At 48.3% G+C, this 70950-nt stretch overlaps 2 protein-coding genes across 6 annotated transcripts; both read left to right on the top strand.

Annotated features, from left to right (window-relative positions):
- Positions 1–29090: 29090 nt before the first annotated feature.
- Positions 29091–33532, top strand: LOC103626470 (uncharacterized). 4 transcript variants are annotated; one of them, XM_008646879.4, is made up of 9 exons: positions 29091–29453; positions 29902–30270; positions 30382–30443; positions 30564–30672; positions 30754–30938; positions 31021–31109; positions 31981–32242; positions 32402–32653; positions 32756–33532. In XM_008646879.4, the coding sequence occupies exons 3-9, from the start codon at positions 30420–30422 to the stop codon at positions 33089–33091; spliced, it is 1257 nt and encodes a 418-aa protein (XP_008645101.1). In that variant the 5' UTR covers positions 29091–29453; positions 29902–30270; positions 30382–30419; the 3' UTR covers positions 33092–33532. The 4 variants fall into 4 exon arrangements, with proteins under 4 accessions (XP_008645101.1, XP_008645100.1, NP_001355196.1 ...); XM_008646878.4 differs by having other exon boundaries at positions 29097–29587; positions 30382–30438; NM_001368267.1 differs by having other exon boundaries at positions 29227–29453; positions 30382–30438; positions 32756–33260.
- Positions 33533–34720: 1188 nt separating this feature from the next.
- LOC542315 (starch branching enzyme 1) lies at positions 34721–40488 on the top strand. 2 transcript variants are annotated; one of them, NM_001111900.1, is made up of 14 exons: positions 34721–34846; positions 34929–34997; positions 35377–35584; positions 35705–35774; positions 36094–36360; positions 36464–37370; positions 37633–37749; positions 37847–37909; positions 38402–38509; positions 39074–39175; positions 39336–39403; positions 39510–39591; positions 39732–39848; positions 39922–40414. In NM_001111900.1, exons 1-14 carry the CDS (start codon positions 34748–34750, stop codon positions 40114–40116), a joined length of 2472 nt encoding a protein of 823 aa, NP_001105370.1. In that variant the 5' UTR covers positions 34721–34747; the 3' UTR covers positions 40117–40414. The 2 variants fall into 2 exon arrangements, with proteins under 2 accessions (NP_001105370.1, XP_035814749.1); XM_035958856.1 differs by lacking the exons at positions 34721–34846; positions 34929–34997; positions 35377–35584; ... (2 more) ...; positions 36464–37370; positions 37633–37749 and having other exon boundaries at positions 37845–37909; positions 39922–40488.
- The last annotated feature ends 30462 nt before the right edge of the window (positions 40489–70950 follow it).

Below are 70950 nucleotides of genomic sequence, written 5' to 3'. Positions count from 1 at the left end.
CCCAAGTCGAAGGTTTGGATTTCGGTGAAACCTATGCACCGGTAGCTAGGCTTGAGTCAATTCGTATATTATTAGCCTATGCTACTTACCATGGCTTCAAGCTTTACCAAATGGACGTGAAAAGTGCCTTCCTCAATGGACCAATCAAGGAAGAGGTCTATGTTGAGCAACCTCCCGGCTTTGAAGATAGTGAGTATCCTAACCATGTTTATAAACTCTCTAAAGCGCTTTATGGGCTCAAGCAAGCCCCAAGAGCATGGTATGAATGCCTTAGAGATTTCCTTATCGCTAATGGCTTCAAAGTCGGAAAAGCCGATCCTACTTTATTTACTAAGATTCTTGACAATGATTTGTTTGTATGCCAAATTTATGTTGATGATATCATATTTGGGTCTACTAACGAATCTACTTGTGAAGAATTTAGTAAGATCATGACACAAAAATTCGAGATGTCTATGATGGGGGAGTTGAAGTATTTCTTAGGATTTCAAGTGAAGCAACTCCAAGAAGGCACCTTCATTAGCCAAACAAAGTACACTCAAGACATTCTAACCAAGTTTGGAATGAAGGATGCCAAGCCCATCAAGACACCCATGGGAACTAATGGGCATCTCGACCTCGACACGGGAGGTAAGTCTGTGGATCAAAAGGTATACCGGTCGATGATAGGGTCATTACTTTATTTATGTGCATCTCGACCGGATATTATGCTTTCCGTTTGCATGTGTGCAAGGTTCCAATCCGACCCTAAGGAATCCCACCTTACGGCCGTAAAACGAATCTTGAGATATTTGGCTTACACTCCTAAGTTTGGGCTTTGGTACCCTCGGGGATCCACTTTTGATTTAATTGGTTATTCGGATGCCGATTGGGCGGGGTGTAAGATTAATAGAAAGAGCACATCAGGGACTTGCCAGTTCTTGGGAAGATCCTTGGTGTCTTGGGATTCAAAGAAGCAAAATTCGGTCGCCCTTTCAACCGCCAAAGCCGAGTACATTGCCGCAGGTCATTGTTGCGCGCAATTGCTCTGGATGAGGCAAACCCTGCGGGACTACGGTTACAAATTAACCAAAGTCCCTTTGCTATGTGATAATGAGAGTGCAATCAAAATGGCCGACAATCCCGTCGAGCATAGCCGCACTAAGCACATAGCCATTCGGTATCATTTTCTTAGGGATCACCAACAAAAGGGAGATATCGAGATTGCATACATTAATACTAAAGATCAATTAGCCGATATCTTTACCAAGCCACTTGATGAACAATCTTTTACCAAACTTAGGCATGAGCTCAATATTCTTGATTCTAGCAATTTCTTTTGCTAACTTGCACACATAGCTCATAAATATACCTTTGATCATGTCTCTTTCATACGCTATGACTAATGTGTTCTCAAGTCTATTTCAAACCAAGTCATAGGTGTATTGAAAGGGAATTGGAGTCTTCGGCGGAGACAAAGGCTTCCACTCCGTAACTCATCCTTCGCCGTCACTCCAAGTCACTCTCCATTCTTGGGGGAGAAAGCATAAGCACCAAGCAAAAGGACTTCGTCTTTGGTATAATCTTAACTCATTTATGACCAAAGGGGGAGATTGAAAGGGCTCTAATGATTCCGTTTTTGGCGATTCATGCCAAAGGGGGAGAAAGTAAGAGCCCAAAGCAAAAGGATCGCACCACCACCAATTTCAAAAACTTCGTGTTTCCAAGAATATTATCAATTGGTTTCCTATTGTGTTCAAAAGGGGGAGAAAGTAGTATTTCAAAAATGATATATCAAAACCCTCTTGAACACTAAGAGGAGGATCTCATTTAGGGGGAGTTTTGTTAAGTCAAAGGAGAAGCATTTGAAACAGGGGGAGAAAATTTCAAATCTTGAAAATGCTTTGCAAAATCTTATTCATTTACCTTTGACTATTTGCAAAAGAACTTTGAAAAGGATTTACAAAAGAGTTTGCAAAAACAAAACATGTGGTGCAAGCATGGTCCAAAATATTAAGAATAAAAGAAATGATCCATGCATATCTTGTAAGTATTAATATTGGCTCAATTCCAAGCAACCTTTGCACTTACATTACGCAAACTAGTTCAATTATGCACTTCTATATTTGCTTTGGTTTGTGTTGGCATCAATCACCAAAAAGGGGGAGATTGAAAGGGAATTAGGCTTACACCTAGTTCCTATATAATTTTGGTGGTTGAATTGCCCAACACAAATCTTTGGACTAACTAGTTTGTTCTAGTGTATAAGTTTTACAGGTGCAAAAGGTTCACACTTAGCCAATAAAAAGACCAAATGTTGGGTTCGACAAAAGAGCAAAGGAGCTACCGAAGGCTCCTCTGGTCTGGCGCACCGGACTGTCCGGTGTGCCACCGGACAGTGTCCGGTGCACCAGAGGAATCCAACTCGTCACCTTCGGGAAAATCTAGAGTCGGCGCGCTATAATTCACCGGACTGTCCGGTGTACACCGGACAGTGTCCGGTGCTCCAACGGGACGCGGCTCTGGAACTCGCCAGCCTCGGGATTTTACGAAGGCTGCCCCGCTATAATTCACCGGACATGTCCGGTGTGCACCGGACTGTCCGGTGCATCCTCGGAGCAACGACTACTTCGCGCCAACGGCTACCTGCAACGCATTAAATGCGCGCGCCGCGCGCGCAGAAGGCAGGCGCGCCCATACCGGCGCACCGGACACTGAACAGTTCATGTCCGGTGCGCCACCGGACATCGAGGCGGGCCCAGAAGTCAGAACTCCAACGGTCAGATTCCAACGGCACTGGTGACGTGGCTGGGGCACCGGACATGTCCGGTGTGCACCAGACTGTCCGGTGCGCCATCGAACAGACAGCCTCCACCAACGGTCATGTTTGGTGGTTGGGGCTATAAATACTCCAACCACCCCACCGTTCATTGTATGCAAGTTTTCCACTTCTCAACCACTTACAAGAGCTAGGCATTCAATTCTAGACACACCAAAGAGATCAAATCCTCTCTAACTCCACACAAGTCTTTAGTGATTAGTGAGAGAGATTCACCGTGTTCTTTTGAGCTCTTGCGCTTGGATTGCTTCTTTTCTTTCCCACTTGTTCTTGTGATCTAAACTCCATTGTAACCAAAGGCAAGAGGCACCAATTGTGTGGTGGCCCTTGCGGGGAAATTTTGTTCCCGGTTTGATTTGAGAAGAGAAGCTCACTCGGTCCGAGGGATTGTTTGAGAGAGGGAAGGGTTGAAAGGGACCCGGCCTTTGTGGCCTCCTCAACGGGGAGTAGGTTTGCGAGAACCGAACCTCGGTAAAACAAATCCGCGTGTCACACTCTTCATTTGCTTGCGATATGTTTTTCACCCTCTCTCTCGGACTCGTTTATATTTCTAACGCTAACCCGGCTTGTAGTTGTGTTTATATTTGTAAATTTCAGTTTCGCCCTATTCACCCCCCCTCTAGGCGACTATCACACACCGTGGCCAGCTCCTGTTGTAACACCCTAAAGTGCAATCTTGTGAAAATAAGGAAGTTCCCCAAAGATTTTAAATCAAAACACCTTTCCTTAAAAATATTCATAATTTCGAAGTTACTACTCCCAAAATTAATATAATTTTTTAGACTAAAATAAAAGATACCTAGATAAACTAAATTATCCTTGGATTGAAATTATATAGAAGAATTATGATTAAACTATTTCTTAATATATAATCTACAATATAAATTATATTTCCCTAAAATTCATAAGATGTGAACTATTCTCTATTTCATGATTGAAACCATGTATAAAAGAACTAAAATAAAAACAAATATATATAAAAAATATATAGTTTCGCATTCATGCTGGTGTTTTATTTGTGCATCTAAAAGTAAAAGTTTGGAATTCAAACTTGAGTTTGATTTGAATTTAAAATAGAAATCAGAAAATAAAAAGAAAAAGAAGATTGACCTCGTGTCTGGGCCAGATTCTTCTCAGCCGGCCCAGCTGCTCGTGGCGACCCATTCCGAAGTTGTGTCCGTGTGCGCGCCCTTGGCCTGCCTCTGGCAGTGGGACCCACATACCAGACTCGCCTCCGCCGTCAAACGCCGCCAGGTGGGCCCCGTTTGTCGGGTTCGTCCCTTTCCTCACAGCGGAGCGAAGCACGCACCTGAAGCCGCCGGCCTAGGACCGCCTCTCACCCTCGAGTGGTCGCCGTACCGCGAGGGTCCAGGCGCCAGCTATCCCCCCCCCCCTTACCCAAAAACCTCTTACCGAGACCAAATTTGTTGCAACGAACCTCCCCCCGATTTCTCTGGTAACAGAATGCCTGTCGGTCGGAGCTGACCATGGCCGCCAATGCCGAGAATCTCGTGGGTGGTTTGAACTCGGACTTCGGGGTAAAGTATCACCGCGCCTCGCTTACAAGAACAGGAGCCAGTCTCATCCCGGGAGCACCTCGTCGGAGGTGGAGGGGAGAAGGATAGAGAAGGGAAGCCGCCACGGGGGACACGTACGTACACTAGCTTCGGGGTCCCGACATCGGGTCTAGGAGCTTCAACTCGTCACCAGGATGGTGCTCGTGGCCTCGCCGGACTCGATTAGCATGCGTTGCACTGGGAATTTCTCGCCGAAGTCGCGGGTTGCCGCGGATCCGCCCTTTGCCGTGGAGCGACACCTCTCATGCCCTTAGCACCGGTAGGTAAATTCCTATCGAGTTCACCCGCTTCTCCTCTTTGTATTGGGCCAGTTAACATTCGGGGGTGTGCTATGGGGGGCACTTCCGAGCGTGCTCACCGGACTTCACCGCCGTGTCCAGTGGGCGGCGGTGCCTGGGCATCGTCGGGGTGGATGACGCTGCGATAACCATTGATCCAGCCGCTAATGGCTTGGATCGGGTCGGGCATACCGTTCGGCTAGAAGGCTTCACGACCGTCGGATCAGCAATGGAGGGACGAAATTATGTCATCGCATACCCCTTCGCGCGAGCAGATCTGGGTCGTGGGTTTGGATTGAGCGATCCTTGGTTAATCTTGCCCACTTAAAATCTTACCCGTAGATCCGGGATCGTGCGGTCGTCAACACGTACCGGTTTGGGCGTGTGGCTGATATGATCTATGCGGTCTGATGATGATCGGACGGCTAGGATTGGCCGATACCTCTTCGGCGGGTGATCTTCATAAAGAGCCTCTGCTCTTTTCCGTATTCAACCCGCCGTCCACATAGGTGAAAGTATCCTTGCATCCAAGTCCTTAGTTTTACGCTTTAAACCCTACCCTCTCAAGATTTTGTACCCTACGTCCCTGGACTTTAGTAAATCACTTAAATAAATCTGGAAAAGTGATTCTTAGTAGAAAAATAAATCCATAATCTTGCATAATTCATATCTTAACCATTTTAATTCCATTTTGATCTATTCAAGTTGTGTTAGTTTTGTAATAAAGTTGCATACACAGTAGCAATATTATTTGATCATGTCTCACAACTTTCATAAATATATATTGGTTTGACCTATGATTAGTAGATTAATCCCTCTAACCAAAGTTAAACTAGTCCATAATGATAATGTAACTAGAATATGATTTCTAATCAAGTATTAATCTAGATTAAGGTTAAATTAATTATTTAAAGTGTATTTTCTCATATGATGTATATTAAATAATTTATAATATAGTTAATATTTAAATCGCGTAGATCTTCCGAAAATCACAACTCTTTAATCGTAACTCCAAATCTAGTGGTTCTCGAACCTACGTTCTCGTTACGACGTGTAAATTATTATTATGCAGTTTGTGCTTATGTTTGGTGTGATGTTAATTTTGCTTATACCATGTTTGCTTGTATTGCTATGAATAACGGTTGGATCACGAGAATCTGAAGATCATCCTAGTACCTGGAATCTTGAGTCTCTGGCAAGTTGTGCCCTTGATCACTTCTATTCACCCAATAATGTTCCTTTTAATCATTATGATCTGCATTGGTTAATTTTGATGGGGCCCAATAGGTTACCCTAGTTTAACTATCTTTATACCTTGTTTACCACTGAACTTTTGGGTAGTACTTGCTATTGCTTTATGTGGTTTTGGGTATGGAGATACACATTATTCATGATCGGGCTTTTATTATCAATTTGTTATTTACTGTTCATGACAAGATCATATTGTTAATTGGAACATGGAGAACCACCCGGGAAAATAGTGCTACCACAAGGGTGGTATGGGACGCCCTTGGCTGACTATTTAGGAAAGCTAGTGGATGACTAACTTACTTGAAAGGGGCAAGAGCAGTAGGGGAGTGGTCAGTGTAGGGAGGTCCTTGGGTTGATTTTGCTGCGATGGCGGTCAGACGAGGGATCCTTGCATTGGAGCTTCCTAGAAACTATAGCGGGTTTTCTAAAGCTAGTGGAACTTTGAAAAGGCATCGTAGTGTTACCCTGCCTCACTTCCTTGGTAGAGGTGTATGGGAAGTCGCGATCCCTTGGCAGATGGGTAACATGACTTGTGGGTAAAGATGTGCAACCTCTGCAGAGTGTAAAACTGGTATATCAGCCGTGCTCACGGTCATGAGCGGCTCGGACACTCACATGAGTAATTTATGGAACTAAACTTAATTTGTCATACGCATTGCATCACGGGTGTTGTTATCAATTTTGATCTAATACTTATTTGGGTTGGTATCTACTTACTCTTAGTAAATGCTAATAAAATTTTGACCAACTTTAAAAGCAATGCTCAGCTTTAACCATCCTCTTTGGTGAGCCTTACACTTCACATGAGCTTCCACCTTTGGTGAGTTCACGCACATTATTCCCCACAACTTGTTGAGCAATGAACGTATGTGAGCTCACCCTTGCTGTCTCACACCCCCACAGGTCAAGAACAGGTACCGAAGGATGAGGCGCATGGGGATGCTGTGATGAGTTTGTGAGAGGTCTAGGCCGTCGTCTCCCAGTCAACTTTGGGTTGTTGGATTGTTGTCTACATATGATGTAATTATATATTTATTTTGTACAGAACTTCTAATTATATAGTAAAGATGTGACATTCGTTTCTGTACCATGAGTCATCATATGTGTGAAACTTGGTCCAAGCACACTTGGTGATTATGTTCGCGCCCGGGTCTTGGTGCCGCGAAACCCAGGTGTGACATCTGCCCCCGCTTGATTACCGGTCAGGACCCTTTTCATTGCCTCAGATGTTACCCCACAGTGTCTAAGATCTGGTGGTGTTGCCTATTGGGGTTCCAGTCTCAGGAATCGCTTGATTCTAGCAGGACACCACCGTGGGGCCACTGTGCCGGTGAGGCACGCTGGATGGAGGAGAGTGAGGACCGCTAGTTGTTGATCAGCAGATGCGCGGTCGAGATTAGACGACTGCGTATCGGTTCACTCCGTTAAGTGTGGACCATTAGATTAGATCGGCACGACCTAGATCGGATCTGGTTATAACAGTCGCGTGGCTTTTTTCTAAAAAGACCTCGTGTTTCTGAAGAATTAACCCGCAGTCCATAGCTATTAAAAGAACCTAGCGGACAGGTCCTGGATTTTATAAATTGACCTTGTACTTTCTACATATGGTAGCCGTCATAAAATGAACTATATAATCAGGAAAACACCTTGGAAAATGATTTTAACTATGAAAATAAATCTAGAAACTTAGAAAATTCATTACTAATTCATTTTAACTTCGTTTTTAGTGGTTCTTAAACCTACGATCTCATATCGGTACGTAGAATAAATTACGTAGTCTGTTCTCATGTTTTGGTGTAATGTTATCATATCCATTATTTGTTTATTTGTATATATTGTTATGAGTAGAAGCGAAGTCATGAGGAACCTGAAGACCAAATTGGAGAAGTATCTAGAGTTGCACTAAAAAGTAAAGTTGTGCCCTTGATCACTTTCTTTACATAATAATGTTCATGATAATCACAGTGGCATGATTAGATTAATTTGATGGGACCTAATAGGTTACCCTAGTTTTGTTCATCCTGCACCTTGTAAACAAATGAACTATTGGGTAGTCTTGTTATTGCTCTATCTGGTTTTGGGATTAATATTATATCTGAATTAGTATCATGTTCCATTATTATTGTTGGTTTAGTTATTGTTCATGATAAGATTATTGTGTTAATTGGAACATGGAGCGACCATCCGAGAAAATAGTGCTACCACAAGGGTGGAATGGGACACCCTTGGTTGATTAATTAGGAAGGCTATTGTGAGTTAATCCTTTCTCGAAAGGGGCAAGCGAGGTGTGGGGAGCTACCGGTATAGGGAGGTTCTCGGGTCAATCTATCTGTGATAGCTTTCTAGGCGAGGGATTCCTATATCGCCCCCTCCTGTCTGATTCCGTAGAGGGTCTCTCATGCTAATGGAACTTTGAAAAGGCCTCATAGTGCTATCCCGCCTCGTCTCCTCGGTAGAGGTGTATGGGGTCTATATAACCCCGTGGTAGATGGGTAACACGTCTTGTGGGTAAAGATGTGCAACCTCTATAGTCTGTAAAACTGGTATATCAGCAATGCTCACGGTCAAGAGTGGCTCAAACCCTCACATGAGTAATTTATGGAATTAAACTTAGTCTATCATTCACATTGCATTGTGGGATTTATTATCAATTGTGATCAATTATTTAATTGGGTTGGTATAGACTTATACTTAGTAATTGCTAATAAAATTTTGACCAACTCGAAAAGCAATACTCAGCCTTAACCATTCTTCTTAGCAAGCCTTACATTTCACATGAGCCCCCACCGTAAGTGAGCTCATGCACATTATTCCTCACAATTTATTGAGCGATAAACGTACGTGAGCTTGCTCTTGCTAAACTCACACCAGGTCAAGAACAGGTACTACCAAGACGAGGAGCATGAAGGATGCTATGATGAGTTCATGAGAGGTCTAGGCCGTCGTCTCCTAGTTGAGAGCACCTAGAGGGGGTGAATAGGTGAACTTGTAAAATTCAACACTTAAACAACACAAACTTGGTTTATGAAATGTTAGTGAGGTCAAAACCAAGGTGCTATGAATATAGAGAGAACTCTTAACTTGATTGTTCCTTTAGGATGTGTATTGAACTTAGGAACAATAGCACAAGTGATTAAGTGAGAACTAATAAAGAAATCAATCACAATGAAAAGTGGCACAAGAGACACGGTGATTTTATCCCGTGGTTCGGCCAATGCCTACTCCACATTGTGGTGACCTCCTTCGGTCAAGGATTGCACTCAATCCCTCTCAAGTTATCCAATGATCAACCTTGAGTACCACAGTTTTCTTCCTTATAGAAGATGTTTCCCTTTGTGAGGAATCTCCACAAGTTGGAGCCTCTCACCCTTACAATATTGATCACACTAGAACCATAAGAGTAAGGGAGGGAATAGAACACACGCAAGAGCTAGAGTCACAGCAACACAACACACAAGTCAAGAAACAAGCACACAAACACAGTGCAACGAGTTCATAGCTCAACAAGTGCTCAAATATCAAACACAATGAATCAGATGCGTGTTTGCGGAGTTTAGGCATCTTAAGATATTCAATGGAGGCTTGGTGTACTGCTCCATGCGCCTAGGGGTCCCTTTTATAGCCCCAAGGCAGCTAGGAACCGTTGCAGTTCCATTTGGTAGGCAATTCTTGCCTTCTGTCCGTGGGCGCACCGGACAGTCCGGTGCACCACCGGACATGAACAATGCACGATTTCTTTCCTTGTTTGGCGAAGCTGACCGTTGTAGTCGTGGTCCCCTTGACACACCGAATAGTGTCTGGTGCACACCGGACAGTCCGGTGCGGCCTGGTGACCGTTGGCTCTGGCCACCCGTCGCCCGTTGATTGCGCGTTGATCGCGCTGCCGACCGTTGGCGCGAACACTATTGGCGCACCGGACAGTCTGGTGAATTTTAGTCGCAGCATCCTTGGCGATTCCCGAGAGCAGCAAGTTCGTCGTCGTGCCGTCCGGTGCACCCGTAGCCGGTGCAAGTCTGGATGTTTCCTGACACTTAGACAAGCATGTTTAGCACATAAATCAAATGATTAAGTGTCTAGAACTTACCTTCATACTTGATCCATCTATATATATCTTTGCTCAACAATATGTTAGTTCTCACAGAGTGTGTCGTGCATCTAATCACCAAAACAATATAGAAATGGCCCAAGGGCACATTTCCTTTCACTAGTCAACTATGGTTGCAGAGGATCATTGTCACCATATGATGTAATTATTTAGCTATTTTGTACAAAACTCATATTATGTAATAAATATGTGACATTGATTTATCTACAATGAGTCATCATATGCGTGAGACTTGATCCTAGCACACATTTGAGATGCGCCTGAATTTGCCCTTAAAACGGGTGTGACACCCTACTACGAGCATTGAGTAACAAATGTGCCGGTAGCGTGACCCACCGAAGACTGGATGTAGGGACTTTCTGCCTGAACCAATATAAACATTACGCCCACTGAGCGTACCATCAAGTGCCCAGGACGTGCACATATACATTTACTTGTCGGAGTCGATGTTCGAAACATAAACAGGCTTAATGGTGCACCAGACCAGTATGACATCCACGTTCCTTTCACTCCGGAATGTGAGCGTTGATTCTGGGTGTGGGTTCAACAATGATGCTTCGTCAATGTTGCAGCAGTTGCCCTTCGCCACAAGAGACAGCTCCGCTGATGCTGCCCACCATGGTTCAGATGTGACTCTACATGCTCGATGAAATGCCCACAAGGCTATTGTTGTATATCAGGCACTCCACTTGTTATCAATATTGAGATGATCTTTACAATTGAATTTTGTAGATGTTGTTTCCGATGGAGTGTTTTGAAGACGAAATAGAGAATTTTACTGGATTTGCTAAGCTATCCAATGTTGAAACGGTAGAAAACACGCATCTACGACTCTACATAATTTTATTCGGGAGTGCAAATTGGTCGACAAAGTGTTTGGTCGGTGTGATCGAGATGAGAACAACATGCCTATTGTTTCAACGCATGAAGATAGTACAAGTCAATTGGGAGATGATGAGGGAGAGGGAGACATGAATAACATTCGGGATCAAATTGTCAATACATTGTTTACTAGGAGAATGTAATTTTATTTATAGAGTACAAACAAGAAGACTACAAACAAAGGTATTGTTACCTTTATGTCTTAGAGAACAATCATCTACATTCGTATAATCTAGATAACCAAACAACTATATATAAATTATAATCACGACAAATTATAATCTAGATTATATAATCCCAAATTATAATCCAGATTATATAGTCCAAATTATAATCCAGATTATCTATACTACTCTATTAAGAACCTAACGTCAGCGTCCACACCATACCCTCGCCCGCGTCAGTCACGTACGCATGCCCCGCCCCCACCCCCACATCCACACTCTTGCCCACGCACGCCCGCGGATCTCGCGACTAGAGTTGATGTGTCTCCTACTCTCTCTCCCCCGCTGTGCTCCTCCACCCCCTCTCCTACCCTCTCCCAAGCGGCATCCTCCGATAGATGCCAAAGGCCACCGTGCCACCCACCCTGCCCCTCGCCTACGACGCCTGGCATGTCGCCCTCCCAATTAAGAGTATAAAGTGAGTGTCCACAACCATGCCTCTGATTCCCGCCTGCCTCGCTCTCCTTCACCTTCGCACCACTTGGAGCGCCCCCATGAAAACATCCCGCTTGCGATGCGCCCGCATCTGTCGCCGCCTGAGCTCCTCTCCCCTCTGCCGCCTCCACCGGATCTAGGAGCAGGACTGCCCCCGCCTCCACCGGATCTGGGAGCAGGACCACCGCTGCCTCCACTGGATCTAGGAGTAGGACCGTTGTTGCCTCCATGGATGATGCCTCGAGTCACTACCTATCCCTTGCCCATCGCCTTTGTCGCCTCCATCGAATCTAGGAGTAGGGCGTCACATGGAAACCCTCTGGCGGATGACATGAAAGGCAGAGAGGAAGGGGAGAACTGTGGTAGGCTCAGATCTGACGCAGGAGGCTACTCGTGTCCATGACACTATCGTGGCCCTCACTCATCCGCCTCGTCGTCACGCTCTTCACTCTCCCCATTGAGAAGGTTCAGGTTTCTCCCCTCTCCATCGACACTCCGTCTTGCCGGCCAGCTCCGGTATCATGCCCCTGCTCCTTGAGCTGGCGGAAGGTGGGTCCCTCGACGTGCTCAGTAGCCCTTGTTTAAACTTTTCCATCCTCTATGATGTGGTCAGCATCCAAATCTTCCCCCCATCAAACCACCAGCCTTGTGGAGGGGTGGAGGTGAAGGATGTCAGTGATGATGGAGAAGCAGATGTTGGTGACTCTAAATTCACGCAGTCACGACTCGCCTAAGGCCAACCCTGGGTGGGAGACGCAGTCACAACTCACCCGAGGCCAACCCTAGGTGGGAGACATAATGATGAATCGTTCGAGGGCAGTAGACGTAGTCATGACTTGCCCGAGGCCAACCCCGAGCAGCAGACGCAGTCACGACTCGCTCGAGGCCAACCTCGGGCGGGAGTTGTAGTCACGACTCGCTTTAGGGCAGAAGACACAATAACCACTCGCCCGAGGCAACCTCAGGTGGGAGACGCAGTCACGACTCGCCCGAGGCCAACCCTAGGTGGGAGACGCAGTCACGACTCGCCTGAGGCCAACCGCGAGCGAGAGACACATTCACGACTCGCCCGAGGCCAACCTCGGGTGGGAGACGCAGTCACCACTTGTCCGAGACCAACCCGGGCGGGAGACGCAGTCATGACTCGCCCGAGGGAGGGAGACACGGTCACGACTGGCCTGGGGGCGGGAGACGTAGTCACACTCACCCGAGGCCAACCCATGGCGGAAGATGCAAACACCACTCGCCCGAGGCTAACCCTGTGCGGGTGACGCAATCACGACTCGCCCGAGGCCAACCTCGGGAGGTAACTGTTACAACCTACACGATTGATTTGTCGTGTAATTACCAGAAGGTCGTTTTTGTTCCATTGCAACGCATGGGCACCATACTAGATAGATCTACTTTACGTCGTCTAGATATGTGCATGTAATAAGCATTACCCCGTCGTAATCTGCAGTGGGCACCATACTAGATAGTTGGTGTTGCAGAGATTAATAAGCACGTTCCCAACAATTACCTCACATAGATAGATTTTATTTAAATGAGGTAACCAGTCTACCACGGCGCTTCAAGAACATAGATATACGCAGGTAATAAGCATTTAACGAATAGTTTGTGTTCCATTGCAATGCACGGGCACCATACTAGTATAATCTATAAGATGAAACAAACCTACCCTATGTGAGCTAATCCAAGTGAAGCAGCAGGCACCCATAATTTATTGTTAGGTCATCTCCAACAATAGCGTGTATATAAAAAACTCGACCTGTGGGGGGGGGGGGTAAGACAGCCCCTGGGCATTGTATTAAGAAGAAGACCTTCTCACACAGGTCGAGAAAACCCCCTGAACCCCTGCCCCACCCATACACAGCGGCATCGAAGCCCATGTGAGAACGACCATGACCGGGGCTGAGCCTTAGACCTGTGCTTTGGCGTGGGACAGACGAGGGGATTGTTTTAACCACAGCCTAAAATTCGCTCCCATGGGGAGTCGAAACCAGGACATGAGGAGTGCTACTCAGACCACCTAACCAACTCAGCTAGAGGCCCTTTCGCTAATAGCGTGTATATAGATGTGTATAACACTGTTTTGGACTGTAGATTCACTGTTTGCATAGTGAAGTTTGAAATGTTAAGTGAAATAGAGATTCATATAGAGAGGCCGCTGGAGATCCGCTTTCTGATGGACGCCTCGTGGAGTCGTGGTCATGCACCGTTGATGAAACTTTGAGTTTGGGACACCTTGGAAAAGTGTAAACCCGAAAATTTAATTTCAGAGACTTTAATCATTTAAGAAATAATGTTGGAACTATGTTGATTATGTGTTCTATTATTGAGGCATATTTCTTGATAAATGAGTACTAAATGAACATATGAAAATATCCATCATGTTGGAGTTTGTTTGTGCATTGAACTCAGGCTTAAATTTAAAACATATTCAACTTGAATTCAAATTTGAAATTTGAAAATGCAGGAGAATAAGAACAAAAAAATGGAAAAGAAAAAAGAAAAGTAGAGCCTCGCTGTGGGCCTAATCTACTCAGCCCAATTAACCCCATAGCCGTGCCCACCAAGTCACAAATCGGCACCGACCGGTGGGCCAGGGCTGTTAGTCACTCTTCGTGCTCCTCCTCTCAACACTAGCCTGAACACTAACATTTGGGCCCGCTAGCGCTCCCTAGCAAGCGCGCTCATCAGCCCTATAGGAAATGTGTGACGCCTAAGAGGGGTGAATTAGGACTTCTAAAACTTTTACTAAACTAGGCCACAATAAATCCCTCGAGCAAAACCTATGAAATAATCAAATTAGAATGTGCAAAGTAGGTTTTGTCTAAGTGTTGCTATCTCTACCGCAATGGCTAAGTTTCAATCTACACTATATAAGCATAAATACAAGATTGAAACTTAAATGCTTAATATAAATGCGGAAGTTAAAGAGCAAGGTAGAGATGCAAACTCTCATGGATGGCGCCGGTATTTTTACCGAGGTATACGGAACCAAACAAGGTCCCGACTAATCCTCGTTGGTGCCCCTATGCAAAGGGAAGTGATAGTCGCCTAGAGGGGGGTGAATAGGGCGAAACTGAAATTTACAAATATAAACACAACTACAAGTCGGGTTAGCATTAGTAATATAATCGAGTCCGGGAGAGAGGGTGCAAAACAAATCGCAAGCAAATAAGAGGTGTGACACGCGGATTTGTTTTACCGAGGTTCGGTTCTTGCAAACCTACTCCCCGTTGAGGTGGTCACAAAGACCGGGTCTCTTTCAACCCTTTCCCTCTCTCAAACGGTCCTTCCGACCGAGTGAGCTTCTCTTCTCAAATCAAAACCGGGAACAAAACTTCCCCGCAAGGGCCACCACACAATTGGTGCCTCTTGCCTAGATTACAATGGAGTTTTGATCACAAGAACAAGTGAGAAAGAAAAGAAGCAATCCAAGCGCAAGAGCTCAAAAGAACACGACAAATCTCTCTCGCTAATCACTAAAGCCTTGTGTGGAATTGGAGAGGATTTGATCTCTTTGGTGTGTCTAGAATTGAATGCCTAGCTCTTGTAAGTGGTTGAGAAGTGGAAAACTTGGATACAATGAATGGTGGGTGGTTGGGGGTATTTATAGCCTCAACCACCAAACTAGCCGTTTGGTGGGGCTGACTGTCGTATGGTGCACCGGACAGTCCGGTGTACACCGGACATGTCCGGTGCGCCAGCCACGTCACCAAAGCCGTTGGGATTTGACCGTTGGAGCTCTGACTTCTGGGCCCGCCTTGATGTCCGGTGGCGCACCGGACATGTACTGTAGAGTGTCCGGTGCGCCAGCATGGGCGTGCCTGACTTCTGCGCGCGCTTGCGCGCAATAAATGCGCTGCAGGTAGCCGTTGGCGCTGAAATAGTCGTTGCCCCGCAGTTACACCGGACAGTCCGGTGAATTATAGCGGAGCAGCCGTTGCGAATTCCCGAGGCTGCCAAGTTCTAGAGCCGCGTCCTCTTGGAGCACCGGACACTGTCCGGTGTACACCGGACAGTCCGGTGAATTATAGCGCGCCGGCTCTGAAAATTCCCGAGGCTGAGGAGTTCAGCGCGAAGTCCCCTGGTGCACCGGACATTGTCCGGTGGCACACCGGACAGTCCGGTGCGCTAGACCAGGGAACCTTCCGGAATGCCTTTAGCTCTTTATTTTGAGCCCAACATGGGTCTTCTTAATTGGCTTGTTGTGAACCTTTGGCACCTGTACAACTTATACACTAGAGCAAACTAGTTAGTCCAATTATTTGTGTTGGGCAATTCAACCACCAAAATTATTTAGGAACTAGGTGTAAGCCTAATTCCCTTTCAATCTTCCCCTTTTTGGTGATTGATGCCAACACAAACCAAAGCAAATATGGAAGTGCATAATTGAACTAGTTTGCATAATGTAAGTGCAAAGGTTGCTTGGAATTGAGCCAATATAAATACTTACAAGATATGCATGGATTGTTTCTTCATTTTTAACATTTTGGACCACACTTGCACCACAGATTTTGTTTTTGCAAATTCTTTTGTAAATCCTTTTCAAAGTTCTTTTGCAAATAGTTAAAGGTAAATGAATAAGATTTTACGAAGCATTTTCAAGATTTGAAATTTTCTCCCCTGTTTCAAATGCTTTTCCTTTGACTAAACAAAACTCCCCCTAAATGAGATCCTCCTCTTAGTGTTCAAGAGGGTTTTGATATATCATTTTTGAAATACTACTTTCTCCCCTTTTGAACACAATAAGATATCAATTTGAAATTTATCAATTGAAAATCTCCAATTTTAAAATTAGCTGGAATTAGGTGGTGGTGCGGTCCTTTTGCTTTGGGCAAGTATTTTCTCCCCCTTTGGCATGAATCGCCAAAAACGGAGTCATTAGAGCCCTTGAAGTACTTCCTTCCCCTTTGGCCATAAATAAATGAGTGAAGATTGTACCAAAGATGAAGTCCTTTTGCTTTGAACTCTCCCCAAAAGGATGGAGAGAAGCGCGGAGCGACGGCGAGGGATGAGTTACGGAGTGGAAGCCTTTGTCTTTGTCGAAGACTCCAATTCCCTTTCAATACACCTATGACTTGGTTTGAAATAGACTTGAAAAACACATTAGTCATAGCATATGAAAGAGACATGATCAAAGGTATATAAATGAGCTATGTGAGCAATTTAGCAAAAGAAATTGCGCGAATCAAGAATATTGAGCTCATGCCTAAGTTTGTTATAAGTTTGTTCATCAAGAGGCTTGGTAAAGATATCAACTAATTGATCTTTAGTGTTAATGTAAGAAATCTCGATATCTCCCTTTTGTTGGTGATCCCTAAGAAAATGATACCGAATGGCTATGTGTTTAGTGCGGCTATGCTCGACGGGATTATCCGCCATCTTGATTGCACTCTCATTATCACGTAGCAAAGGGACTTTGGTTAATTTGTAACCGTAGTCCCGCAGGGTTTGCCTCATCCAAAGTAATTGCGCGCAACAATGGCCTGCGGCAATGTACTCGGCTTCGGCGGTGGAAAGAGCGACCGAATTTTGCTTCTTTGAAGCCCAAGACACCAAGGATCTTCCCAAGAACTGGCAAGTCCCCGATGTGCTCTTTCTATTGATTTTACACCCTGCCCAATCGGCATCCGAATAACCAATCAAATCAAAAGTGGATCCCCTAGGATACCAAAGCCCAAACTTAGGAGTGTAAGCCAAATATCTCAAGATTCGTTTTACGGTCGTAAGGTGAGCTTCCTTAGGGTCGGCTTGGAATCTTGCACACATGCATACGGAAAGCATAATATCCGGTCGAGATGCACATAAATAGAGTAAAGAACCTATCATTGACCGGTATACCTTTTGATCCACGGACTTACCTCCCGTGTCGAGGTCGAGATGCCCATTAGTTCCCATGGGTGTCTTGATGGGCTTGGCATCCTTCATCCCAAACTAGTTTAGAATGTCTTGAGTATACTTCGTTTGGCTAATGAAGGTGCCCTCTTGGAGTTGCTTCACTTGAAATCCCAAGAAGTACTTCAACTCCCCCATCATAGACATATCGAACTTTTGTGTCATGATCCTACTAAATTCTTCACATGTAGACTCGTTAGTAGAACCAAATATAATATCATCAACATAAATTTGGCATACAAACAAGTCATTTTCAATAGTTTTAGTGAATAGAGTAGGATCGGCCTTTCCGACTTTGAATTCATTAGTGATGAGAAAATCCCTAAGGCATTCATACCATGATCTTGGAGCTTGCTTGAGCCCATAAAGCGCCTTAGAGAGTTTATAAACATGGTTAGGGTACTCACTATCTTCAAAGCCGGGAGATTGCTCAACATAGACCTCTTCCTTGATTGGTCCATTGAGGAAGGCACTTTTCACGTCCATTTGATAAAGCTTAAAGCCATGGTAAGTAGCATAGGCCAATAATATGCGAATTGACTCAAGCCTAGCTACGGGTGCATAGGTTTCACCGAAATCCAAACCTTCGACTTGGGAGTATCCCTTGGCCACGAGTCGAGCTTTGTTCCTTGTCACCACACCATGCTCATCTTGCTTGTTGCGAAAGACCCATTTGGTTCCTACAACATTTTGATTAGGACATGGAACTAAATGCCATACCTCATTCCGAGTGAAGTTGTTGAGCTCCTCTTGCATCACCACCACCCAATCCGAATCTTGAAGTGCTTCCTCTATCCTGTGTGGCTCAATAGAGGAAACAAAAGAGTAATGCTCACAAAAATGTGCAACACGAGATGTAGTAGTTACCCCCTTATGAATGTCGCCGAGGATGGTGTCGACGGGGTGATCTCGTTGGATTGCTTGGTGGACTCTTGGGTGTGGCGGCCTTTGCTCTTCATCCTCCTTGTCTTGATCATTTGTATCTCCCCCTTGATCATTGCCATCATCTTGAGGTGGCTCTTTTGCTTGATCTTTTACTTCATCAACTTGAGCTTCATCCTCATTTTGAGTTGGTGGAGATGCTTGCGTGGAGGAGGATGGTTGATCTTGTGCATTTGGAGGCTCTTCGGATTCCTTAGGACACACAACCCCAATGGACATGTTCCTTAGCGCGATGCATGGAGCCTCTTCATTACCTATCTCATCAAGATCAACTTGCTCTACTTGAGAGCCGTTAGTCTCATCAAACACAATGTCACAAGAAACTTCAACTTGTCCAGAGGACTTGTTAAAGACTCTATATGCCCTTGTGTTTGAATCATATCCTAGTAAAAAGCCTTCTACAGTCTTAGGAGCAAATTTAGATTTTCTACCTCTTTTAACAAGAATAAAGCATTTGCTACCAAAGACTCTAAAATATGAAATATTGGGCTTTTTACCGGTTAGGAGTTCATAGGATGTCTTCTTGAACTCCGTCTCGTTGTCGCTTCTAATTTTCTTGATCCTTAAGCCGAACTCGTTTTGAGCTCGTCTCAAGAATCCCTTTAAGGTTTCTTGGGTTTGAGATTTTTCCTGCAAAAAGAACACCCAAGTGAAGCGAGAATAATCATCCACTATTACAAGACAATACTTACTCCCGCCGATGCTTATGTAAGCAATCGGGCCGAATAGATCCATGTGGAGTAGCTCAAGCGGCCTGTCGGTCGTCATGATGTTCTTGTGTGGATGATGGGCTCCAACTTGCTTTCCTGCCTGGCATGCGCTACAAACCCTGTCTTTCTCAAAATGAACATTGGTTAATCCTAAAATGTGCTCTCCCTTTAGAAGCTTATGAAGATTCTTCATCCCAACATGTGCTAGTCGGCGATGCCAGAGCCAGCCCATGTTAGTCTTAGCAATTAAGCATGTGTCGAGTTCAGCTCTATCAAAATCTACCAAGTATAGCTGACCCTCTAGCACACCCTTAAATGCTATTGAATCATCACTTCTTCTAAAGACAGTGACACCTACATCAGTAAAGAGACAGTTGTAGCCCATTTTGCATAATTGAGATACGGAAAGCAAATTGTAATCTAATGAATCAACAAGAAAAACATTGGAAATGAAATGGTCAGGGGATATAGCTATTTTACCCAAACCTTTGACCAAACCTTGATTTCCATCCCCGAATGTGATAGCTCGTTGGGGATCCTGGTTTTTCTCGTAGGAGGAGAACATCTTCTTCTCCCCTGTCATATGGTTTGTGCACCCGCTGTCGAGTATCCAACTTGAGCCCCCGGATGCATAAACCTACAAAACAATTTTAGTTCTTGACTTTAGGTACCCAAACGGTTTTGGGTCCTTTGGCATTAGAAACAAGAACTTTGGGTACCCAAACACAAGTCTTTGATCCCTTGTGTTTGCCCCCAACAAACTTGGCAACTACTTTGCCAGATTTGTTAGTCAAAACATAAGATGCATCAAAAGTTTTAAATGAAATGCTATGTTCATTTGATGCACTAGAAGTTTTCTTCTTAGGCAACTTAGCAAGGGTTGGTTGCCTAGAGCTAGATGTCTCACCCTTATACATAAAAGCATGGTTAGGGCCAGAGTGAGACTTCCTAGAGTGAATCCTCCTAATTTTGCTCTCGGGGTAACCGGCAGGGTATAAAATGTAACCCTCGTTATCCTGAGGCATGGGAGCCTTGCCCTTAACAAAGTTGGACAATCTCTTAGGAGGGACACTAACTTTGACATTGTCTCCCCTTTGGAAGCCAATGCCATCCTTAATGCCAGGGCGTCTCCCATTATAAAGCATACTTCGGGCAAATTTAAATTTCTCATTTTCTAAGTTATGCTCGGCAATTTTAGCAGCTAATTTAGCTATATGATCATTTTGTTGTTTAATTAAAGTCATGTGATCATGCATAGCATCAATATCAACATCTCTACATCTAGTACAAATAGATACATGCTCAACGATAGATGTAGAGGGTTTGCAAGATTTTAATTCTATAACCTTAGCATGTAATATGTCATTTTCACTTCTAAGGTTAGAAATAGTAACATTGCAAACATCAAGATCATTAGCCTTAGCAAGTAATTTCTCATTTTCAATCCTAAGGCTAGCAATAGAACCATTCAACTCATCAATCCTAGCAAGTAAATCAACATTATCATCCCTAGGATTGGAAGCATTACAAACATGAGAATCAACCTTAGCAATTAATTTGGCATTTTCATTTCTAAGGTTGTCAATAGTTTTATGGCAAGTGCTTAGCTCACTAGACAGTTTTTCACATTTTTCTACTTCAAGAGTGTAAGCATTTTTAACCTTAACATGTTTCTTATTTTCCTTAATTAGGAAGTCCTCTTGGGAATCCAAAAGGTCATCCTTTTCATGAATAGCACTAATTAATTCATTTAATTTTTCTTTTTGTTCCATGTTAAGGTTGGCAAAAAGGGTACGCAAGTTATCCTCCTCATCACTAGCATTATCATCACTAGAAGACTCATATTTAGTGGATGATTTGGATTTAACCTTCTTCCTCTTGCTGTCCTTTGCCATGAGGCACTTGTGGCCGACGTTGGGGAAGAGGAGTCCCTTGGTGACGGCGATGTTGGCGGCGTCCTCGTCGTCGGAGGAGTCGGTGGAGCTCTCGTCGGAGTCCCACTCGCGGCACACGTGGGCATCGCCGCCCCTCTTCTTGTGGTACCTCTTCTTTTCTCTCCTCTTGCCCTTCTTGTCGTTATCCCTGTCACTATCACTTGATAATGGACATTTAGCAATAAAGTGACCGGGCTTACCACACTTGTAGCAAACCTTCTTGGAACGGGATTTGTAATCCTTCCCCTTCCGTTGCTTGAGGATTTGGCGAAAGCTTTTGATGATTAAAGCCATCTCCTCGTTGTCGAGCTTTGAAGCGTCGATTGGTTGTCTACTTGGTGTAGACTCCTCCTTCTTCTCCTCCGTCGCCTTGAATGCCACCGGTTGTGCTTCGGATGTGGAGGGATCATCAAGCTCGTTGATCTTCTTTGAGCCCTTGATCATACATTCAAAGCTCACAAAATTCCCGATAACTTCCTCGGGAGTCATTAGTGTGTATCTAGGATTACCATGAATTAATTGAACTTGAGTGGGGTTAAGGAAGATGAGTGATCTAAGAATAACCTTAACCACCTCGTGGTCATCCCATTTCTTGCTCCCGAGGTTGCGCACTTGGTTCACCAAGGTTTTGAGCCGGTTGTACATATCTTGTGGCTCCTCCCCTTAGCGAAGACGGAAGCGACCGAGCCCCCCCTCGATCGTTTCCCACTTGGTGATCTTGGTGAGTTCATCACCCTCGTGCGCGGTCTTGAGTAGATCCCAAATCTCCTTCGCATTCTTCAACCCTTGCACCTTGTTATATTCCTCTCTACTTAGAGAGGCGAGGAGTATGGTTGTGGCTTGGGAGTTGAAGTGCTCGATTTGGGCTACTTCATCCTCATCATAGTTTTCATCCCCTACGGATGGTACCTGTGCACCAAACTCAATAACATCTCATATACTTTTGTGGAGCGAGGTTAGATGAAATCGCATTAAATCACTCCACCTAGCGTAATCTTCACCATCAAAAGTTGGTGGTTTGCCCAATGGGACGGAAAGTAAAGGTGTATGTTTAGAAATGCGAGGGTAGCGTAGGGGAATCTTACTAAACTTCTTACGCTCTTGGCGCTTAGAAGTGACGGACGCCGCGTCGGAGCCGGAGGTGGATTCCGATGAAGAATCGGTCTCGTAGTAGACCACCTTCCTCATCCTCTTTTTCTTGTCCCCACTCCGATGCGGCTTGTGGGAAGAGGATTTCTCCTTCTTCTCTTTGTGGTGTGAAGAAGATCTCTTATCCTTCCCTTTGGAGGAGTCCTTCTTCTTCTCCTTCCTCTTGATGCGGGACTCTTCCGATGAAGTGCTCCCGTGGCTTGTAGTGGGCTTTTCGCCGGTCTCCATCTCCTTCTTGGCGCGATCTCCCGACATCACTTCGAGCGGTTAGGCTCTAATGAAGCACCAGCCTCTGATACCAATTGATAGTCGCCTAGAGGGGGGTGAATAGGGCAAAACTGAAATTTACAAATATAAACACAACTACAAGCCGGGTTAGCGTTAGTAATATAATCGAGTCCGGGAGAGAGGGTACAAAACAAATCGCAAGCAAATAAGAGGTGTGACACACGGATTTGTTTTACCGAGGTTCGGTTCTTGCAAACCTACTCCCCATTGAGGTGGTCACAAAGACCGGGTCTCTTTCAACCCTTTCCCTCTCTCAAACGGTCCTTCCAACCGAGTGAGCTTCTCTTCTCAAATCAAAACCGGGAACAAAACTTCCCCGCAAGGGCCACCACACAATTGGTGCCTCTTGCCTAGATTACAATGGAGTTTTGATCACAAGAACAAGTGAGAAAGAAAAGAAGCAATCCAAGCACAAGAGCTCAAAAGAACACGACAAATCTCTCTCGCTAATCACTAAAGCCTTGTGTGGAATTGGAGAGGATTTGATCTCTTTGGTGTGTCTAGAATTGAATGCCTAGCTCTTGTAAGTGGTTGAGAAGTGGAAAAGTTGGATACAATGAATGGTGGGTGGTTGGGGGTATTTATAGCCTCAACCACCAAACTAGCCGTTTGGTGGGGCTGACTGTCGTATGGTGCACCGGACAGTCCGGTGTACACCGGACATGTCCGGTGCGCCAGCCACGTCACCAAAGCCGTTGGGATTTGACCGTTGGAGCTCTGACTTCTGGGCCCGCCTGGATGTTCGGTGGCGCACCGGACATGTACTGTAGAGTGTCCAGTGCGCCAGCATGGGCGTGCCTGACTTCTGCGCGCGCTGGCGCGCAATAAATGCGCTGCAGGTAGCCATTGGCGCCGAAATAGCCGTTGCCCCGCAGTTACACCGGACAGTCCGGTGTACACCGGACATGTCCGGTGAATTATAGCGGAGCAGCCGTTGTGAATTCCCGAGGCTGCCAAGTTCTAGAGCCGCGTCCTCTTGGAGCACCGGACACTGTCCGGTGTACACCGGACAGTTCGGTGAATTATAGCGCGCCAGCTCTGAAAATTCCCGAGGCTGAGGAGTTCAGCGCGAAGTCCCCTGGTGCACCGGACATTGTCCGGTGGCACACCGGACAGTCCGGTGCGCCAGACCAGGGAACCTTCCGGAATGCCTTTAGCTCTTTATTTTGAGCCCAACATGGGTCTTCTTAATTGGCTTGTTGTGAACCTTTGGCACCTGTACAACTTATACACTAGAGCAAACTAGTTAGTCCAATTATTTGTGTTGGGCAATTCAACCACCAAAATTATTTAGGAACTAGGTGTAAGCCTAATTCCCTTTCAGGGAGCCCATGCGAGGGCCAAGCACCTCGGTCGAGTAACTCCGTAGAGAGCCGCGGGCCTTCTCCACGCGCAAGTGGTGCTCCGCTTCCGGCTCCTCTCGGACGCTCCCCGCCGTCTCCACTATCGAGCTTTCGGCCGAAACACCGCGGGCCTCGATCCCTCCGGTACACGGTGGTGGCCGTGACACAAACGCGGTTGTCACGGTCTCGCAAGACTCTCGCCCCACTCGGTACAATTACAACGGCTCGCGTAAGAGCCGAGGGGTTGTGTGGTTTTACAAAACTCACTCAACTAACTAGGGTTCACCTAGAGCAAGCGCTAATGAGGTCTAACTAACCTAAGCACTTCGCAAAGCACCTACGCTAATCATCGAGTGATTCTATTAAGAACTTGGGTGTTTGAGCACTTGGAAATGTCTACAATATGCCTTGATATGCTGCTTGGGCTCCCACACCTTCAAATGGCTGGTTGGGTGAAGTATATATAGGCCCCAACTCAACTAGCCGTTGAAAAGCAGACTGCTGTAAGGGTGGCACACCAGACAGTCCTATCAGCCAACACTGTGCCAACTGTGTGCCACTGGTGAGCCAACCGTGTGCCAACGGTGTGCAGCCAACGGCTAGTTCTGACAGCTAGCCGTTACGTGCACCGGACAGTGAACAGTGATTGACCGGTGCACATCGGACAGTTCGGTGCCTCCTCTCGTGGAAACTCTGTTGGCTGTCCTATGCGCTAATTGTGTGCCACCGGTGAACCAACTGTGTGCCAACGGTGTGTAGCCAATGACTACTTCTGACAGCTAGCCGTTATGTGCACCTGACAGTGAACAATGATTGTCCGAAGCACACCGGATAGTCCGGTGCCTCCTCTCGTGGAAACTTTGTTGGCTGTCCTGTGCGCCAACTGTGTGCCACCGGTGAGCCAATTGTGTGCCACCGGTGCGCCAGCTGACAATCCATCTTCTAGGTCTTCTGTATTTTGTTCTTGGGCTCCTTTGATCTTGAGTCTTGGACTTCTAAGCTCTTTTTATGTCTTCATTTGAGATGTTGCATCCTCAGTGTCTTAGTCCAATCCTCTTTGCATCCTGTGAACTATAAACATAAACACTAGCAAACGCATTAGTTCACAGGTTGTGTTAATCATCAAACACCAAAACTCATTTAGCCAAATGGCCCGGGGTCCATTTTCCTTACAAGCCCCGTGTTCTTCCTCTATGACGTGGGCCTAGGGTCTTGCGACACTGTTCTTCGTCCAGCCGTAGCAAGCTCGACCAGACGACGCGGAGTCAGTTGCAACCACCTCCAGCTCCTCTCCCGACCGTATCTTCGGGGTATTTATACCCAGGGGCCATGGCCATCGTGTCCATCCCATCTGCATCGTCCATGACTAGGGGATATCGTTCCGAGCGCAACCTCGGCGCATGAAAGAGAGAGAGAGTCGTGCGTCGCCAAGAGTACTCCAGTCCATGCCATCGTTCCGCTCGAGAAAACGCCGTGCATAAGCTTCAACATCACGTGGGGGAACCACTTGTGGCATCACTAGGCGAAGAACGACGACCAGGGCTGTGCAATTCCTCGCCGGAGCGAGATTATTGCCGTGGAGCCCCCACCGATGTGAGCAATGGTTTCTACGCATTGGGTCTCGGTGAGAACTCTTCCCCGTGGTTCGTTACTGTCTCCTCTACGTATAGCACACACTCTATGAAGGTTTAGGACGCGGGATCAAGATTTGGGCATCGCCGATGATGGCGCCGCCGTGGACGGGATGCCGCCACCGCTCGGCCTGCTGTGTGGGGAGGGAGATGCAACCGTAGCCATTGATTAGATGATGAACGATTGAGATTAGAAGTTGGCGCACCGCTTCGGGTGTTCGGATCAGGGCCATCGATCTACTCGCGGACGGATGCCATTAAACCTTAGTTTCATAAAACCACGATTGCCAATTTAAGATCGGACATGTGACGTTGCGTACCGCTTCGGTAAATCCTAGGTTTAATCTTGACCCTCGGGGCAGGATCCAACAATCAGCCCATACCCCTTCGGCCAATTCTCTTTGCAAAAGAGTCCTCAAACTTTTAAGTAAACAACCCACAGTCCGGTGATAGTTATAAAGGATTACATTTAAGTCCTAGTATTTACAGAATTAACCTGGTTCTTTTGAAAAATGGTGGTCGCAGTTCATTATAGCAGATGGGGATTATAAATTAAATACCGAAAATGATTTTAGTGCAAAAGTAAATCTGAAAATCTTAGAGAATTCATAACTTATCTGTTTTAACTTCGATTTGATCCGTTCAAGTTGCGCTAGACTCATATTAATATTGCCTACACATGACCTTATTTTATCATGTAACCTGTTTTCAAAAATAAGTAACTAATTTGGGTTAACTCATGTTTATTGGATTAACTTGTCTAATCTAAAGTTAATATAGTATTTTAATTTGGATCATCTATAATTTGGCTAAAATATGATTTAGTGAAAGGGAAATGTTCCCTTGGGCCATTTCTATGAGTGTTTTGGTGATTAAGTGTCCAACACAAATGTCTTGAACTCCTTGTGTGTTAAACAAGCAAAAGGTGCAAATCATGTAACAAGGTACGTTTCTAAACTTAGTACATTGTTTTGAGTACTAACATATTTTGTCTAAGTGCTAGAAATAAGGAGAAAAGAATTGGAAAAAGACTTGGCTCGGTGCAGCCAAAACTCAGCTCAGTCTGGCACACCGGACTATGTCCGGTGCGCCAGGCTGGTCTCCGGTGAAAAGGCTGCTCTCGGGAAAAGTTCAGCGGTGTACGACTATAATTCACCGGACTGTCTGGTGAGCCAACGATCGCCAGCGCAACGGTCGGCCGTGCAATCCGCGAGCGACGCGTGGCCCGCACCAACGGTCGGCAGGTGGCACCGGACAGTGTCCGGTGCACCAACGGGCCCGAAGCTGCAACGGTCGACTGCGCCAGAAAAGGAAGGAGATTGCGCACCGAACAACTACAGTGACTGTCCGGTGGTGCATCAGACTGTCCGGTGCACCACACGACAGAAGGCAAGATTAGCCTTACAAGATTGTCTTCAACGGCTCCTAGCTGCCTTGGGGCTATAAAAGGGACCCCTAGGCACATGGAGGAGCTACACAAGCATTCACTAAGCATCCTAAGGCATCCAGACTTTGTTCCCGCGCATTCGTTTCGTTGTGTTAGAGATTTAAGCTCTATTCGAGTCAAGGACTCCCTATGTTGTCATTTGAGCTCAAGTCTTCTCTTGTGTGCGCGGGTGTGCTGCGATTTGTGTCTTGTGTGTGTTGCTCATCCCAACCTTACTTAGTGCTTTCATTGTGATCTTTGTTGTAAGGGCGAGAGACTCCAATCTTGTGGAGATTCCTCGCAAACGGGGATAATCATCTAAAGGAAAAACTGTGGTATTCAAGTTGATCATCGAATCACTTGAAAGGGGTTGAGTGCAACCCTCGTCCATTGGGACGCCACAACGTGGAAGTAGGCAAGTGTTACTTGGCCGAACCACGGGATAAAATTCGAGTGTCTTGTGTTGATCTCTCTGTGATTATTTGTGTTCACAAGAACTCGTTTCAAGTCATTTCAGCTGTACTAACACTCATAACTAAGTTTTGTGGCTATTAGTGTTTGAATTTTACAGGATCACTTATTCACCCCCCTCTAGGTGCTCTCATTTAGTCATAACTTATATTAAAGGTTGAATAACGTTAGTTATGTTTTTCACATGATGTATATTAATCAATGTAGAATATAGTTTTATTGGTTAATCATCTAAAACTCCATAAAACCATATCTTTTTAACCAAAACTTAGAACTTAGTGATTCTCGAACCTACAACCTCGTAGCAACGAGTAGATCATTATTATGCGGTTTGTTCTTATGTTTGGTGTGATGTTAATTTCTCCTATGTATATTGTTTGTTTGTATTGTTTTGAGTAGATGAGGAAGTGACCGAGGAGTTCAGAGCCCATCAGGTTGAAGATCCTGAGTGGGAGCTCGCTGAAGGCAAGTTGTGCCCTTGATCACTCTTCTTTACCCAATAATGTTCCTGTTAATCAATATGACACGCTCAGGTTAATTTGATGGGACCTAATAGGTTACCTAGTTTGGTTTGCTTTGCACCTTACTTACCACTGAACTATTGGGTAGTATATGCTATTGCTATATGTGATTTTAGGTGTTAAAGATGCGTAATATTCATAATCATGCTATTTACTATCAATGGATTATTTACTGTTCATGATAAGATTATTGTGTTAATTGGAACATGGAGAACCATCCGAGAAAATAGTGGTACCACAAGGGTGGAATGAGACGTCCTTGGCTAAATAATTAGGAAAGCTAATGTGAGTTAATCCTTTCCCGAAAGGGGCAAACATGGTGGAGGAGTGCAGATGTATGGAGGTCCTCAGGTCAGACAATTTTTTAGCTTTTCGGACGAGGGATTCCCATATCACCTGGTTCTCTCCTCTAGCGGAACTTTGTAAAGGCCTCGTAGTGTACCCTCGCCTACTTACCTTGGGAGTGTTTAAGGGTCCGATCAACCCGAGGCGACAAAGAGAACACGTCTTGTGAGTAAAGATGTGCAACCTCTACATAGTGTAAAACTGGTATATCAGTCGTGCTCACTGTCATGAACGGCTTGGGCCCTCACATGAATAACTTATAGAATTAAATTTAATTTGTCATATGCATTGCATTGTGTGATTTATTATTAATTTTGATCTCTTATTTAATTGGGTTGATATACACTTATATTTAGTATCTGTTAATAAATTTGTGACCAATTTATAAAAAAAAATGCTCAGTCTTAACCATTATTTGTTGATTAACCTTAAACTATATATGAGCCCCACCGTAAGTGAGCTCATGCACATTATTCTCCACACTTATTGGGCGATGAACATCTATGAGCTCACCTTTACAATAAACGCCTACAGGTGGCGGAAGATGACTACTACGACGAGTTCGACGAGATCTAGATGTTGTATTCTAGTCAGTTTGATGGCGCCGAGAAAATAATATTAGTTCGATTTATTTATTATCAGTTATTTTGTAAGACATTTTCGTTATGTAATAAAGTTAGTGATATTTGTCTCTATACACTGAGTTATTGTAGTGTTGATCTCGTTCACACATAAACAGTCCTTAAAACGGGATGTGACATACATGTAGATTTTTTAAAAAGAAATATCCGTCATTTCAAGAACCAAATTTGAATTGGGGCTACTACGAATCTGTGGAGTTGCTAGAGAACGAACGCAAGAGCACAGGAAAAGAAAGAAGAGGGCAGAATGAGAGGGTCCAGAGAGCGCGAGAGATTGTGCTGAGTTCCTGGCTGACGCGACCAGACAGCGTCTGCAAACAAAAAAAAAACCAGAAACATTTTTGGGAGGATGTGATGCAGGACAAAGGATTTCTCTCCCCGCCGTCCCTGTCTCCCAGACAACTACCTCCACGCTCCCCACGGTCCTCTCCTAATCCCAATTAATGCTACGCAGGCAAAGATCGTTTTTTTTGTTCTTGTGCACCGGTTCTCTGATTGCGGAGTCCTGCTCTCTCTGCGGTCGGTTTTCGTTGATCCCTCCTGCATTGGTCCGCTCCGGCTCAGATCCGATTCTCTAGGTTTGTATCCTTTTGTTTAGTTCCTTTTCCGATCCTTCCTTTATCAAGTTTTCTGGCGGTGACGGTGAGGGGGAAGTGGGTTGGCAATACGACGAAGACGCGGCCGCCTGTCGCCGTGGGTTCATCCGTATGAGGTGCACAATAATTTGGATCGAGCTGCTCAATGGGCTGCTCGAGCTTGCTTAGGTTTCCTTTTAGTGGCTAATTTGGATCGAAGATTGATTCTTGGCGGAAACTCCCAGATTTACGGAAGCTCGTCTATTCTTTCTAGTTCCTGATTTCCCAGTAGCCCCCTTCAATATCTGTTCCCAGTATCCCCCTTCAAATCTTTGATGGGTGCTTCATTCATGTGCTTTACGAGTTCAATTCTGCTGCCCCTTCAAGATTTGCTCTTGAGTCCTCATCTTTATCTCTTTTACTATATTTTACATATATTTGGTGTTTGCAGGAAAAGAAAGACCAGAGTATCAGGTGGAACAACAGAATTCTAGGTACTGCCGGGCCGCTCAACAAGGGAAGAGCAAGAGCTCCAGTCTCTGTCCCACTGAGGGGTTGTGAATCATGATCCTCTAATAACCATACCCTGGAAGGCTGGAACAAATTTCGTTCCAAAAGGGACATAATCAGAGAAGGCCAGTTAAGGGGGCAGTGAGAAGGGATGGCGATGGAGTTGGCCAAGCAATTGCTCGTCGCTGTTCTCAGAAGCTATGCACCACCTCTCTGGGCTACAATCATTGCCAGTGTTTTTGTTATCATCTCCGTCTCACTGTCCCTGTACTTGCTACTCAATCATCTGTCAGCCTACAAAAACCCAGAGGTTGTGAATTGCTATCAGTGTTGCTTACTTTTAAAGTCAATGTGGTAAATTGTTTGAACCGCGTCTCACTTGGCCTTTTCACTCATTCGTGTCGCATCTGTGTTCTCTCAGGAACAGAAGTTTCTTGTCGGCGTCATCCTCATGGTGCCATGCTATGCAGTCGAGTCGGTAAGGTGCTATGCTGCTGCTTTGTCATTCATCTCCAGATTAATACCTGTATTTACAGTCCAAGTATAGGATGAGCTCTAGCTGCTCAATCGATGTACTGTAACATTTTATGAGAACTCTTGCAGTATATATCATTGGTATATCCGTCAATAAGTGTGGACATCGAAATTATGCGAGATGGTTATGAGGCATTTGCTATGTACTGTTTTGGGCGCTATCTAGTTGCTTGCTTAGGTACTTCTCTCAATTATTATTTCACATTCCAAAGTTATTATCCATATATTGCTCTTACCATGCACTCGTACTTTATGCCAGGTGGTGAAGATAGGACAATTGAATTTTTGAAAAGGGAAGGTGGTTCAGGTTCTGCTGTACCACTCTTAGGCCAAGCATCTGAACAACGATATGTAAACCATCCATTTCCAATGAACTACATGCTTAAACCATGGCCGCTAGGCGAATGGTTTTACTTGGTCATCAAATTTGGGCTAGTTCAATATGTATGTGCCTCTATCTTTGATCACATGGCTTTGCAGCGTGTTGTGAAAAATTTGACTAACAAATTTTCTTTGTCCTTTACAGATGATAATAAAATCAATATGTGCTATTCTTGCGGTGATTCTTGAATCCTTTGGAGTGTACTGTGAAGGAGAGTTTAAGTTGAACTGTGGGTAAGAGACATACACATTGATTTCATTCACTCCATAATCCTTGCACGAATTTGTCTCATCTGTGCTACATTGTTCCCATCCTACTATCTTTTTTTGGAAGTTCTTAAAATTTCAAATGCATCTATCCTCATTTTCCTTTGAACTGTGGGCAGGCATGTATGCATCATATGTTTTTTTTACGAGGAGTATGCGTCATATGTTATCTCACGTATAGGGTGTTCGGTTTGAGGAATCAAACCATTCTACATGAGGTGACACATCACGAGTTCATTTTTAAAATTTGGTGGAATGACTCCATTCCTCACACTAGCACTAATTGTTGGCTTGTGAGAAATGAGGTGATGATACATCAATCCATTCTATTCCACAAACCAAACAAAAAAATGAGGAATGAAAAGATAATGGACTAACTCATTCCTCAAACAAAACACCCTATTAGTGCATCATTAGGTTTATTTGTCCACCTATGGTCAACTGTTTTCTTGAACCATATATGTCAGACTATGTGCTTGATTTCTGGTGCTCCATGTCGTGGTAGATGACTCACAAGCTGCACGATTGTAGTTGATAACACTCAGTCACAACTAAAATTCGCATCTAATAGATGTTGGTTATCACCCTCCTTTTTATCCTGTATTGTACTTTTTTCTTTAGATGCCTCTTTATTGGGATACTATATATAGCTCAGTATTGTTTTGTTAAGTTGCACACTTTTTGAAAGCATAAGCGGTTTGCTGTTCTTTTTCCATCTCTAGTATGTCTGCATATTATATTATGTTGCAGCGCACTGTGAACTTGCTCATGCATTTGATGACATAGGAATTAAACAATCGTTGTCTTCCCATTACTGAAGTATTTACTTGCCTACCAGGTACTCTTACACGGCTGTGGTTCTCAATTTCAGTCAGTCATGGGCCTTATACTGTCTCGTTCAGTTCTATGCTGTGATAAAGGATGAGTTAGCTCATATAAAGCCTCTTGCAAAGTTTCTGACATTCAAGTCTATTGTGTTCTTAACATGGTGGCAAGGTATAGCAATTGCACTGCTCTTCAACTGGGGTTCGTTGAGAGGCCCTATTGCTCAAGAATTGCAGTTCAAGTCAAGTATCCAAGACTTTATTATCTGCATAGAGGTGGTTAACTACTATTATACGTTTTCAGTATATTATTCAGCATTTGTCTGTATGGGAACCTTTGCTGTTAGTAGTTTGAAGAGGGCATGTTCTGTAGGTCAATATTTATGCATGCTTGCATTTGAAGTGTACACTAACAGTCTTCTGTACTGTGTGCAGATGGGTGTTGCTGCCGTTGCCCACCTGTATGTCTTCCCTGCGAAGCCATACGAGCTAATTGGTGATTGTTTTGTTGGAGATGTTTCAGTTCTTGGAGATTATGCTTCTGTCGACTGCCCTCTAGACCCCGATGAAGTCAAGGATAGTGAGCGCCCAACCAAGTTTAGGCTCCCCCAGCCAGATGATCATGTTAGGTGTTCCACTGCCATAAAAGAAAGCGTCCGTGATGTCGTACTTGGGGGCGGTGAATACGTAAGGGGACAGATGCTCATATACCTTCATCTGTTTTACTCGAAATTACTAATGTTTTCCCTATGTCAGCTAAAGTGAAATCTCACCCGACCAATCTTGCAGATTGTGAATGACTTGAAGTTTACCGTGAACCATGCTGTGGAACCCATCAATGAAAAGCTGCACATGATATCCGAGAACATCAAAAAGCGTGAGAAGGGAAAGAGGAAAACGAATGATGATAGCTGCATCAGTTCACCAACATCCTTGACCAGGGTCATCAGTGGGATTGATGATCCGCTCCTGAACGGAAGCTTGAGTGACAACAGCGGTCCAAAGAAAGCACGGAGGCAGCGCAGGAAATCAGGCTATGCAAGCGCAGAGAGCGGTGGGGAGAGCAGCGACCATGGCCTAGGCGGGTTTGAGATCCGAGGGAACAGATGGATTACTAGGGAGTGACAGCTAGGAGCAATCTGTGGAGATACTATGTAAATGTCACAGGAGTTGGCCTGTGGTGATGTGCGATAACCGGGCCAGTGGGTTCTGAGCGTAAGACGAGGTCTCTAGCAATGATATGTTGTAGCGTGACTAAATCGAGATGAGCAATCAGGTTGTTGTCTGTTGATTCTTTCGGCTGACCATTTCGGCTGCTGAGGCCTTGATCCTGTATTTGAGATGTCAGGCCTACTTAGAGCAAATGCTGGAAGGAAGCAATGTGCCTGTTCTGAGGTCCCTCCAGCATCACTTGTAATTTGTAAAGTACTCAAGTACAGACTAGAACTAGTCATGCATACCAGAAGAATAGATAGATGTTTCAGAAGTTGAGGCCTGAGATGCCGTGCCACTCTATTTGCTCTGTTTCATGCTTTGCCGTTATTATATCACTATTTTCACTGTTCATTCTAAGGCCGTTGTCACACGGGTACCAGAAGAGCAGAACACCTTTTTACGTTCCTTTTGCTGCTATGGATGGACTTCGAGAGTTCCTTGAGAAAGCACTCTCATCTATCTTTCCAATTCCTTGTTTCCTTGTGGATCCTGATCACTGAAGATGGCCATTTGATTTTTCACTTTTCAGTTATATATAAAGTGAAGACGGTTGTCTCACGCAATATGTGAAGTGCAAGATGAGCTCTACACTGCAAGGAACCCCAAGAAAAAACCACAGGTAAGTTTGTCTGATTGACAACGGCTAGAGCTGTCTGACGATGCAGATGACTCCGCATGTTCATTCATCACTTTAATTTGTTAGAAAAGCTACACAAAAAGCACATCAGAAAAAAAGAAGAAAAAGCTATTTAGTGGTACTACTAGTTGCAACTTGCAATAATGATGATGATAAATCTGCACAAGCCATAGCTATGCTATATGCTATAGCTATGTATATGTACACAAAAAATACATTTTTTGTGCTATTTTTTTTACCGCTAGTATAATATCCATGTCTTGCTACAACACACAATCATATTTAATACCTATAAAAAATAAATTTAATATTAAAATAAACATATGGTCCACACCATATATTAAACTGCTAAAAACAAATATTATAACTCATTTGATCGTTCATCCTCTTTCGGTTAGTGAGGTGGACAGTGAGAGCGCTGCATCGTGTTATTGGGTTTGACTGGTTTCTCACGGCTCATCTGTGTTGTAACGACCTATCTATGGTCAAACAAACTATTAGGATTATTGTTAGGCGAAAAATGAGGGAGATAAATAAACCTATAAGCAGGACACATGAAACATATGCTTTAAACAGTAGAGATTAACAACATAAAATAAAAAAAGGCAAACCGGGAAGCGTGCAAGCCCAAAGGCCAATCGGCCCAGAACCAGCTCCACGGTTGTTCGTGTCCGCCCACGTGGCACGCCCGGCCATTCCGGGCCCACAGATCCGGCTCAGGGTCATGTGCCACTGCCATGGCCCCCTCCTTGTCGCAGCGGCAGATTGCGACGGGGAAGAAAGGTGAGGAGACCAAGCGAAAAAAATCACGCTTTCATTGCGAGGGGGGAGGATAGGGAGGAAGACGCCAAGCCAGCTCCAGTCCGGCACCCGATATAAAGCGGCAGGCACTTGGATTGCTGACGAGATGGGACTCACACGCCGTCACAATGCTGTGCCTCGTGTCGCCCTCTTCCTCGCCGACTCCGCTTCCGCCGCCGCGGCGCTCTCGCTCGCATGCTGATCGGGCGGCACCGCCGGGGATCGCGGTAAGCTGCGGCGATCCGGGGGCTGGTGGATTTACTACTTTTGCTTTTTTTTCTTCTGTACTGATGGTTCATAGTTTCGCAGGGTGGCGGCAATGTGCGCCTGAGTGTGTTGTCTGTCCAGTGCAAGGCTCGCCGGTCAGGGGTGCGGAAGGTAGATCTTTCCCCAGATTAGAACACGTTGTTACGGACAAAATGGAATTTGGTAGTAGTTTTGGAGAGAGAAAAAAAACTCTGGAATTTGTGGATTGGGTCTCGCTCTCGCTTTGGATTTGGCTCTAGTGCTTTGTTATCAGTAGTAATCATTTTACCAAGTCTAGCGGATCTCAGATTTCAACTGAAGTTGTTTAAATTTTGGTGGTTGGTTTTCTTCAGCCATCCTAATCATTTATTACATAATAATTAGTTGAAATAAAGTGCTATATTTGATATTTCTGTGGTTGCTGCAGCAGCTAATTAGCTTCACTACATTTTCACGTGTTAGCTTCTATTGCTCGTGTAATTCTGAATCTGGCTTTAACGCACTGTGCAAGGTCAAGAGCAAATTCGCCACTGCAGCTACTGTGCAAGAAGATAAAACTATGGCAACTGCCAAAGGCGATGTCGACCATCTCCCCATATACGACCTGGACCCCAAGCTGGAGATATTCAAGGACCATTTCAGGTACCGGATGAAAAGATTCCTAGAGCAGAAAGGATCAATTGAAGAAAATGAGGGAAGTCTTGAATCTTTTTCTAAAGGTTAGGCTTAATACATTCAAATGCTAATACAAGGACCATTTCACAATATTTATAGCACCTGCCCATGCCGCAAAATATTATCTGCATCATCAACATTTCCGGATTTTGTATTTTTTTCAGGCTATTTGAAATTTGGGATTAATACAAATGAGGATGGAACTGTATATCGTGAATGGGCACCTGCTGCGCAGTAAGTTCTAATGTTGTCATGCAAACATGATGTACTGGCGGGGTATCGTTTTTTCCCATTTTGCTTGTGAAGAGATATCGTCTGATAGTAACTATATTAAAAAAAAAGAACAGCTAAAACACAGGAGAGTAATCAATGTTTGGGAGTAGAAAACTGTTCGGATATTTCATTCTTGTGCAAGACTGTCATGTCTTAGCTGAGGAGGCTATTTTTTTTCTTGCTGTGATTACATAATGCTGTTTTCTTCTTATGACAATATACTTTCCACTATTTTAATAGATTGATGCATTTGACTTGAGTTTTTTACTCATGGGTGTAGGGAGGCAGAGCTTATTGGTGACTTCAATGACTGGAATGGTGCAAACCATAAGATGGAGAAGGATAAATTTGGTGTTTGGTCGATCAAAATTGACCATGTCAAAGGGAAACCTGCCATCCCTCACAATTCCAAGGTTAAATTTCGCTTTCTACATGGTGGAGTATGGGTTGATCGTATTCCAGCATTGATTCGTTATGCGACTGTTGATGCCTCTAAATTTGGAGCTCCCTATGATGGTGTTCATTGGGATCCTCCTGCTTCTGAAAGGTCTCTTTCTACTGTCCTGGACCACATTGTAAACTTAAGCAATAGACCTTAGCAGACAAAAATATATGACAAAATTATAGTACCTTTTACCTCTGGTTTGCAGGTACACATTTAAGCATCCTCGGCCTTCAAAGCCTGCTGCTCCACGTATCTATGAAGCCCATGTAGGTATGAGTGGTGAAAAGCCAGCAGTAAGCACATATAGGGAATTTGCAGACAATGTGTTGCCACGCATACGAGCAAATAACTACAACACAGTTCAGTTGATGGCAGTTATGGAGCATTCGTACTATGCTTCTTTCGGGTACCATGTGACAAATTTCTTTGCGGTTAGCAGCAGATCAGGCACACCAGAGGACCTCAAATATCTTGTTGATAAGGCACACAGTTTGGGTTTGCGAGTTCTGATGGATGTTGTCCATAGCCATGCAAGTAATAATGTCACAGATGGTTTAAATGGCTATGATGTTGGACAAAGCACCCAAGAGTCCTATTTTCATGCGGGAGATAGAGGTTATCATAAACTTTGGGATAGTCGGCTGTTCAACTATGCTAACTGGGAGGTATTAAGGTTTCTTCTTTCTAACCTGAGATATTGGTTGGATGAATTCATGTTTGATGGCTTCCGATTTGATGGAGTTACATCAATGCTGTATCATCACCATGGTATCAATGTGGGGTTTACTGGAAACTACCAGGAATATTTCAGTTTGGACACAGCTGTGGATGCAGTTGTTTACATGATGCTTGCAAACCATTTAATGCACAAACTCTTGCCAGAAGCAACTGTTGTTGCTGAAGATGTTTCAGGCATGCCGGTCCTTTGCCGGCCAGTTGATGAAGGTGGGGTTGGGTTTGACTATCGCCTGGCAATGGCTATCCCTGATAGATGGATTGACTACCTGAAGAATAAAGATGACTCTGAGTGGTCGATGGGTGAAATAGCGCATACTTTGACTAACAGGAGATATACTGAAAAATGCATCGCATATGCTGAGAGCCATGATCAGGTACCCTGCATTATATAATAACTTTATAAGGAAGTATAGTTGGATGCAGCAAAGTATTTTATTTCCTTGTGGGGTAGACAACACATGGGGCAAGTATCTTTTAATCAGACAGTACTATATTTCATCACATTTCTATCCTGATTGCTAGTAACTGGATTAGTTATTCATAAAAAATTAGGCCCTCCTAAGCATGTTTAAGAATTTGCAATCACATATGACCTGTTTATCTTATACTGGAAATTAAAATCATGCAAATTTTCAGTCTATTGTTGGCGACAAAACTATTGCATTTCTCCTGATGGACAAGGAAATGTACACTGGCATGTCAGACTTGCAGCCTGCTTCACCTACAATTGATCGAGGGATTGCACTCCAAAAGGTTCCATTCTCCTCAAGTTCTGGTTGAACCTGGTTTTCAATAATTCTTGAATGAGTTCCCTCAATATACCTTGCTTATTGTGTTCTGTACACTCCAGATGATTCACTTCATCACAATGGCCCTTGGAGGTGATGGCTACTTGAATTTTATGGGAAATGAGGTGAAATCTCGGTCTTTTGAAAAATGTTTCCCATTAATAAGCCTGCATAAACCTTTTGTATTTTTTTTCTATTTGAGGTTTCAGCATTTAGAGTCGACCCTCTATTTTCTCAGTAACTGAAGTTCCTAATGGCTATTTGAATGGTTAATGTTAATTCCGAGTAGCGCTCGTTGCACATGAAAATGTGGTCTGTTTATGGCTGCTAATCCTTTTGTGACTTGTCCAATATACTCGTACAACATGGGATACATGTAACCCTTCACTATTCAAGCATACTGCTTAAATGTCAAACATCATACAGAGATATTATCAAGTCTTTCTCCTGCACTATCCTGGAATGAAAAAAAAGAGTTGTTTCATATGCTATCTGTACTTTTACAAATGAGTGTGATCTTTGGAGAAGTTAGTTGACGGAATGGTCCACTGTATTTTGTTTGTTATATGTTTCTCCTTATTCATAGTGTATTCAATTGATGTGCAATTCTCTTCTAGTTTGGTCACCCAGAATGGATTGACTTTCCAAGAGAAGGGAACAACTGGAGCTATGATAAATGCAGACGACAGTGGAGCCTTGTGGACACTGATCACTTGCGGTACAAGGTTATGTCTATGAATGCAATCCTTATAAGATTTTTGTTCTGGCACCATTCTAGGCTCTCTTTGACCTTTACCTCTTCCATTTATCGCTGTCTCCTATACTAGCTAGATCTGTCTCTGAGACTAGCTAGATGTCAGTTCCTTACTACTATTACACTCTTGAGTTGAGCTGGGTCCAGATATGCTTTTCCACACTTTGTTTTGCTGCCCCACTGCCCTACTATAGTAAATTGCACCAACCCCGTACATGTTACTCAATAAACAGGTTGGATTGGCCTGTGCAAACCTAGTATTTTGTAAGTTGACCTGGCTTTATGTATTGCCATTGTTGAATAAAAATAATTTTGATGCATTGATTGGTATGTCATTTTCATAACTTTGCAGACCTAGGAATGTACTTCTCAATCATTGGTTGTTTTGTTGATAGAAATTATTCTGTTTACAGCATATGGTGGACTAAATATCCAAGTGAACGTTTGTTTTGTCTGTTTTTTTTTCTACCCCTCAAGTTTACAATTTATCCCGGCTAACATATTAATGTTTTCTCCTTGCTCTAATGCTGAACAGTACATGAATGCGTTTGACCAAGCGATGAATGCGCTCGATGAGAGATTTTCCTTCCTTTCGTCGTCAAAGCAGATCGTCAGCGACATGAACGATGAGGAAAAGGTAAGGATTTCAGAATACTTGGTATGAGAGTGTTGCGACGTTTCTTTCTTTCTTAGGAAGAGTGGTAACTCTAGCTTGTGTGCTGTATTTTGCCGATTAAGGCGAGCTTCAATTTAGGAGTGGATGGTTTGTCAGCATTATTTTTTCTACTTCGTTTCAGGTTATTGTCTTTGAACGTGGAGATTTAGTTTTTGTTTTCAATTTCCATCCCAAGAAAACTTACGAGGGGTAAGTCACCAGTTGTAAAACCCTGTCTTTTCAGAGTCCCTTTTGCCTGTGGTATAATATAATATAGTGTGCTTACTCCCATCTCTGCTCTGCAACTTATATGCAGCTACAAAGTGGGATGCGATTTGCCTGGGAAATACAGAGTAGCCCTGGACTCTGATGCTCTGGTCTTCGGTGGACATGGAAGAGTAAGTAGTGACGGTAGACGCTGAAAGATGTTTTTTTTTTTTAATTTTTGCCCTACTCCCGTAGTTGGGGCCGGCCGGCCGTCGAGAATCGATCATATCAGGCTGTCGTGTTTGCGAGACTCATGGATGCTGTGACGCAGGTTGGCCACGACGTGGATCACTTCACGTCGCCTGAAGGGGTGCCAGGGGTGCCCGAAACGAACTTCAACAACCGGCCGAACTCGTTCAAAGTCCTTTCTCCGCCCCGCACCTGTGTGGTAATGTTCACTTACTCTCAGCTGAACTGATGAGCTAGAATGTATCCGCCCTGACAAACCGTCCTGCTGCCAGGCTTATTACCGTGTAGACGAAGCAGGGGCTGGACGACGTCTTCACGCGAAAGCAGAGACAGGAAAGACGTCTCCAGCAGAGAGCATCGACGTCAAAGCTTCCAGAGCTAGTAGCAAAGAAGACAAGGAGGCAACGGCTGGTGGCAAGAAGGGATGGAAGTTTGCGCGGCAGCCATCCGATCAAGATACCAAATGAAGCCAGGAGTCCTTGGTGAGGACTGGACTGGCTGCCGGCGCCCTGTTAGTAGTCCTGCTCTACTGGACTAGCCGCCGCTGGCGCCCTTGGAACGGTCCTTTCCTGTAGCTTGCAGGCGACTGGTGTCTCATCACCGAGCAGGCAGGCACTGCTTGTATAGCTTTTCTAGAATAATAATCAGGGATGGATGGATGGTGTGTATTGGCTATCTGGCTAGACGTGCATGTGCCCAGTTTGTATGTACAGGAGCAGTTCCCGTCCAGAATAAAAAAAAACTTGTTGGGGGGTTTTTCTTCTACTCTGTAGTCTGTTCTTGCTAGGTTGACGAAGATGTTTGATATTAGATGCCATAGATCATGTACTGTTAAGTTTCTTCGTTCCTTGTTCCCTGTCCAGTTCACATTTGATTCCAGCTGTTCAGCAGGCCGGTCAGCTCAGCTCCACACCGGGGGCCAGGCCGGCGTCACGCAGGCATCTTTTCATTTCATGCGTCATAACACAAACACTTTTGATCTTTTCGACAAAAAAGATGGATCGCTAACGACCTCTTCTTCCAGGTCTTCCAACTCGAGCAGCGTCACGGGCACCACACCACTGGGAGCACCGGAGCAGAGCATCAACATCCACGTGGTGTCAAGAGTAAAAGACTTGGACCGCTTCAAAGAAGCCTAAGCCTCGGACCGATCACAGTCACAGACCATGTGCGCTGTGTGTGTGGCTGAATGTCACTGGAAGAAAGGACTGGACTGGAATGGAATGGAATGCGACGATGGACTTGACTGACTCCCCCCGTCCCCCGGCAAGCGGCAACAACAACAACATCCATCCACCAGCAACGACTTGCGCAGCGTCGTCCATGGAAGAACCGGTCCAACCGACGGGATGCGATGTCGATGGCCCCCAGCTCCGCTCCGGCTCCGTTTCCAGGTCTTGCTTTCTTGAACAGTCTCTAAAATCTGAGTCAGTATGTTCTTCTGAAAGGAACCTATATAATTGATGATTCTAGTTTAAAATTTAAAACACCATCATTACGACAAAGCCAAATAATAGACCAAAACAATACTTTCATTCCAATTAGAAGTTTTTTTTCTATATGAACATTCTTGTTAGCAATCCAATTGCCCCATATATAATTAATAATGATGGGTCTCTCTATATTTAGAACAAAGTAGATAATTGTCTAAATATTTCTAGCAAAGTAACAATAAAAAAAAGATGTTGAATCCTCTCATTTTGATTACAAAAATTGTATTTCATACTACCTTTTCACCTGCACTTAGCTAAATTGTCTATGGTGGGAATAACTCCCCTACATAAATATCACAAGAAAATCGTAATTTTTAAAGGGAGTTTTAGATTCCAGAGCAGCATATTACGATTTGCAGGTCTATTCATTAAAAGAGAGTACATTGAGCGAACTTAGAAATGCCCATCCTTGTGCCCCCCTCCCCCCAAATGAATTTGTCACTTGATTGTCTCAACGGGATAGTTGCCAATAAATTTAATAAATTATGTCACTCGACCAGCTTCACCCCGACGATAGATCTGCGAAAAGATAGATGGGGTATATTTCCAATCAAAACATCTTTAACTAAAGCATTCTTATTATGCACAATATTAAAAAGGTTTGGACAATGGTTCCTAAGCGGTCTATCCGGGATCAATCTGTCATTCCAGAATTGGGTCGTATGACCATCACCAACTCAGAACCTCCCCCATCTCAAGAATTTCTCTTTAATATTCATAAGTCCAAACCAAAAGTGTGAATCTCCTGATTTTCTCACGACTTGAGTAATATACTTGGACCCTAAGTATTTATTCTTAAGAATTTGTTGCTATTTACGATCCTCATTATTTAACTTAAAGAGCCACTTGTCGAGTAAGAAATTGTTCTTAATGGATAGGTTGACAACCCCCAATCCTCCAATCTCCTTGGGTTGACAAATAGTATTCCACTTTGCTAGTCTATATTTCTTTTTGAAATGGCTACCTTACCAATAGAAACGAGAACGGATGGCATCTAGACGTTGTAACACCACCACAGACACCTCAAAAAAGGACATCATAAAAACAGGAAGATTTGCTCAATACTGAATTAGTGAGAACTAGGCGTCCACTGGAAGAAAAGAAGACACATAAAAAAAGGACATCATAAAAATAGGAAGATTTGCTCAATACTGAATTAGTGAGAACTAGGCGTCCACTGGAAGAAAAGAAGTTTACCTTTCCAGGTACTTAATCTTTTCTCAAATCTATCAATGACTCATTGCCATTCGCTATTTCGTAACCTACATGGGTCATTGGAATCCCAAGGTATCTAAAAGGTAATGAACCGACCCCGCAACCAAAAAGGCGAGAGTAATTACGTTCATAATCCTTAGCTAACCCATAGCAAAAAATCTCGCTTTTGTGAAAATTGATTTTCAAGCCAGACATGTGCTCAAAAGTTGTTAGCATTAGCTTCACGTTACGAGCATGCTGCAAGCTGTGGTCCATAAAAACAATGGTATCATCATCATATTGAAGAATAGAAAGTCCCCCCCTCCACTAAGCGAGGAACGACGCATTCGAATTGGTTATCTTCCTCCGCCCTTGAAAAGAGGATCGCCAACATATCCACGGCTATATTAAAAAGGATTGGAGAAAGAGGGTCACACCCTTGTGAGTAGTAAAAAAAGGTCTGACTTCATCATTAATTTTAACCCCCCACGTGGCCCCTAGAGACAATTGATTGGACCCGAGCACACCATTTCGACGAGAAACCTTTCATTCATATAGCTTGTTGAAGAAAGAGCCATTTCACTTTATCATAAGCTTTTTCAAAGCACAACTTTAGAATTAGGCCGTTTATGTTTTTCTTTTGCAACTCATGAATAGTCTCATGAAGCACAATTACTCCTTCAAGAATATTGTGACCAGGCATGAAAGCAATCTGCGAGGGATTAATAACCTTATCTGCCACCACCCCAATTTTGTTCGTTAGAACTTTAGTAATTATCTTAAAGCTAACGTTAAGTAAGCAAATGAGCCTAAATTCTTGGATTTTTTAGACATAACATTTCTTAAGCAGAAGAGTAATAACTCCAAAATTCAGACTATGAACCGGCAGAACATTGTTGTGAAATTCCGAGAACAAGTCTAGCAAATCATCCATTATTACTTCCCAGAAGACCTTGTAAGAAACAATAGATTGATTATTGGGCTAACCCTAGAGGGTAGCAATATAGTCTTTACACGGGCCACATGGGCCTAGCCACATGGGCCTAACATCATATACTCCAACACTCCCCCGCAGTCTGAACTTCCGTCGCAGCTAGGGGTGTAAACGGTACGGATATTATCCAACCATCTGACCGTCCGAAGAGGCTAATTATTTGTCTGGATAGTTTTTTCGGATATCCGCAGAATTTTCGGATTTCGGATTCAAATTCGGATAGTACATTTCGGATATCGGATACGGATATGAGATGACTGATATCCGTCGGATTTCGGATATCCGGATAACTTCTCGGATAACTGTCCGGATTTCATATTTCGGATATCCGAACATCTACCCAGATATCTTACCAGATTTCAGATATTCGGATAATTACATGTGGAATCGCCCTAAATATCCAAGTTTCAACATAATCAATACTTCACTTTATCATTTTTATATGGGGACTTGAGGTTATGTTCTTATATAATGTTTATTGATCCTGGTAACGTATTTGCAATTTTCGGTCGATAGTGGAATATTTTATGAATTTAAATGCATTCTGACAATTTTATGTAGAAAAATTATAATAATACACAAATAGTCTCAAAAAATCATGAAATTTGACGGAGGAGCAATATATGCCCATATAGCATCCTCAAAAATGTTTGGCCATAAAATCTAAAGATTGCCAGCGTTTCTTTCAATTCACTTTCACTTGTTATATGAGTTATATGTGATATCACCTTAACTATCCAAATTTTAACATAATCAATGCTCCACTTTATCATTTTCACATGAGGATTTGAGGTTATCTTTTTATATGATGTTTATTAGTTTTGGTAACTTATTTGCCATTTTCGGTCGACATTATAATATTTTATGGATTTAATTGCATTTTAATGATTTTCTACAGAAAGAAAATAATAATACACAAATAGCCTAAAAATCATGAAATTTGACAGAGGGGGTAACATATGTACACATTGAATTCTAAAAAAATGTTTGGACCATAAATTCCATAATGTGCTAGGGATTCTTTCATTTCATTTCCACTTATTGCGTGAGTTACATATAAAATCACCATAATTATCCAAGTTTCAACATAATCAATACTTCACTTTATCATTTTCACATAGGGACTTCATATTATCTTTAATAGAATGTTTATTGGTCCTGGTAACTTATTTGCAATTTTTGGTAGACACTAGATTATTTTATGATTTTAATTGCATTTTGATGATTTTTTGTAGAAAGAAATTAATAATACACAAATAGCCTTAGAAATTCATAAAATTTGACGGAGGGTTAACATTTGTCTACATAAAATTCTAAAAAATGTTTGGGTCATAAAGTCCATAAGATGCCAGTGATTCTTTTCATTTTCTTATACTTGTTGTGTGAGTTACACGTGAAATCAGCTTAAGTATCCAAGTTTCAACATAACCTTTACTTCACTTTCTCATTTTCATGTAGGGACTTGAGGTTATCTTCTTATGGAATGTTTATTAGTCTTGATAACTTATTTACAATTTTTGGTCGATACTATAATATTTATGGATTTAAATGCATTTTGATGATTTTCTGCAAAAAGAAATTAATAATACACAAATAGTCTCAGAAATTCACGGACTTTGGCGTATAAGTAACATATGTCCATATAACATCCTCAAAATGTTTGAACCACAAAAACCACAAGATGTCATCAACTATTTCATTTCATTTCCACTTATTTGTGAAACCCGTAATGATTACATGTGAAACCACCATAATAATAAGTGAAACCACATATCATAATAACACGTGAAACCACATATCATAGTTATCAATATTTTATGAATTTAATTGTATTTTAGTGATTTTCTACATAAAGAAATTAATAATACTCAAAATAGCCTTAAAATTCATGGAATTTTATGGAGGTGTAGCATATGTGCACATATAATCCTCAAAAATGTTTGGACTAAAGGAGGGGCTAAATGATTACAACTATGATATGTGTGGAATGGTGTCTTACATGATATCCGACAAAAATATTCGTTACTGACGCTATCAGTGTCCGATTAGCTCCGTATTCGATCCACGACTATCCGTATTTGTATTCGTATTCGAAGCTATCCGTATTCGAATTCTAATCCGACTAAAATTATGAAAACAAATATGATTTCATTGATATCTGTCCGTATTCGATCGGATTACACGCCTAGTCGCAACGGAGTTCACAGACTGGACTCAAAAGAAAGACGTACATTACACCGTACATTACACCATAGGATCCCCCACAGCCGCAACTAGCCACTACGGATGTTGAGGCTGGAGCGAAACTCGTCGAAGGTCGAGGACGGAAGGCCCTTGGTGAAGATATCCGCAAATTGGGAGGTGGTCGGGACGTGGAGGACCCGAACAGCACTGACGGCGACATAATTGCGGACGAAGTGTAGATCGATCTCTACATGCTTGGTCCGCTGGTGCTGCACTGGGTTGGTGGAAAGGTAGACCGCGCTGACGTTGTCGCAGTAGACCAACGTGCTCCTGGAGAGCGGACTGTGAAGCTTGGCGAGGAGCTGCCTGGCTCCGCCACGCCGTTGGCCACGGCACGGTACTCCGCCTCGGCGCTCGAGCGGGAGACGACCGGCTGGCGCTTCGACGACCAGGACACCAGGTTGCCGCCTAAGAAGACGGTGTAGCCGGAGGTGGAGCGCCGAGTGTCTGGGCACCCGGCCCAGTCAACGTCGGTGTAGACGACCAGCTCAGAGGAGGTAGACCGGTGAAGAAGCAGCCCGTAGTCGACGGTGCCCCGAAGGTAGCGGAGGAGGCTGAGAGCACCTAGAGGGGTGGTGAATAGGTGATCCTATAAAAATCAACAACTAATAGCCACGAAACTCGGTTATAGAGATGTTAGTATGGCTAAGTAGCGAGCTCTTGCGAACACACAAGTAATCACAGAAAAGCAATCACAAGAGACACGTGAGTTTATCCCGTGGTTCGACCAAGTAACACTTGCCTACTTCCACATTGTGGCGTCCCAATGGACGAGGGTTGCACTCAACCCCTTTCAAGTGATCCAATGATCAACTTGAATACCACGGTGTTCTTCTTTCTTAGACTTTCTCCCGTTTGCAAGGAATCTCCACAACTTGGAGCCTCTCGCCCTTACAATTGATGATCACAAAGAAGCACGAAAGTAAGGGAGGAGAGAGCAACACACACAAGACTCAAAGCGAGAGCACAATCACGCACACAAGTCACAACTCGAGCTCAAAACACAACACAAGGAGTTCTCAACTCAAATGGAGCTCAAGTCACTATCTCAAAGAATCAAATGCGTGAGAATGGAGTCTTGGAGTCTTAGGATCTTTCTTGTAAGCTTGGGTGACTCCTCCATGCGCCTAGGGGTCCCTTTTATAGCCCCAAGACAGCTAGGAGCCGTTGGAAGCCAACAAGGAAGGCCAAAGTTTTCTTCTGTCGGGTGGTGCACCGGACAGTCCGATGCACCACCGAACAGTCCCTGTAGCATGTCCGGTGCGGATCTCCTTCCTAATTTGGCGCGGATGATCGTTGCACCTCGACGTCGGTTGGCGCACCGGACACTGTCCGGTGCACACCGGACAGTCCGGTGCCCCCTTCCGACCGTTGGTGCGGGCCACGTGTCGCCCGCCGATTTCGCTGTCGACCGTTGCGCAGTCGACCATTGGCTCACCGGACAGTCCTGTGAATTTTAGCCGTACGTCGTTGAACTTTTCTCGAGAGCGACGACTTCGTCGCGGACGACTCACCGGACAGTCCGGTGCACCACCGGACAGTCCGGTGAATTATAGCAGTACACCGCCGTCGAGTCCCGAGAGCGACCGGTTCACCTTGGACTCGTCTGGCGCACCGGACAGTCCGGTGCACCCAGACGGAGCAGCAGTTGGCTGTACACAGCCAACTCTTTTCCAATCTATTTTCTCCTGTTTCTAGCACTTAGACACAATACATTAGTACCCAAATCAATGTACTAAGTCTAGAAACTTACCTTTTCACATGATTTGCACTTCTTCAATCTTTGACACAAATTAACACTTAGAGAATATGTGTTGGACACTTAATCACCAAAACACTTTATAAATGGCCCATGGGCACATTTCCCTTTCAATCTCCCCCTTTTTGTGATTTATGCCAATACATCCAAAAGCAACAAAAAGAAGTGCAATATCAATGCAAAAGAGAACCAAATTGTTTTGACTCTAATTTGGTATATTTGGATCATACTTTGCCACCACTTGGTTTGTTTTTGTAAATCAAATTCATTTTCCTTTCTCTAAGTCAAACTCACTTGTTTGGGCATAAAGAGAGATAATCCAATGGAAAAATTGATCAAGAGCCAAAAACTCCCCCTTTTTCCCATAATCATAAATTCTCCCCATTAGAGGCCAAATTTTGACAATAAGAGTATTTTGACAAATCAAAAGTTCCAACTCTACTATTTTCAAAATTCTCAAGTGGTAGCTGATCCATTTGCTTTGGCCTTAATTTCCCCCCCTTTGGCATTAAGCACCAAAACGGGATCATCATTGGCCCTATAACCCCATTGCCTCACCAAAAATGTCAATTAAGAGCAAAAAGGTAATAGAAGCATAAGAATGAACTTGGAGGTGAGTACACTAGTACCGGAGTGCAGTGGAAGTCTTTGCAAAGTCCAAATTCACCTTTCCCTTTCAATGTACCTTTGAGACTACATCAAATACACTTAACACAAAGGTTAGTCTTAAAGGATCAAGTTGTAGCACTTCTCCCCCTAAATATGTGCATCACTCACACATGGACTTGTGAGGTCCGGGGATCCCTTGCACAACTTGGACAAATCTCATAAATGCATAAAGTAACATGATCAAAGGCATAAAACACATGTATGATATAAATCAATCCAAGTTACGCGAATCTAAGACATTTAGCTCACTATGCAGCCTGCAAAAGGTTTTCTCATCTAAATGCTTGGTAAAGATATCAGCTAGCTGGTTCTCGGTGCTAATATAGAACACTTCGATATCTCCCTTTTGCTGGTGGTCTCTCAAAAAGTGATGCCAGATGTCTATGTGCTTAGTGCGGCTGTGTTCAACAAGATTATCCGCCATGCGGATTGCACTCTCATTGTCACATAGGAGCGAGACTTTGCTCAGATTGTAGCCAAAATCCCAGAGGGTTTGCCTCATCCAAAGTAGTTACGCGCAACACTGTCCTGCGGCAACATACTCGGCCTCAGCAGTGCATAGGGCAACAGATGTTTGTTTCTTTGAGCTCCACGACACCAGGGACCTTCCTAGAAATTGGCACGTCCCTGATGTGCTCTTCCTATCAACCTTGCATCCAGCATAATCGGAGTCTGAGTATCCAATCAAGTCAAAGGTAGACCCCTTTGGATACCAGATCCCGAAGCAAGGCGTAGCAACTAAATATCTAAGAATTCGCTTAACGGCCACAAGGTGACATTCCCTTGGATCGGATTGAAATCTAGCACACATGCATACGCTAAGTATAATATCTGGTCTACTAGCACATAAATAAAGCAATGACCCTATCATAGACCGGTATGCCTTTTGATCAACGGACTTACCTCCTTTGTTGAGGTCGACATGTCCGTCGGTTCCCATCGGTGTCTTCGCGGGCTTGGCGTCCTTCATCCCAAACTGCTTGAGAAGATCTTGAGTGTACTTCGTTTGGGAGATGAAGGTGCCGTCCTTGAGTTGCTTCACTTGGAACCCAAGGAAGTAGTTCAACTCGCCCATCATCGACATCTCAAATTTCTGTGTCATCACCCTGCTAAACTCCTCACAAGACTTTTGATTAGTAGAACCAAATATTATGTCATCGACATAAATTTGGCACACAAAAAAGTCACCGTCATAATGCCTTAGAGATTCCATAGAGCGCCTTAGAGAGCTTAAAAACGTGGTCAGGATACCTGTCATCCTCAAAGCCAGGGGGTTGTTCCACATACACCTCCTCCTTGATTGGCCCATTGAGGAAAGCGCTCTTCACGTCCATTTGAAACAACCTGAAAGAGTGGTGAGCGGCATAGGCTAACAATATTCTAATGGATTCTAGCCTAGCCACAGGAGCAAAGGTCTACTCGAAATCCAAACCTGCGACTTGGGCATAACCTTTTGCCACAAGTCGAGCCTTGTTTCTTGTCACCACCCCGTGCTCGTCTTGCTTGTTGCGGAACACCCACTTGGTTCCCACAATGTTTTGCTTTGGACGTGGCACCAGGATCCAAACTTCATTTCGCTTGAAGTTGTTGAGCTCCTCCTGCATGGCCAACACCCAGTCCGGATCTTGCAAGGCCTCTTCTATACTGAAAGGCTCAATAGAAGAGACAAATGAGTAATGCTCACAAAAATTAGCTAGTCGTGAGCGAGTAGTTACTCCCTTGTTTATGTCACCCAGAATCTGATCGACGGGGTGATTCCTTTGAATTGTCGCTCGGACTTGAGTTGTAGGGGCCAATGGTGCTTCTTCCTCTATCACTTGTTCTTCTTGTGCTCCCCCTTGATCACACGCCTCTTCTTGATGAACCTGTCCGTTATCTTGAGTTGGGGGATGCACCATTGTTGAGGAAGAAGGTTGATCTTGCTCTTGTTGTTCCTGTGGTCGCACATCTCCAATTGCCATGGTGCGTATTGCGGCCGTTTGAACATCATCTTCATCTACATCATCAAGATCAACTTGCTCTCTTGGAGAGCCATTAGTCTCATCAAATACAACGTCGCTTGAGACTTCAACCGAACCCGATGATTTGTTGAAGACTCTATACGCCCTTGTATTTGAGTCATACCCTAGTAAAAACCCTTCTACAGCTTTGGGAGCAAATTTAGAATTTCTACCTTTCTTCACTAGAATGTAACATTTGCTCCCAAATACACGAAAGTATGAGACATTAGGTTTGTTATCGGTAAGAAGTTCATACGAGGTCTTCTTGAGGAGGCGATGAAGGTAGAGCCGGTTTATGGCGTGGCAAGCTGTGTTCACAGCTTCTGACCAAAACCGCTCAGGCATCTTGAACTCTCCAAGCATCGTCCTTGTCATGTCGATAAGCGTCCTGTTCTTCCTCTCTACCACACCATTTTGCTGTGGTGTGTAGGGAGCGAAGAACTCGTGCTTGACGCCTTGCTCCTCAAGGTACTCCTCCATTGCAGATTCTTGAACTCGGACCCGTTGTCGCTTCTTATCTTTTTCACCTTGAGCTCAAACTCGTTTTGAGCCCTCCTTAGAAAGCGCTTTAGGGTCCCTTGGGTTTCTGATTTATCCTTGTCGGCGTTTCGAGACCGGGGGGTCCCTGGGCCGACGAGTGAAATGTCGCCGCGTGCCCCAGCCCAGATGGGTCGGCGTGAGACGGAGCGCGAAGGGGGGAAGAAAAGGCAGCCGGAGCGAGAGAGATAGGTGGAAATCCCGCGGCCTTCGTGTTCGTCCTGCGCCCAGGTCGGGTGCGCTTGCAGTAGGGGGTTACAAGCGTCCACGCGGGAGGGGGAGCGAGTGGCCTCACGCGAGCGCCCGTCCCATCCTCTTCCCCGCGCGGCCAACCCTCTGTAAGAGGGCCCTGGTCCTTCCTTTTATAGGCGCAAGGAGAGGATCCAGGTGTACAATGGGGGTGTAGCAGAGTGCTAACGTGTCTAGCGGAGGAGAGCTAGCGCCCTAAGTACATGCCATCGTGGCAGCCGGAGAGGTTTTGGCACCCAGTTCGTGTGGTGTCGTGGCCGTCGGAGGAGCGCTGGAGCCTGGCGGAAGGACAGCTGTCGGGGCTGTTGAGTCCTTGCTGACGTCCTCTTGCTTCCGTAAGGGGGCTGAGAGCCGCCGTCGTCATAGAGCGTACGGGGTGCCATCATTACTTGTCTGGAGGAGCGAGCCAAATGGGATGTCGGTCTTGTTCCCCGTAGTCTGAGTCAGCTTGGGGTAGGGTAATGATGGCGCCTCCTGTTGACGTGGTCGGTCCGCGCCCTAGGTTGGGCGATGTGGAGGCTCCTCCGAGGTCGAGGTCGAGTCTGTCTTCCATGGCCGAGGTCGAGTCCGAGCCCCCTGGGTCGGGCGAGGCGGAGACCGTCGGCTGAAGCCAGGGCTGAGTCCGAGCCCTAGGGTCGGGTGAAGCGGAGTTCGTCGTCTTCTGGGGCTGAGCCCGATTCCGGGCCCTGGGGTCGGGCGGATCGGAGTTCGCCGTCTTCTGGGACTGAGCCCAAGTCCGAGCCCTAGGTCGGGCGGAGCGGAGTTCGCCGTCTTCCGGGGCTGAGCCCAAGTCCGAGCCCTGGGTCGGGCGGAGCGGAGTTCGCCGTCTTTCGGGGCTGAACCCAAGTCCGAGCCCTGGGTCGGGCGGAGCGGAGTTCGCCGTCTTCCGGGGCTGAGCCCAAGTCCGAGCCCTGGGTCGGGCGGAGCGGAGTTCGCCGTCTTCCGGGGCTGAGCCCAAGTCCGAGCCCTGGGTCGGGCGGAGCGGAGTTTCCTATGGTGCCTGAGGCCGGGCCTGACTGCCTGTCAGCTTCACTCTGTCGAGTGGCACAGCAGTCGGAGCGGCACAGGCGGCGCTGTCCTTCTGTCAGGCCGGTCAGTGGAGCGGCGAAGTGACTGCGGTCACTTCGCTCTGTCGACTGGAGGACGTGCGTCAGGATAAAGGTGTCAGGCCGCCTTTGCATTAAATGCCCCTGCAATTTGGTCGGTTGGCGTGGCGATTTGGCCAGGGTTGCTTCTTGGCGAAGATTGGGCCTCGGGCGAGCCAAGAGTTTGTTCGTCGCTGGAGGGGGGCCTCGGGCGAGACGGAGATCCTCCGGGGTCGGCTGCCCTTGCCCGAGGCTGGGCTCGGGCGAGGCGTGATCGAGTCCCTCGAATGGACCGATCCCTGGCTTAGTCGCACCCATCAGGCCTTTGCAGCTTTGTGCTGATGGGGGTTACCAGCTGAGAATTAGGAGCCTTGAGGGTACCCCTAATTATGGTCCCCGACAGTAGCCCCCGAGCCTCAAAGGGAGTGTTAATACTCGCTTGGAGGCTTTTGTCGCACTTTTTTGCAAGGGGACCAGCCTTTCTCGGTTGCGTTTTGTTCCGGTGGGTGTAGCCTCCGAGGCCTCGGAGGAGTGGTTTGACTCCTCCGAGGTCTTAATGCCTCGCGCAATGCTTCGGCTGGTCTAGTCGTTCCCTCATGCGAGCTGGCCGCAGCCCGGGTGCACGGTCGGGTCCCAAGTTCTCGGGCTGGTATGTTGACGCTGTCAACGATTTGGCCGGAGCCGGGTTTGCGAGAGCAGCCCCCGAGCCTCTGCACAGGGCGAGAGGACGGTCAGGGACAGACTTGACTTTTTTACATACGCCCCTGCGTCGCCTTTCCGCAGGGAGGAGGGGGAAAGCGCCATGTTGCCCTCGGAGGGCGCCGAACATGGTGTCTCCGGTGAGCTGCTGGCGGGTAATCCGAGCGGACGTCCGTGCCCATTTGTTAGGGGTCGGCTAGAAGCCCAGAGGCGCGCCCAAAATTACCTGCGGGTGATCTGCCGGACCCGGTCCCCTGTCGACGGGGTCCGAGGGCTCGATGCCTCCCTCTGATGGGATTCCGTTACAAGATCGTTCCCGCTGGTCTCAGAAATGTCCTAGGGTACCTCGGGAGCGTAGCCCGAGCCTCGGTTATATATCGAACGTACCCAGGGTCATCCCTCGCTCTGTGTCTGAGGCGGCTGTGAACCCTTCGAGGGCCAGCCTTCGAACCCCTGATCAGTAGTGGGCGCGGAGCCCGAGTGGCCTGAGGCAGCCGTTGAACCCTTCCGAGGGGCCGGCCTTCGAACCTCTGACCAGTAGTGGGTGTGGAGCCCACGCGCTCTAAGGCGGCTGTTGAACCCCTCCGAGGGGCCAGCCTTCGAACCCCTGATCAGTAGGGAGGCTCGGAGCCTGTTTCCTTCACGGAGAAGGATCCTTTTCGGGGTATCCCCCTTTCCCGGTCCCTGTTGTAAGAGAGAGAAAGAGGGAAAGGAAAAGGACACGGAATCGAATGACGTGGCGTACCTTTTTGGACGCGGTCGTTATGGCGAAGGCGAAGCGTCGCTTGCTTCTCCTGCCTGAGGCGCCGCCTGTCCCGTCGCGGAGTTAATGCGACGGAGCGGGCGGTTCGCGGGGTGGCCGTTGCGCGTGTGCGAGCTGTTCGAGGAACGGAACACGGGCGCGCCGTCTGCTCGCCGTGAGAGAGGGTTCTCTCACTGCCCCAGGATGGGACGTAAGCTTGGCTGACGACGTGACCGCTGCTCCTGTCCGCCTGCCACCACCATTACTGCCGGCCCATTTTTGGCCGTATTGACCGTCGCGCCTGGCTGGCACTGCTGGGTCGTACGCAGGGTTGCCTCGAGTCGCGGTACTGGTTTCGCAGTCGAGGAGGCGTGGCGGTGGTGCGAGTGGCGGTGCAGTTGCTTGCATGTAGCGACCGGCGCGCCGGTTGCGTGACGCGTGGGCGTGGGCCCCCACGCTGGGTGCGTTGGAAGTCGGAGGGGCGCACCCACTTGGCGCGGTTGCATGCCGCTAGCATGGCTGCCCGCCCTTTCGCCCGCTGGTCTGGGCGAAAGTGGAGGGATGCTCGTAACCGCTGGGCGGTTGCATGCACCGCGCGCGGCGGTTTGGCTTCTTCTGCCCTGGGCCAGTTTGCATGACGTGTGGGACCCAGCCCCCGCGCCGTAGGGGGAGGACCTTGGAGCGTGTTGGAGAAGACTTAGCCCACGACGGCTGGGGACGCAGGTAGGGAGAGTCGCCTTTAAAAGGAGGGTGACCCCCTTGAAAGGCGACCATGTCTTCGCGCTCCCTTATGCATCGTGTCTTTCCACCTTCCGAGCCCCCGGATGGGGGACACCCGCAATCCTTCCGCCTCGTCGTTGGAGGAACACAACTCCGTGGGAGTTGGTACCTTTCAGCCATCGTTCGGCTTCAAGGATTTTCATCATGCAGCCTGGCTGCACCCCTCCGCCGGCGGTCACCCAAGACGGTGACCTCCAGTTCGATGGTGGGGGAAAGCAAACCGGGCTGCGGCCTCTGCCCCTCCCTCAGCCTCAAGGATTTTCAACATCAGTGCTGGGGAGGGGAGTGTGCCGATTTGGGGTCGGCCCCTGCGTGGGCGGTGGCCCGCTCCTTCCCTCAGTGATCGGGGGGAAGGGCGTTCGCCGTTCGTGGCGCTGGCAGCTGCCGCGTGCCTGGCTCTCGGACCCGAGTGGCTTCGGAGCCGCTCCCGGCGCCGCCTTCCGCCACGGCAGCTGGAAGAGGTTCTTCCGCCGACGAGATAGCCGGGGCCGCCCACGGACCGACCTCCAACTCTACGGCCTTCTGCCCGTCCTTGCCTCATGAGTTTGGGCACGGGCGAGGGCCTCATGGCAGCAGCATCCGCCCTGAGGTCATCACTGCTGCTGTTCGGCCCCCCGGAGCAGAAGTCGTCGTCGTCGCCGCTGCTGGAGCGGGCGACGGCGAGCCGTTCGTCGGTCTTCCGTTGCTCCGCGGGCCCCCCAATCGAGTGGGGTTGTTCGTACCCGCGGAGGTGGAACCAGAGTTCCGTTTGTAATGGCACCTTGGATGCCGGTGTTCCGTTCATTGTGGCTGTCGGGGCCTGAACGTGTATGTATTTTTGGCGCGGAGCCGTGTTTTTTCCTCATTTTTGAGCACTAAGACTCGCCTGTTGGTTGTCTGAACCGCTTCACCAAGCGTGAGTCGCCCTGTACAAAGGTGACGAGTGAGGTATCCGTATCCCGGAGGCGTAGGAGTCCCTCGGCTCGGTCGGCCCTGCTGTCCGAGGCTTCTCTTGCTTAGTTAAAGGAACCCCTCGACCGCTCTTCGATGAGCCGAGGCCAGGGGTAGCGGTGTCAGCACGGACAGAGGCAGAGTTGGCTCGAAAAGAAGACTTGGTCGGCCGGAGCCTGGCCGGGTCGTCCGTTAGCGGGACCGACGCTGGAGTTGATCTGCCGAGGCCTCGGGCCGGGCTGATGTCTTCGGGGGACAGCTGGCCGAGGCCTCGGGGTGACCAGCCGAGCCGCCTGCTCGAGCCGGATTCTTGGAGGAGACCCAGGCGGCGATGGCCCGGGCGTGATGATGAAGTCGTCCTTCAGAGTGGAGATCCTCGGACCGCGTCGCCGTCCGAGGCTAGGTCGGACCTCGCCGAAGGTGTAGTCGACACCGAGGGTGCTGCTACTCCCTTCAACTGTCAAGATCCGAGCCTGCAGGATCGGATTATCTTGTAGTGTGCGTTTTCTGCGGCCGCCGAGGCCCAAACACACCCTCGCCGTGTTGTAAAGCTGCTCTTCTTTTCCTCTTGTTTCGAGTATCTGGACTTTTCCATCGGTAACAGAATTGTCTGTGCGAGCAAGAGTTGCTTTTCGCGGAAGGTGATGAGTGAGGTATCCGTATCCCGGAGGCGTAGGAATCCCTTGGCTCGGTCGGCCTTGCCGCTTACGCGCGCTCTTGCCCGTCCATGGGGTTCTGTCACCGGCGTAGTCGAGAAAGCCCGAAGAATCGCTTCGGCAGAAGAGCTTTCGAACGTGAAGACTTGTTCGGTCCGTGGAATCACTTATCCGAACGCGAGTTACTTATCGCAGAAGGTGATGAGTGAGGTATCCATATCCCGGAGGCGTAGGAGTCCCTCGGCTCGGTCAGCCTTGGCTGCTTACGTGTACTCCGTCGTTTTCAGGATCCACTTTCGAAGCAGTCGAAAAGCACGAAAGACATTCTGGCAGAAAAGATCTTTTTTCGAGGGAAAATTTCGATGCAGAGGGGGTTCCCCCCTTTTAGCCCCCGAGGGAGGGTCGGGCTTTGCCGAGGCAAGGCTGACCCTTCCTTGATGACTAAACTTTGCGTGGGAGCGAGGTATATGAACAACTTGAAAGCATCTTAAGGGTAGAAGCGACGTAGCTGTTGGATGTTCCAAGCGTTGCTATAGACCTCGCCTTGACTGTTGGCCAGCTTGTATGTTCTGGGCTTCAGAACTTTGGTGATGACGAACGGCCCTTCCCAGGGAGGCGTGAGCTTGTGCCGCCCTCGGGCGTCCTGTCGTAGCCGAAGCACCAGGTCGCCCACCTGGAGGTCTCGGGACCGGACCCCTCGGGCGTGGTAGCATCGCAGGGACTGCTGGTACCACGCCGAGTGTAGCAAGGCCATGTCCCGAGCCTCTTCCAGCTGGTCCAGCGAGTCTTCTCGACTAGCTTGGTTGCTTTGGTCGGCATAGGCCCTCGTCCTCGGGGAACCGTATTCTAAGTCTATGGGCAAGATGGCCTCGGCCCCATAGACTAGAAAGAACGGCGTGAAGCCCGTGGCTCGGCTCGGCGTTGTCCTCAGGCTCCAGACCACCGAGGGAAGTTCCTTCATCCATCGCTTGCCGAACTTGTTGAGGTTGTTGTAGATCCGAGGCTTGAGTCCTTGTAGAATCATGCCGTTGGCACGCTCTACTTGCCCAGTCGTCATGGGGTGAGCCACGGCGGCCCAGTCCACCCGAATGTGGTGATCCTTGCAGAAGTCCAGGAACTTTCTGCCGGTGAACTGGGTACCGTTGTCGGTGATGATGGAGTTTGGGACCCCGAAACGATGGATGATGTTGGTGAAGAACGCCACCGCCTGTTCGGACCTGATGTTGTTTAGGGGTCGGACCTCAATCCACTTGGAGAATTTGTCGATGGCGACCAACAGGTGCGTGTAGCCCCCGGGTGCCTTCTGCAAGGGGCCGACGAGGTCCAGACCCCACACAGCAAAAGGCCAGGTGATGGGTATCGTCTGCAGAGCCTGAGCGGGCAGGTGGGTCTGCCTCGCGTAGAACTGACACCCTTCGCAGGTGCGGACAATTCTAGTGGCGTCGGCCACCGCCATTGGCCAGTAGAAACCTTATCGGAAGGCGTTTCCAACAAGGGCCCGAGGTGCTGCGTGATGGCCGCAAGCCCCCGAGTGTATCTCTTGTAGGAGCTCCTGGCCTTCGGCGATGGAAATGCATCGCTGGAGGACGCCTGAGGGGCTGTGGTGGTAGAGCTCTTTCCCGTCCCCAACCAAGACAAACGACTTGGCGCGCCGCGCCAACCGCCGAGCTTCGGCTCGGTCGAGGGGTAGCTCTCCTCGGTGGATCGGAGATATTGCAGGTACGGGGTCTGCCAGTTTCGATTAGGCGTGACCCCGCTTCGCTCCTCCTCGACGCGCAGTGCCTCACCCTCGGGGGCCGAGGGTACCTCGGGCCGAGCTGAGGGTGCCTCGGGCCGAGCCGAGGGTGCCTCGGACTGAGCCGAGGGCACCTCGGGCGGGGCCGAGGGTGCCTCAGGCTCGGGCGTGTCGTCGATCTTGACGGAGGGTTGATGCAGGTCTCGGGAGAAGACGTCCGGGGGAACCGTTGTTCGCCCCGAGGCTATTTTAGCTAGCTCGTCCGCAGTCTCGTTGTAGCGCCGGGCGATGTGGTTGAGCTCGAGCCCGTAGAACTTGTCTTCCAGGCGCCGAACCTCATCGCAGTAGGCTTCCATCTTCGGGTCGCGACAGTGGGAGTTCTTCATGAGTTGGTCGATGACGAGCTGCGAGTCACCGCGAGCGTCGAGGCGTCGGACCCCTAGCTCGATGGCGATCCGCAACCCGTTAACCAGAGCCTCGTACTCAGCCACATTGTTGGACGCCGGGAAGTGGAGGCGTAGCACGTAGCGTAGGTGCTTCCCGAGGGGCGAGATGAAGAGTAGGCCTGCGCCGGCTCCTGTCTTCATCAGCGACCCGTCGAAGAACATGGTCCAGAGTTCCGGCTGGATCGGAACTGTTGGGAGCTGGGTGTCGACCCATTCAGCCACGAAGTCCGCCAAGACCTGGGACTTGATGGCCTTCCGAGGGGCGAACGAGATTGTTTCGCCCATGATTTCCACCGCCCACTTCGCGATTCTACCCGAGGCCTCTCGGCACTGGATGATCTCCCCCAGGGGGAAGGATGACACCACAGTTACCGGGTGAGACTCGAAGTAGTGTCGCAGCTTCCGCCGCGTCAGGATCACTGCGTACAGCAGCTTCTGAACTTGTGGGTAGCGGATTTTGGTCTCGGACAGTACCTCGCTGATGAAGTAGACTGGCCTCTGGACGAGCAATGCATGCCCCTCTTCTCGTCTCTCGACCACAATCGCGGCGCTAACCACCTGAGTGGTCGCGGCGACGTAGATCAAGAGGGCATCTCCGGCAGCGGGAGGCACCAAGACGGGCGCGTTGGTGAGGAGCGCCTTCAGGTTCCCGAGGGCTTCCTCGGCCTCAGGGGTCCAAGTGAAGCACTCGGCCTTCCTTAAGAGGCGGTACAGAGGCAGGCCTCTTTCGCCGAGGCATGAGATGGAACGGCTCAGAGCCGCAAGACATCCCATGACTCTCTATACGCCTTTCAAGTCCTTGATGGGCCCCATGCTGGTGATGGCCGCAATCTTCTCCGGGTTGGCTTCGATGCCCCGCTCGGAGACGATGAACCCCAAGAGCATGCCTCGGGGAACCCCAAAGACACACTTCTCGGGATTAAGCTTCACGCCTTTCGCCTTGAGACATCGGAATGTCACTTCAAGGTCGGAAAGGAGGTCGGAGGCTTTCCTCGTCTTGACTACGATGTCATCGACGTAGGCCTCGATCGTCCGACCAATGTGTTCGCCGAACACATGGTTCATGCACCGCTGGTACGTTGCACCCGCATTCCTCAAGCCAAACGGCATGGTGACATAGCAGTACATGCCGAAGGGTGTGATGAAAGAAGTCGCGAGCTGGTTGGACTCTTTCATCCTGATTTGGTGATACCCTGAGTAGGCATCGAGGAAAGACAGGGTTTCACACCCAGCAGTGGAATCCACGATTTGATCGATGCGAGGCAGAGGGTAGGGAACCTTCGGACATGCTTTGTTTAGACCAGTGTAGTCCACACACATCCGCCATTTCCCTCCTTTCTTTCTCACAAGCACAGGGTTGGCAAGCCATTCGGGATGGAATACCTCTTTGATGAACCCTGCCGCCATTAGCTTGTGGATCTCCTCGCCAATGGCTCTGCGCTTTTCTTCGTCGAATCGGCGCAGAGGCTGCTTCACGGGTCGGGCTCCAGCTCGGATATCCAGCGAGTGCTCGGCGACATCCCTCGGTATGCCGGGCATGTCCAAGGGACTCCACGCGAAAACGTCGGCGTTTGCGTGGAGAAAGTCGACGAGCACTGCTTCCTATTTGGGATCAAGCTCGGAGCCGATCCGGATCTGCTTGGAGGCGTCGCTGCTGGGGTCGAGGGGGACAGACTTAACCGTCTCCGCTGGCTCGAAGTTGCCGGCGTGACGCTTCACGTCTGGCACCTCCTTAGAGAGGCTCTCTAGGTTGGCGATGAGGGCCTTGGATTCGGCGAGGGCCTCGGCGTACTCCACGCACTCCACGTCGCATTCGAACGCGTGTTTGTACGTGGGGCCGACGGTGATGACCCCGTTGTGGCCCGGCATCTTGAGCTTGAGGTAGGTGTAGTTGGGGACCGCCATGAACTTCGCGTAGCATGGCCTCCCCAGTACTGCGTGGTAGGTTCCTCGGAACCCGACCACCTCGAACGTGAGGGTCTCCCTTCGGAAGTTGGAGGGTGTTCCGAAGCAGACAGGAAGGTCGAGTTGTCCGAGGGGCTGGACGCGCTTCCCGAGGATGATCCCGTGGAAAGGCGTAGCGCCTGCCCGGACCGAGGACAGATCAACACGTAGGAGCCCGAGGGTCTCGGCGTAGATGATGTTGAGGCTGCTGCCTCCGTCCATGAGGACCTTGGTGAGCCTGACGTCGCCGATGACGGGGTCGACAACGAGCGGGTATTTCCCTGGGCTCGGCACCTTGTCGGGGTGGTCGGCTTGGTCGAAGGTGATGGGCTTGTCGGACCAGTCTAGGTAGACTGGCGCCGCCACCTTCACCGAACAGACCTCCCGACGCTCTTGCTTGCGGTGCCGAGCCGAGGCCTTCGCCGCTTGCCCACCGTAGATCATGAAGCAGTCGCGGACCTCGGGGAACTCTCCTGCCCGGTGATCTTCCTTCTTGTCATCGTCGCGAGCCCTGCCACCCTCCGCGGGTGGCCCGGCCCTGTGGAAGTGGCGCCGAAGCATAGCGCACTCCTCAAGGGTGTGCTTGACGGGCCCCTGATGATAGGGGCACGGCTCCTTGAGCATCTTGTCGAAGAGGTTGGCACCTCCGGGGGGTTTCCGAGGGTTCTTGTACTCGGCGGCGGCGACAAGGTCCGCATCGGCAGCGTCGCGTTTCGCTTGCGACTTCTTCTTGCCCTTCTTCTTGGCGCCGCGCTGAGTTGATGCCTCGGGGGCATCTTCCGGTGGGCGGCCCTGGGGCTGCTTGTCCTTCCGGAAGATAGCCTCAACCGCCTCCTAGCCAGAGGCGAACTTGGTGGCGATGTCCATCAGCTCGCTCGCCCTGGTGGGGGTCTTGCGACCCAGCTTGCTGACCAAGTCGCGGCAAGTGGTGCCGGCGAGGAACGCGCCGATGACATCTGAATCGGTGATGTTGGGCAGCTCGGTGCGCTGCTTCGAGAATCGCCGGATGTAGTCCCGGAGAGACTCTCCCGGCTGCTGTCGGCAGCTTCGGAGGTCCCAGGAGTTTCCAGGGCGCACGTACGTGCCCTGGAAATTGCCGGCGAAGGCTTGGACCAGGTCGTCCCAGTTGGAGATCTGCCCCGGAGGCAGGTGCTCCAACCAGGCGCGAGCGGTGTCGGAGAGAAACAGGGGGAGGTTGCGGATGATGAGGTTGTCATCGTCTGTCCCACCCAGTTGGCAGGCCAGCCGATAGTCCGCGAGCCACAGTTCCGGTCTCGTCTCCCCCGAGTACTTTGTGATAGTAGTCGGGGGTCGGAACCGGGTCGGGAATGGCGCCCGTCGTATGGCGCGGCTGAAAGCCTGCGGACCGGGTGGTTCGGGCGAGGGACTCCGATCCTCCCCGCTGTCGTAGCGTCCCCCACGCCTGGGGTGGTAGCCTCGGCGCACCCTCTCGTCGAGGTGGGCCCGACGGTCGCGGTGATGGTACTCATTGCCGAGGCGACCCGGGGCCGCAGGCGCTGTGTTGCGCGTGCGCCCGGTGTGGACCGAGGCTTCCCGCATGAATCGGGAGGTCGTGGCACGATGTTCCGAGGGGTACCCCTGCCTTCGGGAGGCGGAGCTTTCGGCCCGTCGGACCGCAGCGCCCTCCAGGAGATTCTTGAGCTCTCCCTGGATTCGCCGCCCCTCGGTGGTTGATGGCTCTGGCATCGCGTGGAGAAGCATTGCTGCTGCAGCCAGGTTCTGGCCGACTCCACTGGAAGCGGGTGGCGGCCTTACCCTGACATCGTCGGCGATGCGGTGCTGGATACCCTGGGGTAGATGACGCATTTCTTCGGCCAGAGGTTGGTCCGCCCATTCCTGCCCGATGTCCCGGCGGATCGGCTCAAGTGCTCCTGCTCCCTCGTCGAGCCTGGCCGGCACCCCGCGGATTTGCTCGAGCTGTGGGTCATGACCCCCCGCCAGAACGGGGACCACAGCTAGCTCCCGTAGGATGTCAACGCGAGGCAAAGGCCTAGGGAGATCACCGTTCTCCGGCATACCGAGATGGTTGCCTTCGGAGGGACCCCCTAGATCGACGTGGAAATATTCACGACTTGGGCCGCAGTCCTCGTCGTCGAGGCTACGGCTACCGTCGGAACAGTCGGAAAGGCAGTAGTCGCATGCGGTCATGAAGTCCCGCATGGCACTTGGGTTACCATGTCCGGAGAAATCCCAACAGAAGTTGGGCTCGTCATCTTCCTCGGACCCCGAGGGTCCGTAGGTCGAGACGTCTGTCAGCCGGTCCCAGGGCGACCGCATACGAAACCCCAGAGGGTTTGGACTCGCCTCTACGAGAGCGTCCGCCAAAGCGAGGTCGCTTGGCGGGTCGAGGCTGAATCCAAAGGGCGTGAGATGGGAATCGGTGGGTACCTCTTGGTCGATGGGCGGCGACGAAGTCACGTCAGGGACTGATTGCACCGTCGTCTCAGGTACGAGGGTGACGCCCAGCAAGCCTTTCGCGAGCGTGCTGGCGTCGTCCGTTTGCTTGGAATTGGCGTGTTGCGGGGAGACGGCGCTCGCCTTCGTCTCAAACGCGAGGTCGATGCCCGACGCGCCCCCCGTTGGGGCGTCGGCGCCGTCGACTCGCTCGACAGCCGACGAGGTGCCGCCTCCTGCTTGGCCTTGGTTGCCCCGCCTCCTCCTCCGTCGGCGGGGGAGAGGGCGGGGTGAGCTCGAATGTCGTTCTTCCACCACGCAGGGAAGACGTCGTCGATTCCGCCGCCGGCGGGCGGGCTGTCGGCCGCCATTGTCGCTGTCGCACGGCGGGGGAAGGAGTATCGTGTCGTAGCTGCCCTCGAGGGACATGAACTCAAGGCTCCTGAAACGGAGTACCGTCCCGGGCTGGAAAGGTTGCTGGAGACTGCCCATCTGGAGCTTGACGGGAAGCTGTTCGTCAACACACAGCAGGCCCCTACCTGGCGCGCCAACTATCGGCGTTTCAAGACCGGGGGGTCCCTGGGCCGACGAGTGAAATGTCGCCGCGTGCCCCAGCCCAGATGGGTCGGCGCGAGACGGAGCGCGAAGGGGGGAAGAAAAGGCAGCCGGAGCGAGAGAGAGAGGTGGAAATCCCGCGGCCTTCGTGTTCGTCCTGCGCCCAGGTCGGGTGCGCTTGCAGTAGGGGGTTACAAGCGTCCACGCGGGAGGGGGAGCGAGCGACCTCACGCGAGCGCCTGTCCCGTCCTCTTCCCCGCGCGGCCAACCCTCTGTAAGAGGGCCCTGGTCCTTCCTTTTATAGGCGCAAGGAGTGGATCCAGGTGTACAATGGGGGTGTAGCAGAGTGCTAACGTGTCTAGCGGAGGAGAGCTATTAGCGCCCTAAGTACATGCCATTGTGGCAGCCGGAGAGGTTTTGGCACCCAGTTCGTGTGGTGTCGTGGCCGTCGGAGCAGTGCTGGAGCCTGGCGGAAGGACAGATGTCGGGGCTGTTGAGTCCTTGCTGACGTCCTCTTGCTTCTGTAAGGGGGCTGAGAGCCGCCGTCGTCATAGAGCGTGCGGGGTGCCATCATTACTTGTCTGGCGGAGCGAGCCAGATGGGACGCCGGTCTTGTTCCCCGTAGCCTGAGTCAGCTTGGGGTAGGGTAATGATGGCGCCTCCTGTTGACGTGGTCGGTCCGCACCCTAGGTTGGGCGATGTGGAGGCTCCTCCGAGGTTGAGGTCGAGTCTGTCTTCCGTGGCCGAGGTCGAGTCCGAGCCCCTGGGTCGGGCGAGGCGGAGACCGTCGGCTGAAGCCAGGGCTGAGTCCAAGCCCTGGGGTCGGGTGAAGCGGAGTTCGTCGTCTTCCGGGGCTGAGCCCGAGTCTGGGCCCTGGGGTCGGGCGGATCGGAGTTCGCCGTCTTCCGGGACTGAGCCCAAGTCCGAGCCCTGGGTCGGGCGGAGCGGAGTTCGCTGTCTTCCGGGGCTAAGCCCAAGTCCGAGCCCTGGGTCGGGCGGAGCGGAGTTCGCCGTCTTCCGGGGCTGAGCCCAAGTCCGAGCCCTGGGTCGGACGGAGCGGAGTTCGCCGTCTTCCGGGGCTGAGCCCAAGTCCGAGCCCTGGGTCGGGCGGAGCGGAGTTCGCCGTCTTCCGGGGCTAAGCCCAAGTCCGAGCCCTGGGTCGGGCGGAGCGAAGTTTCCTATGGTGCCTGAGGCCGGGCCTGACTGCCTGTCAGCTTCACTCTGTCGAGTGGCACAGCAGTCGGAGCGGCGCAGGCGGCGCTGTCCTTCTGTCAGGCCGGTCAGTGGAGCGGCGAAGTGACTGCGGTCACTTCGGCTCTGTCGACTGGAGGACGTGCGTCAGGATAAAGGTGTCAGGCCGCCTTTGCATTAAATGCCCCTGCGATTTGGTCGGTTGGCATGGCGATTTGGCCAGGGTTGCTTCTTGGCGAAGACTGGGCCTCGGGCGAGCCGGGAGTTTGTTCGTCGCTGGAGGGGGGCCTCGGGCGAGACGGAGATCCTCCGGGGTCGGCTGCCCTTGCCCGAGGCTGGGCTCGGGCGAGGCATGATCGAGTCCCTCGAATGGACCGATCCCTGGCTTAGTCTCACCCATCAGGCATTTGCAGCTTTGTGCTGATGGGGGTTACCAGCTGAGAATTAGGAGCCTTGAGGGTACCCCTAATTATGGTCCCCGACAATCCTGCAAAAAGAATACCCAAGTGAAGCGGGAAAAATCATCAACAATTACTAAACCATACTTACTTCCCCCGATGCTAAGGTAGGCGACGGGTACGAAGAGGTCCATATGAAGAAGCTCCAGTGGTCTTGATGTTGTCATCACATTCTTGTTGTGATGAGTGCTTCCCACCTGTTTCCCTGCCTGACAAGCAGCACAAGGTCTATCTTTTTCGAAGCAGACATTGGTTAGTCCTAACACATGCTCTCCCTTTAGAAGTTTGTGAAGGTTCTTCAACCCAACATGTGCTAGACGGCGATGCCACAGCCAGCCCATACTAGTCTTAGCGATTAAGCATGCATCTAGATCGGCCTCCTCTTTCAAAAAATCAACTAAGTAGAGTTTGCCATCTAGTACACCCTTAAACGCTAATGAACCATCACTCCTTCTAAAGACAGATACATCAACATTTGTAAACAAACAATTGTAGCCCATGTGGCACAATTGACTAACGGACATGAGATTATAGCCTAGTGACTCTACTAAAAATACATTAGAAATAAAGTGCTCATTTGTGATGGCTATCTTGCCCAAGCCTTTGACCTTGCCTTGGTTCCCATCTCCAAAGATAATCGTATCCTGGGAATCCTTGTTCTTGACGTAGGAGGTGAACATCTTCTTCTCCCCCGTCATGTGGTTTGTGCATCCGCTGTCGATAATCCAGCTTGAGCCCCTGGATGCATAAACCTGCAAGACAATTTACGCTTGGGTTTTAGGTACCCAACTCTTGTTGGGTCCTACAAGGTTAGTTACAATAGCTTTTGGTACCCAAATGCAAGCCTTGTCTCCTTTGCATTTGGGTCCCAATTTTTTAGCAACCACTTTTTCATTTTTACATGAAAGTACAAACGTAGTGTTGCAAGCATGAAAGACAGTGGTAGGTTTATTACACATTTTCCGAAGAGCATGAGACACAAAATTTCTCCTAGGCCTACCATTTAAATTGGAACTTGAAGCGAACATAGCATGTGAATCATAAACATCATAATCATATCTCCTATTATGACTAGCAATTTTCCTATTATACATGAAAGCATGATTCTTTTGAATGCTACTAGCCATAGGGGCCTTCCCTTTCTCTTTGTTGGAAATGTGAGTCCTTTGGCTTGTTAAGTTCTTGGCTTCCTTTCGAAAGCCAAGTCCATCCTTAATTAAGGGGTGTCTACCAATAGTGTAGGCATCCCTAGCAAATTTTAGCTTATCAAAATCAACCTTGCAAGTCTTAAGTTGAGCATTAAGACTTGCCACCTCATCATTTAATTTAGCAATAGAAGCAAGATGTTCATCACAAGCATTGATATCAAAATCCTTGCATCTATTGCAAATTACAACATGTTCTATACATGAACTTAATTTGTTAGCTACCTCTAGCTTAGCACTTAAATCATCATTCAAAGTCTTTAAACTAGAGATAGATTCATTGCAAGTGGATAACTCAGAAGATAGTAATTCATTCCTTTTAATCTCTAAGGCAAGTGACTTTTGAACACTAACAAATTTGTCACGTTCCTCATACAAAATGTCCTCTTGCCTCTCTAGCACTCTATCCTTTTCATTTAAAGTATCAATCAATTCATTGATCTTTTCTACCTTTGCTCTATCTAAACCTTTGAATAAGCTAGAATAATCTACTTCATCATCACTAGAATCATCATCGCTTGAATTAGTATACTTAGGGGTTCCTCGAATGCTTACCTTTTTCTCCTTTGCCATGAGGCAAGTGTGGCGTTCGTTGGGGAAGAGAGAAGATTTGTTGAAGGCCGAGGCTGCCAGTCCTTCATCATCGGAGTCGGATGACGAGCAGTCCGAGTCCCATTCCTTGCCAAGATGTGCCTCGCCTTTAGCCTTCCTGTAGCTTTTCTTCTTCTCCTTCTTCCCATGTCTTTCTTCCCCATGGTCATTTTCATTATCGGGACATTGAGCAATAAAATGACCTGTCTTAACACATTTGAAGCAGGAGCGCTTTCCCTTTGCTTTATTCTTGTTGGGGTACTCCTTGCATCCTTTTAATGCAGTCTTGAAGCGCTTGATGATGAGAGCCATCTCATCTTCGTTTAGCCCGGCCGCCTCAACTTGTGCCACCTTGCTTGGTAGCGCCTCCCTACTGCTTGTTGCTTTGAGAGCAACGGGCTGAGGCTCGTAGACGGGTAATGGACCATTAAGCGCGTTGTCTACATATCAGGCTTCTTTCACCATCATGCGCCCGCTCACAAACTTTCCGAGTATCTCCTCGGGCGTCATCTTTGTGTACCTGGGATTTTCATGGATGAGGTTCACAAGATGAGGGTCAATAACAGTAAAAGACCTAAGCATAAGTCAGACGATGTCGTGGTCCGTCCATCTTGTGCTCCCATAGCTCCTAATCTTGTTGACCAGGGTCTTGAGCCTATTGTACGTCTGTGTTGGCTCCTCTCCCCTGATCATAGCGAACCTTCCCAGCTCGCCTTCCACCAACTCCATTTTGGTGATCATGGTGGCGTCATTTCCCTCATGTGATATTTTGAGGGTGTCCCAGATTTGCTTGGCGTTGTCCAAGCCGCTCACCTTGTTGTACTCATCCCTGCACAAAGATGCTAGCAAAACAGTGGTAGCTTGTGCATTTTTATGAATTTGCTCGTTAATAAACACGGGGTTATCCGTACTATCAAATTGCATTCCATGTTCAACTATCTCCCAAATACTAGGATGGAGAGAGAATAGATGACTACGCATTTTGTGACTCCAAAAAGAGTAGTCCTCTCCATCAAAGTGTGGAGGTTTACCAAGAGGAATTGAAAGCAAATGAGCATTGGAATTAAAAGAAATACGAGAATAATCAAATGAATAATTTGAATTAACCGGTTTCTTTTTCTCGTCGTCGTCGTCTCTTGGTGAAGAGGAAGATTCATCGCTGTCGTAGTAGACGATCTTCTTGATGCGCCTCTTCTTCTTTCCATCTCTTTTCTTATGACTTGAGCCTGAGTCGGTTGGCTTGTCATCTCTAGGCTCGTTGAGGAAAGACTCCTTCTCCTTGTCATTGACCACCATCCCCTTTCCCTTAGGATCCATCTCTTCGGGCGATTAGTCCCATACGTGAAGAGAACGGCTTTGATACCAATTGAGAGCACCTAGAGTGGGAGGGGGGGTGAATAGGTGATCCTGTAAAAATTAACAACTAATAGCCACGAAACTCGGTTATAGAGATGTTAGTATGGCTAAGTAGCGAGCTCTTGCGAACACACAAGTAATCACAGAAAAGCAATCACAAGAGACACGTGAGTTTATCCCATGGTTCGGCCAAGTAACACTTGCCTACTTCCACGTTGTGGCGTCCCGATGGACAAGGGTTGCACTCAACCCCTTTCAAGTGATCCAATGATCAACTTGAATACCACGGTGTTCTTCTTTCTTAGACTTTCTCCCGTTTGCGAGGAATCTCCACAACTTGGAGCCTCTCGCCCTTACAATTGATGATCACAAAGAAGCACGGAAGTAAGGGAGGGGAGAGCAACACACACAAGACTCAAAGCGAGAGCACAATCACGCACACAAGTCACAACTCGAGCTCAAAACATAACACAAGGAGTTCTCAACTCAAATGGAGCTCAATCACTATCTCAAAGAATCAAATGCGTGAGAATGGAGTCTGTTGTAAGCTGGGTGACTCCTCCATGCGCCTAGGGGTCCCTTTTATAGCTCCAAGACAGCTAGGAGCCGTTGGAAGCCAACAAGGAAGGCCAAAGTTTCCTTCTATCGGGTGGTGCACCGGACAGTCCTTGTAGCATGTCCGGTGCGGATCTCCTTCTTAATTTGGCGCAGACGACCGTTGCACCTCGGCGTCGGTTGGCGCACCGGACATTGTCCGGTGCGCACCGGACAGTCCGGTGCCCCCTTCCGACCGTTGGTGCGGACCACGTGCCGCCCACCGATTTCGCTGCCGACCGTTGCGCAGTCGACCGTTGGCTCACCGGACAGTCCGGTGCACCACCCGACAGTCTGGTGAATTTTAGCCGTACGCCGTTGAACTTTTCCCGAGAGCGACGACTTCGCCGCGGACGACTCACCGGACAGTCCGGTGCACCACCGGACAGTCCGGTGAATTATAGTCGTACGCCGCCGTCGAGTCCCGAGAGCGACCGGTTCACCTTGGACTCGTCTGGCGCACCGGACACTGTCCGGTGCACCATCGGACACTGTCCGGTGCACCACCAGACAGTCCGGTGCACCCAGACGGAGCAGCAGTTGGCTGTACACAGCCAACTCTTTTCCAATCTATTTTCTCCTGTTTCTAGCACTTAGACACAATACATTAGTACCCAAATCAATTTACTAAGTCTAGAAACTTACCTTGTCACATGATTTGCACTTCTTCAATCTTTGACACAAATTAACACTTAGAGAATATGTGTTGGGCACTTAATCACCAAAACACTTTATAAATGGCCCATGGGCACATTTCCCTTTTAGAGGCGCTTGAGAGCCGTGAGGTGGGGCTCCCGGGGGTCGTGCATATGGAGACAGACCTGCTGCACGGCGTAGGAGATGTCCGGCCTGGTGAAGGTGAGGTACTAAAGGGCACCAGCTAGACTCCTGTACCCGGCGGGGTCCTCGACTGGGTCACCCTGGGCCTCAAAGAGCTTCGCCTGCGTGTCAACTGGGGTAGAGCAGGGCCTGCAGTCAATCATCTTGGCCCGCTCCAGAATGTCATGAGTGTACTGCCGCTGGTGAAGTAGGAGTCCAGAGGGACGAGCCTCAGCAGTGACCCCTAGGAAATGGTGAAGCACGCCCAGATCCTTGACCGGAAACTCCCGCTGAAGCGCATCGACAAGGCGGTGAAGAAGTGATTGACTGGAGGCGGTGAGGACAATGTCATCCACGTAGAGAAGCAAGTAGGCAGTCCCTGCTCTATGATGGTGGACGAACAGAGACGTGTCTGACTTGGCCTCCACGAAGCCCAGGGTCACCAGGAACGTAGCCAGTCTGGAGTGCAACGCCCGGGGGCCTGCTTGAGGCCGTAGAGGGACCTGTTGAGCCAGCACACCATGTCGGGGCGTGAGGAGTCCACGAACCCCACCGGCTGACAGTAGTAGACGGTCTCGGTGAGGGCGCCGTGCAGGAAGGCGTTCTTGACGTCGAACTGGTGAACTAGCCAGAAGCGAGTAAGGGCCAGCGAGAGCACCATGCGGGCGGTGGCCGGCTTCACAACCGGGCTGAAGGTCTCATCGTAGTCGACTTCGGGGCGCTGAGTGAAGCCCCGAAGGACCCAGCGAGCCTTGTACCGCTCCAGGGTACCATCGGCCCGCCGCTTGTGCGTCCAGATCCACTTGCCGGTGACGACGTTGGTGCCGGGCGGATGGGGCAGCAGATCCCACGTCTGGTTGGCGACGAGCGCCGCGTACTCCTCCTCCATCGCCCGACGCCAGTGGGGGTCCAGTAGGGCAGTGCAGACAGAGGAGGGTACCGGAGAAACCTGCGAGTCTCCGGTCGTGGCCGCCAGGACTCGGGGCGGCAGGGTACCAGCCGCGTGCCGTGTCACCATCGGGTGGACGTGCCGCGGGTCACGGTGAAGGAGCGGTGGGTGGTACACCGGCGTCTCGACACGTGCCGCGGGTGGCTGCGACGGAGGTGTAGGTGTCCCTAGCGACGACGGCGGTGGTGGAGGTGCGAACCCCGGCGGCGGCAGGCGGCGCTAGTAGACCCACACCGGCTAGGCGAAGCGAGCCGGAGGGGTTGATATCGGTGGCCCCTTAGGCGGTGCAGTCCCACCACCCCCGCTCGGCCCGGGGGCGATCGAAGATGGGGCTCCGCGGAGAGGTGACACCACCGTAGGCGACACCACTGGACCCGAGCAAGGCACCGGGCCGGGAGTATGACCGACAGGCGGTGAGCGAGGACCTGCAGAGAGAGGAAGGATAGGTGGCTCGACCACCACGTCAGTCGTAAAGAGAGTGAAGAGGTCAAGAGCAGGGTCGGAGGAGGGTGGTGTGGTGGTGGAGGAGTAGAGAAATGCAGACTCATCAAACACCACATGGCGAGAGATGAGGACCCGGCGAGAGGAGAGGTCAAAGCAGCGGTAGCCCTTGTGGTCCGGGGAGTACCCGAGAAACACACAGAGGTTGGAACAGGGTGCTAGCTTGTGAGGAGCAGTGGTAGCGGTGTTCGGGTAGCAAGCACACCCGAAGACACGAAGGTGGTCATAGCGCAGTGGGGAACCGAAGAGTGCCTGGTGGGGAGTGGGGATCGGGCACGCAGTGGAAGGGAGACGGTTGAGGAGGTAGGTAGAGGTGTGGAGGGCCTTGGCCCAGAAATGGGCCAGAAGATGCGCCTGGAGAAGAAGAGTGTGGATGGTGTCGTTGGTCGTGCGGATCATGCGCTCAGCCTTACCGTTCTGGGAAGAGGTATACGGGCAAGACATCCACAACTGCATCCCGTGGGAGAGAAAGAAGTCGCGGGAGATGGAGTTATCGAACTCCCGACCATTG

The sequence above is a fragment of the Zea mays genome, chromosome 5 (genome assembly GCF_902167145.1).
Source record: "Zea mays cultivar B73 chromosome 5, Zm-B73-REFERENCE-NAM-5.0, whole genome shotgun sequence".
Classification (NCBI taxonomy): Eukaryota; Viridiplantae; Streptophyta; class Magnoliopsida; order Poales; family Poaceae; genus Zea; species Zea mays.
The sequence above is the reverse complement of the archived record's forward strand: the minus strand, read 5'-3'. Positions and strand labels throughout refer to the sequence as shown.

Bases quoted from the DNA above. Each gene is read 5' to 3' on its own strand.
- LOC542315 (NM_001111900.1), top strand. From the start codon at position 34,748: ATGCTGTGCCTCGTGTCGCCCTCTTCCTCGCCGACTCCGCTTCCGCCG. The intron at 35,775-36,093 runs GTAAGTTCTAAT...TCATGGGTGTAG, and splicing joins GAATGGGCACCTGCTGCGCA to GGAGGCAGAGCTTATTGGTG. The intron at 36,361-36,463 runs GTCTCTTTCTAC...TCTGGTTTGCAG, and splicing joins GATCCTCCTGCTTCTGAAAG to GTACACATTTAAGCATCCTC.
- LOC103626470 (XM_008646878.4), top strand. From the start codon at position 30,112: ATGGCGATGGAGTTGGCCAAGCAATTGCTCGTCGCTGTTCTCAGAAGC. The intron at 30,439-30,563 runs GTAAGGTGCTAT...GAACTCTTGCAG, and splicing joins CATGCTATGCAGTCGAGTCG to TATATATCATTGGTATATCC. The intron at 30,939-31,020 runs GTATGTGCCTCT...TGTCCTTTACAG, and splicing joins AATTTGGGCTAGTTCAATAT to ATGATAATAAAATCAATATG.